Raw genomic sequence first — 72,089 nt, forward strand, 5'->3', positions numbered from 1 at the left:
TACACTGCCTCCGAGCCTACCAGCTCCCTAAACACCGGGGAGTGCCCCCCATGGCAACTCCCCTGAAACGCACACGTGGCAGGCTGGCTTCCCAGGCCCCTTTCCGAGGGTCACCCATGCCCACAACACTGACCACGCGGCTAATGGCGCCCCGGGCCCCCGCACCAAGCGGATGCACCCGTGCCCCCTACGCTATCCCGGCCCCCCATGGGCCCTTGGCCTACTACGGCCGACTAGCCTGGTGCCCGGGGTACCCACTCAGCGATACTCACCTTTCGCAGCCACGCTCCCAGCCCGTCAACAGGGCTCCTGCACCCCTCCAAACGGGTTTTGAGTCTACACTCCCACCAACAGCAAAACGACTTCCATTTTGTCAATTTAACTAACCCACTAACTCACTCGACACTGACCCCGGGGTCCCTTGGGCGGGAGTCACTCCTCCCCCCAATCACTCATCGCACCATGCATTCCCCATTCGCTCCACACACAGACCCGCTGGCCTCACTCATTCAACAAGCACACGTTTCCACTTCCCAACCCTTCAACACACACATCACTGAATCCTGCCATTCCTGCTCACTACATCCCCTACCTAACTCGTGCTCCCACGTCATCCCTTAAACTATAGCACGTTCCTTTTAACACTACGTCGCTAAACTACGTCCCCTCTACATATCCAAAGTCTGTCACTGTCTCCAAAATCAAAAAAATCATTTCCCATCCTAAATCTGGCTACAATCCCTCTAACGAATCCATTCCACGGGCCCCATGAGGACTTACCCCTGCCCCCATGGAGCCGGTCTAAGTTAACCCTTCCCCCTAGCTAGTTTCATACTGTGCCCAGGTCAAGGGGATCATCCACCCCTTGCCCAGGAATCCTGTTCACCCGAAAGCGAGGCTTTTTTTTTTCCACATGCACAGCACCAGCGCGGCAACTCGCAACCTGCGCACCAGCGCGGCAATTCACAGCCGCGCACCTTTGGCGTGACGTCATGACAGCTGTTCGCGTTCCTCGTCCCTCTTGGACGGTACCATCCGGCAGGGATTCACCTCCTGCCGGATTCCAACCACACACGCAGCCATGACGTCACCCAGCGCATAAAAAAAAAACACAAGCCCCACGGATCGAGGGGTTCCCCACGCGAACACATGTGCTCTGCCCGTTGGAGCTTAACACACACGATCGCGTGGAGAACCCGTCCGGTCCAAATTCGTAATCCTGCCTAAACTTTGTCCGTCCACGGGATCGGCAAATCCACCGCATGCGTTTCCGGACCGGGACTTCACTCCCGCAAGCGAGCACGTGGCGGCCTCGTGCGTTGCACAGCACGGACCTCGCGTTCGCTGCTGGGTGAACCCGGAGCGGTGCCCACAATAGCTACAGCCGCTACTCGGCTTTTGACCCTCTGTCGCCGTTGTCGTCGCCATTCCAACCACGCACACCTGCGTGTCACGACGCTCATACTCCACTCCATTACATTCACATTCACACTGGGAGACGCGGCTGCATGCTCACGCATGCCGACCGACATCTCCCTCACACACCGCGACCTTGCACACGCTGTCTCTCTCACACTCGGCCGCTCACTCACTCGTGCCATTTCCCTCACACAAACCATACCACTCACACACGCGGGGGCACTCGCCCGCGGTGTCTCCTCCACACACGGCGTGCTGGGAAGCACGCTCCTCGGCACACTTGCCACCACACCACTCACACACGGGGTCGCTTCCACACACGGGGACGCACTCACACCTTGCACCACACATACCGGGACAACCACACTGGGGATTCGTGTCCCCACAAGGGTCTCCAGAGCCTCTATACCCCCAAGCTCTCCATGCACCTGTCCACAGCACTCCTCCCCTCGACCTCGCAAAGCACGACTGAACCCACCTGGTCGTGAGTCGCCTCAAGGGGGCATACTCCCTCCCCTCGTTCCTGGAGGAGGCTATCCAACTGCTCGCACCGGGTCCCTAACCAGTCCGCCAGCTCACCCCCATTGTCTTCCACTACCTCTGTGTGTGTGCGTCTCTAACCCCGTCCAATTCACCCTCTATCTCCCGTGTCTCTGGCAATACTTTCATTTCCTTCTTTGTCTTTGTTACTTCCCTCGTCTGCATTTTTATTTGTGCCTCCTTTATTAGGGTTTGCCCTAATTGTTCTTTCATCCGTTGATAACCCTCATTTATTTGCGTTAACATCCCCATTAGTTGCCTCATCTTCCTGATTCTCGCCCACGTGGTTTGAAGCGGTGGCTGAAAGCACTCGCCTCGTGTCGTGCCGTTTGTTGCGCTATTAATCACGGCCCGCTCACGCCTCGTGCCGCGCTGAAGTGAGGCCACGCCGCCATCTTGCGACTCCATTTGCCGGCAAAGTCTGTGCTCAGAATATGGGGTTGACCTTCGCCGTTGATTAAAATTACAAGCACCGTCCGGGCCATGGATTCTATATTCAAACACATATCTAATACCCCCGGCTCCCGCTCGCCTTGAGACTCCATCTTATTTCTCGTAAGGGGTTAATTTAAATCGCTCGTAATTTGGAGGGAATCGGGGGTCGCTCCTCTCACCCCTGAACCGATTCCCGTGAATTTAGCTGGAGACAGGAGAGCCCGTTTTCCCACTCTCCGACACCAGTGCCGCGAGGAGGGGGATGGGTTTGTGTCCCACGACCTGACACCAGTGTAGCGAATTTGCGCCCGCCGGCGTGCGAACGGCCACGTAACTCGAATCGCGGCACGTCGCCCACCGGACGGACAATTCTGTCGTGACCCTGTCGGACTAACGCCGAGAGCTAGTGACGGGTGGGCCTTTCGGCCTCACCACGATCGTGCCAATCGGCCCCCCGCCGGAGATAGGGTTGTTCGCCAAATTCGACCTATCTAAGTACCCACGCGGAGGGTAGACCGGGCGATCGCACCTCGCCGCAGGTCGACTCCGGACACGGGCCACGTAAGCGACCCGTTCCGTACTATCGGGATAACCGAGCGGTGTTATCGTCGGCCTCGACGATTCCGATTAATTATCGGGCATATTAAGCCCACTACCAACCCTTTACGTGAAGCAAGATGGAGATTCAATTAAAGAAAAGACGAAGCGAAACGGGAAAACAGTTCAACATGATGCACATTTATTCCGCGGCACGCGGAGAGCACACATATACAATTACAACAATTATGCACCTAAAGCAATTGCAACAAAAGAAACACAACAATGCAGAGATACTACCGACTACGCGAGCACACGGCAACACTTAAACAGTTTTACTTTACAGACGGCGCCAACAACACATTTACTCAAAAGTAAAAGAAAAGGTCACCCTCAAAGACAAGGGGGCAGACGGGGCCTGTGGGCCAATATTTGCGCGGGACCTGAAAGAGCGGTCAGGTCCGCGAGACCGGGTGGATCCTACCCGTGTCTCTGTGATGAGCCGCAAATGTGGCAGCGTGGCAGTGCCCCGACTTCGTGCTCCTTCGCGGATTTTGTTGGCACTGCTTGGAGTGGGGTGGGAACGGGGCCCCCTTTTTGCACTATCTCAGCGTGGAGGGAGGGGTAAAAGGGGGGGGGAATTGTTGATGCTCTGGGGAAAGAGGATAGCTGGCTTGCTTGGGTCCCGCGCCGAGCGATTCCACCGCGAGTTCGTCGCCAACCGCCGTCTTCCTTGCCTCGGACCCGAGCTACTCAGTCTCTTCCCCCATTCTCCTCAGCCGACTGCAGCAAACTACCTGTACGCCCTCGCCTCCCGACTCCACTCCCCGCTTCTCCAAGGCCGACTCTGCGCTCAAACCGACTCGACCGCGCTCCAAGCTCCAGGCTTCCCCTCTCTGCAGCTCCCCGACAGACTCCGAACCCCGACAGACTGCGAACCCCGACAGACTCCCAAATTCGCTCCATGCTCGGTGCTTTATAGGCCGGCAGAACCCATATGCAAATTTCTGGATCAGAACGAGCTCGAGGGTGGAGCCACGCTCGCCCATTGGACGGAGGAAAAGGGGCGCGAGTCTCCCCTGATCCTAGAATTTGCATATATCGATTCTACACCGACGCGCCTGGAGGCGGGGCCAAACCGCCCCGCGCTTGCTGATTGGACGGATCAGAAGTGGGCGTGTAGCATTTCTGATCCGAATTCTCCTCAGAAAGGCCGCATTTTGCACTCGCAGTTCGGCGCGCGTCCCGTACGAGCCCAGGACAGCCTGACGCTCGGTGCTCCCAGGTGGTGCGGGAATGTCCGCAGAAGGAGAGAGGTGAAGGTGGTGGAGGGTTTATGGTGGTGTTTTATGGCCATGGTGCCGTTCGGAATGGCGGTGATGCGATGTTTGCGGGAGCGAGTTGTGAAGGTAAAGATCGTGGCTGTTGGCGGCGTTGTTGTTGTGAAGCGGCGTTGTGGTTGGTGGTTGTTGTGTGATGGCGGTTGAGACGTGGTTGGTTCAAAATAAAGATAGAACAGAAAAACGACTATCTCAAAGGGTCGCAGCCCGAATGAATCACATTTATTCCCTCTAAACAACGGGTTTGGGGCTAACTACACATGTACTTACAGAGATGTCTCACCTACGGGACCTGAATGGTGGTTTGCGAATTTCCACAACCGCAACAGTATTAAGGAGTAATTCTCTGTAGATTACTGTAATTAGAAATGTAACCAACTACAGTTTCAACTGTAGTATTAAGGAGTAATTAGAACTGTAACCAACTGTAGTTTCAACTCGACTATTCAGGAGTAATTATTTGTGGACGACTGTATTTACAATTAAAACCAACTATAGTTTTAACTCCAGTATTAAGGAGTAATTATCTACAAACTCCTTCAATTAGAACTGTACTCTCATATTAAGTTTTAACCCTAGTATGAAGGAGTTATTCTGTCCACACTGCTGTCATTAGAACTGTAACCACTTCAGTTTCCAGAAATCCTGACTGCAATACATAAATCACAATGGCGTAAAATATAGTGATTCTAAAGTTAAGTTAAACTGCGAGCAAGTATATGAGAGTACACCTGCAGTTCAAACTATACCATTTTTGCCTAATATTTTCTTCAAAGTCTTAAAGGCACTCTTAAATGTGCCCTCGTGGATGTGTAAAAGTATCTGCTATTTAAACGTTTTTGGTTAGATTTTGATCGCTCTTTGATGATTAGTGACTAACTTTGAATGGAGGATCTCTGGACGGTTAGCGATTCCACACATGTCTAACTTTTAAACGCCTTTCGGAATTTCGCCTAAGTGTTTTGTCCTAATTTTCAGTACAAACTCTGTTGGTGCTCAGCTCAGAAGCACCCACAAAGAAAAATTCAGGGTTGCTTCACAACAATGTTTTGGCTGAAAACTTTTCTTGGTAATCAAATGGAATGTGCATCAAATATTTTTTTAGCATCAAATGGAATATATATATTACTAAAACTCTCATCTTGTATATATGTATGTATGTATGTATGTTCCTGAAATACAGCTAAAAACATGATAGCACAAAAAAAAATTTGGCCCACATTACCCACCATTCTCCTGTGGTGTGCAGTATCAAGTTTCGTTCAAATTGGGCAACGAAAAAAATTATTAAACAATCAATTTCCGATTCAGTCAAATACTCTTCGGAAGAATTTGATCAATGCAAACAACCTCAGCGGTATAGTTCGCTGGAGCTATCTTTTTTTTTCTTGAAATTGATTTTTTATCAACTGCTGTCACTACGGGAACACAACAGGTTCACGGGTCATCTCGTATGTGTATGTATGTATATATGTAAAATTAGTGCAAAAGAAAGAAAAGCAAGCATAAATTACCCTCAGTGGATTGTGATGCATTGCTGAGTTCTTCCTGGGATGAAAAGCAATGTAAAAAGTTTTCAGGTTTCTAAGCAGTGAAGCTCCTTCAATATTTGGCTATTTCCATCCTTCCATCCGTTGTCCGTCCATCCGTCCATCAAAATGAAGAACCTTTATACCTCAAGTGCTTCATTCCAAAGGTTAATAAAGCGCAATTCAAGAGGGTTCTAAAAGGTAATTCTAGAGGGATCTAAAGGGTAATTCTAAAGGGTATTGTTGAGTTCTCAAGGGTAATTGTTAAGGGTTCTAAATTCGAGAGGATTCTAAACGTAATTGTGAGGGGTTTAAAGGGTAATAGTAAATGGTTCTAAAGGGTAATTGAAAGAGGTTCTCAAGGGTAATTGTAGGAGTTTCTAACAGGTAGTTGTAAGAGGTTATAAAGAGTGCTAAAGGGTAATAGTGAAGGGTTCTAAAAGGTAATTGTAAACGGTTTTAAAGGGCAATTCCAAAGGGTAATTATAATGGGTTCTAAAAGGTAATTATGAAGGGTTATCAAGGGTCATCGCAAATGGTTATAAAGGGGAATTATAATGGGTTCTAAAAGGTAATTATAAAGGGTTCTAAAGGGTATTTGTAAATGGTTGGTTTTAAAGGGTAATTTTAAACGGTCATTGTATTGGGTTCTAAAGGGTCATTCTAAAGGGACATACAAGGTAATTGTAAAGGTTAATTGTAAGGGGTTCGAAAGGGTAATTTGAATGGGTTCTAAACAGCAATTCTGGAGGGTTCTAAATGGTAATTGTATACGTTTCTAAAGGATCATTCAAAGTGGTTCTAAAGGATGATTGTAAATGGTTTGACAGGGTAATTGTAATGAGTTTCAGAGAGTAATTATAAGAGGTTCTAAAGAGTAATAGTTAAGGGTTCGAAAAGGTAATTGTAGAGGTTTTAAAGGGCAATTCAAAAGAGTAATTATAATGGGTTCTAAAAGGTAATTCGAGAGTTTTAAAGGGTCATTGTAAATGGTTTTAAAAGGCAATTCTCAACGGTAATTATAATGGGTTCTAAAAGGTAATTCTAGAGCGTTCTAAAGGGCATTTGTAAATGGTTGGTTTTAAAGAGTAATTCTAAAAGGTAATTATATTGGGTTCTAAAGGGTTATTCTGATTGGATCTGCAAGGTAATTGTAGAGGGTTTGAAAGGGTAATTCTAATGGGTTCTAAATGGTGATTCTAAAGGGTAATCGTTAAGGGTTCCAAAGGGTAATTGTTAAGGGTTCTAAAGGGTAATTCTAATGACTTCTAAATGGTAATTCTAAAGGGTAATTGTTAAGGGTTCTACAGGGTGATTGTTAAGAGTTCTCAGGGGTAATGTTAAGGGTTCTCAAGGGTGATTGTAATGGGTTCGAAATGGTAAATCTAAAGGGTAATTGTTAAGGGTTCTACAGGGTGATTGTTTAGAGCTCTCAGCAGTAATTGTTGAGGGTTCAAAAGGGTAATTATAATGGGTTCTAAAGGGTAATTGTTAAGGGTTCTACAGGGTAATTGCTAAGAGTTCTCAGGGGTAATGTTAAGGGTTCTCAAGGGTGATTCTAATGGGTTCGAAATGGTAATTCTAAAGGGTAATTGTTAAGGGTTCTACAGGGTGATTGTGAAGAGTTCTCAGCGGTAATGGTTGAGGGTTCTAAAGGGTAATTCTAATGGGTTCTAAAAGGTAATTGTTAAGGGTTCTACAGGATGATTGCTAAAAGTTCTCAGGGGTAATGTTAAGGGTTTTCAAGGGTGATTCCAATGGGTTCTAAACGGTAATTCTAAACGATAATTGTTGAGGATTCTAAAAGGTAATTATTAAGGGTTCTGCAGGGTGATTGTTGAGAGCTCTCAGGGGTAATTGTTGAGGGTTATATAGGGTGATTCTAATGGGTTCGAAATGGTAATTCTAAAGATTAATTGTTGAGGGTTCTACAGGGTGATTGCTAAGAGTTCTCAGGGATAATTGTTAAGGGTTCTCAAGGGTAATTCTAAAGGGTTCTAAACAGTAATTCTTAACGATAATTGTTGAGGATTCTAAAGGATAATTGTGAATGGTTCTGCAGGGTAATTCTAAAGGGTTCTGAAGGGTGATTCTGAAGGATAATTTGAAATGGTTCTACAGGGTAATTGTGAAGGGTTCTAAAGGGTAATTGTAAAGGTTTCTAAAGGGTGATTCTAAAGGATAATAATTGTAAATGGTTCTTCAGGATAGTTGTAAAGGTTTCTAAAGGGTATTTCGAAAGGGTTCTAAGGGTTATTGTAAATGGTTCTGAAGGATATTTGTAAATGGTTCTACAGGGTAATTCTAGAGGTAATGGTTCTAGAGGGTTCTAAAAGATAATTGTAAATTATTCTACAGGGTAATTTTAACGGGTTCTAAAGGGTGATTCTGAAGGGCTCGAAAGGGAAATTTTAACTGTTACTTAAAGGAAATTCTAATGGGTTTCACTTGTTTCTAGGCTTGGCCGATTTCATATTAAAAATGCCAAACTGAACCGCTTCCTTCGGACATGGGTGAGATTTTTTGTTAAGCCTGGTATGAAGAAAGTAAGAGGTCGTAAGGAGGGATGGATAGATGTGTGGATTTGGGTGGGTGGGTTGGTTGTTTGAGTGAGTGGGTTGATGGATGGATGGGCTTCTTTGGGGTGGTTGGGTTGATGGATTGGTGGGTGGATGGAGATAATTGTTACAGCAGCATACAGTGTGCATGGTTTGTGCAGGTAGTTTCAAGCTGGGCAGGGGGCCATTTTGACCAACCCCTCCCCCCCCCCAAATCACAGATGGAAATCTCAATCGACACAAAATTTGGTGTCGACAGAAAATCCTCAATAATATGCCAATATCATTGAATTAAAATAAAATAGGGTTTTTTCCCCCATTATAGAATTCTTGATTAAATAAGTACACTAATTTTATGCATATTTTCAAGTTTTTTTTTTTGCATAAATTTGGTATCAAAAGTTGTGCAGGACTTCAAAGAGAAAAAACAAACTCAAGAAACAGGATGTGGCAATTTGTGGGGGTTATGGAGAAATCGCAAAATTTAAACAGGTGTATCATTATCACCACCCCCCTCCCCTCACCAACCTGAATTTGGTTAAAGATCCACTACTTTTAAACAACCACTCAACAGTTTGTAACAATAGCAGCAGGCTTCTGAGCACACTCATCTGAACAATTTAATCATTGGGCCGATGTACCCCCAATGGAGCAAATTTGAAAGTGAGCCAAACATCCCAGGCCATGCATACAATTTCTCCCACTCTCACCACTTCTGAAGATCATTGCTTCAATAGATGTCACTTTCAAACAGCTTGTCGCAGCAAGTCAATTCAATATTTCGACTGTTGTGACCTCATTCAAAGAACATTGCATAATTATATTCAAGCATCCCAAACATTGGTTTAATTGTAAATCCTTTGTTTCCTATTTCTTCTTCTTTCTTCCTTGATCATTAAGTTTTGATGTGATCTTCCTAACATCTGTTTTACCAAACATAACATATATTGTTCACCTCAAAAAGGGGAACCCCTTTTCTTAAAACTTTTGGTTCTTAAAACAACCAAAAAAGGTTGATGAATGTGCATTGTCTATAAACAGGGGAGGGAACACGTGTGGACAAGTGACCAACAAACAAACACGAGACTGCAAATGAAAGGCTATCAAGACAAAGGTGTTCAAAGTAAGATATTTAAACCTGATAGGTGGGTGTGGTAAACAATGTAAGATGGCAATATGTCGTCATTGTGGAGGACGAGAGAAGGTGTGACCCAAGGAGACACAAGTCTAACAAGCCTTGAACAAACCTGAAGGTACTATCATGAACTATGCAACGTCAGTCATCAATGAAACGACCAGGAAGAGTCTAACCACTGTAACGGATGGTAAAGCATTCTGTTCCACCAAGAACAGTCAAACAAGTACAACACGAAAAGCACCGTCACAAAGGGACAGCCATGGTCTCGAGACAGGCGTGCTTGTGATACAACACGAACAAAGACAACGATTGCCTGGTTATGCACTCATCACACACGTGTCATATTGACATCCCGTTTAAGTAATTTAAAAGTAAATTCACATGGCTATTGCAGCAGCTTAAAGACATACTCACAGTTAAAAAGGTGTTGAGATGGGACAGATAATTCTACAAGTTGACGTCCTGTTGGCAATGTGTTTCTTATGTGCACGAGGCCATCTTGGCCAAATGTCCATGAGTGATTGGGCCCTCTGGTACTTTCAGGAACCTACTGGATATTTATTTGGAGGGTGTTTGACTAAGCGGAAAACGTTTGCTTTAAATGTCAAGCCTCTGACAAGACTTGTATATCTGAGATAATTCAACCCTTCACTTTAAATCAAAGCAAACTCAACAGGATTTTCATTTCCAAAACAGATCAGATATTTTAACCATGCCATTGTGAAATACTTTCAGTTGTAAGGTATTACAAATAAATTAATAATGCATTCAGAATAACAAACACCTTGGCCTGTACCCTTAGGGTTCTTCGACCTACCTTATAAGGAAAGTGGATAAATATTGTCCCATTCCTCCCCAATACATCCTCATCACTCCTCCCTCAACCCCCTGTCATTCCCTCTTATACCATGCTAAAACATTGGTGTTATTTCTATTTCCATGGAAGTTTAGAAATCTGGCTTGGAAAAAAGGGTGCCAGCTGATCAATTTGTCCATAGGAATGGCACTGAGGTCATCAAACTACATTCAGTATGCTTAAGGAACTTCTACCACCTCCTAAATATACCCATTCTCCCTTCTTCTTTCCCTTATTTTTTAACCACCCTTTAAATCTCCTTTCCCACTTAAATAATACATCGATGGCCCCAAGACTATGAGCCTCATCAACCAAATATTGACATAAAAGGGATATGTGGGGAACATGACAGACCTCTAAACCTTTTTCCACTGAAATCCAACAAAACACAAACACAAACACAATGAATGTAGTTGTCTATTACAAGTCCATCATATCCTGTCCCCGATGAACATGAATCACAACTTAGCAGATATTACCTACAGCATTCAATACGATAATTAACCCAACTAGCCTCTTCCTGTTTGAATTGCCTTCAACCCGATTAAGCTAATTAGACTTCACTTTGTTCCTTTCATTCAATTTATTTTTAACCTGCCCATACAATGAAAAATTCTCATTTTAGTTTATCGATATATTTTTTAAAAAACAACAAAGAAAATTATTTCAAAAAATTAAATGGAGGACTAGTTGTTGTTGAAAACAGGTTTTTGGGGGTTTTTTTCCTTCAAATTTTCAAATTCGCCTTTTGACATCAAACAATTGTTTTCTCAAAAGTATACTTTAAATCCAACAAGTATACCAGAGATGTAAAAAGAAGACACAATATAAGGGTTGTAGCAATTTATCCTTCATCCCAGATCCCACAATTGCACGTGGAAGGCCTGCTTAAACGTGGTGGCACGTGTACAGAAGGAACGGCTTCGCTTGGAGCACCACACACTTGCAAGTATCAACAGGACAAAGGTTCATCTCACATTCGTGCCTATTTTTCAAGTACAGACAGGTATGACCAAAAAATAAAAATAAAAGGAAGGGGGAGCAGATTCTCTCAGCAGAGGTCCCTTTCCATTGGGATTTGGAGTCATCTTCTACAACCACGGCGAGGGTCCCTGCCGTTACTCAAGTTGGAACTTCCACCTCCTGCCGGGTTTGGCGTTGTGGCTGGCAGGGGCAGTAATCCTCTGCCGTTCCCCCGACCAGTACCAGCATGTTGAGCTACTGGTTGCTGGAAAGCAGTAGAGGCAAAGCCTGAGCCCTGAGCCACTGAACCAATCTGGGGCTGCAGACCATTTCCTGTATTTGGGAAAAAAAAAAAACAGAAAAAGAAAAGAAAAAACCCCCATCAATAATTAGCATGAGCATACAAGTTTCTTCATGTCATTTTGAACAATCAAAGCACAATAACAAGGTAAATGAAAGCATGCATGTTCAAATGCTAAAAAATAGCACTTTTAAAGAGAGGTATTTAAACTGTAGAAGTTGAGGTGGGGGGTGGGAAGTTTCAACAAAATAAACATTCAATTAGAAAGAGCACAACATTGTACATACTTTTAGTTTTTAGCTGAAGAGGGTGTTACCTTTAAACAATTTTGGACTTGAGCCTGTGAAATAAGTAAATAAAACTATGGTGACCTTTGCAGTGACATCAACAGCAAAGCTTGCCATTACAGCTCACGTCACCGACAAGCCTGCACAAAAGTGGGAACAGGAACTTGCGTTCTGTGGGTTGTGTGACTGGATGACACCAGTGTATGTGCGTGCACACATGCTGCACACATACCTGCAGCAGCGGGAGGGGCACCCTGAAGCATGTTGATTGGTGAATTGCTTCGACTATCAACCTGTCAGAAACACAGATGAAAAAAAAAGCCAAATCAGTGGCAAACTCGGTTTCTATTGGTATTATGGAGTTTGTGCCTTGCAAAGTTCAATAGTTGGTAGTTTTAAAAAGCAAATGTGAACAAAAACTGTCAGACATAGAATTTCAAACAATTTCTCCAACTGTTGTTTCTGAGATAGATACACAGAGCTTCTAAGATCAGGCTCAAACATCCTGAGGTCAAGCTGCATGAATAAAATTAGCTCCAGCATTACCAGAGAGGAATAACCTAAAAATTTGAAAACACCCTGCTTCATCGTGCGCTCCTCGTTCACGATTACTCAAAAGTGATGGCGTTCAGCTTTGTGTCACATAGCAGAACAAGACCAGGTCAAACATCTCCATTATCTATTATACAGGGAAGTGTGGTGCCAACATGAAACTGAACCTCACCGCTTTATTCGAAGGCAAGAGATCCATATTGGGTTCACTGAAATTTGGCACTTCTGAAAACGCCATGCAGAACCTGCCGGGAGCAGACACAGCAAGCCAAGCTATTCAACACCTCTCAAGGCCACGAATGGGCATTCTATATTTTTGGTGGAATGACTAGAACCGTTTGTGGAAATGCAGAACTTACAATGAACACAAGTTTTAACATGGAAAATAATAATAATAATATATCTGCCATCGCAGAAAAATAAATAAATGCTTCCTAAAGATTTGTGGTCGTCTGAGGGGTGGTGAATACTTGCTATATAATGGCAGAAAGCATTCCAAATACAAAACTATAAACTTCCAAAAGAAGGTTTAATAATTTGATGATTTAAACTATGTTTCACACAATCTGATTAATCATACAATAGATAGCATTCTCCCCTTGATATGATGTACCATATTCTTTCTAGTGTTGGTGCTGGGGCATTCCATGTCAAGTGTACACACCCTCTCGACACTAATAACTCATTTTCTCCCCCATATGTTGGTAATTTATTCACTTGGGTGAAAAAACTCAAAATACCAACTTTTAGACATGTGGGCCATCGGGGCCCATTTTAGGGGCCCCCCAAATTTGGGCGCCCCCAGCTGCCCCACAATCTTCCAGAGGCCATATCACAGGTTGTAGTGGTCCGATTTGGCTGATCTTGGTATCAAAATGCTCGTAAAAGCGAGATCTTTCGAATTGCATAAAGTAAAATCACTCTGAAACAGTAATTGAAAAAGTTATAGTTTGGGGCGCCCTTTGACCTTGGGCCCCCGCTCCCCAGCCAAACCGATGGTCCCAATTTTTTTGTGTGAGAGTACCCCTTCATATACTCCAACACCTCAGCATAAATGAAAATGGGATCCCAATGGGTTCATGCATGGCAAAGATTTATGTTGGGGGACTCAGGTGCTGCGCTGGACACACAATACAGACTGTGAAATAAAACATTTGTTGGCAAAAAATCTTGACTATAATATGCTAGGAAAAACTCTTACTCATACTAGTATCGCTTCCAGTTCCTGTATGTGTATGTGGAAAATTTGTGTACAATATAGTGTATTGGAAATCTTGTGTTCAAATATTGTGCTATGTATTGTGGGTATTGTGTGTCCAGCACCCGAGTCCCCCAACATAAATCTTTGCCATGCGTGAACCCATTGTGATCCCATTTTCATTTATGCTGAGGTGTTGGAGTAAATGAAGGGGTATTCTCACACGAAAAAAAAATCGGGACCATCGGTTTGGCTGGGGAGCGGGGGCCCAAAGTCAAGGGGCGCCCCAAAGTATAAATTTATAAATAACTGTTTCGGAGTGATTTTACTTTACGCAATTCAAAAGATCTCACTTTTACAAGCATTTTGACACCAATATCAGCCAAATTGGACCACTACTACCTGTGATATGGCCTCTGGAAGATTGTGGGGCAGCCGGTGGCACCAAAATTTGGGGGGGCCTTAAAATGGGCCCACAAGTCTAAAAGTTGGTATTTTGAGTTTTTTCACCCAAGTGAATAAATGACCAACATATGGGGAGAAAATGAGGTATTAGTGTCGGGAGGGTGTGTACACTTACCATGGAATGCCCCTGCTGCAGAAGCAGTTTCTTGGCAAGGATAAAACTGGGTGGTTTGCCATTGCCTTCTCAGCGTTGTTCGTCCGTGCTATCTATCTATCTTCTATATATTACTAAAACTCTCATTTTGTGTGTGTGTGTGTATATATATATATATATATATATATATATATATATATATATATATATATATATATATATGCATGTAAGTTCGTTCCCAAAATACAGCCAAAACGGTACACAATAGCGCAAAAATTTTAGGGCTACCTTACTCACCATTCTCCTGTGGTGTGCAGTATCAAGTTTCGTTCAAATCGGGCAACGAAAAAATTATTATAAAATCAATTCCCGATTCAGTCAAGTACTCTTCGGGAGAATTTGATCAATGCAAACAACCTCAGCGGTATAGTTTGCTGGAGCTATCTCCCCCCCCCCCTTGAAATGATTTATTTAAAAATCTCAAACAAGTCGTATTGACAAAGAACGATTTATTTTTAAGCACAAAATAAACATCGCCATTTTGATCTAATACTTCCCTGTTCATTAATAAATAAAATTATGTTTAGAAGATTACACACAATAATTTCTTCGACTTTCTTTTCTCTGTTTTTTTTTTTTCACATTGACACACAATATCAAGTTTCGTTCAAATTGGGCAATGAAAAGAATTATTAAAAAAATCAATTCCCAATTCAGTCAAGTACTCTTCAGGATTATTTGATCAATGTAAACAACCCCAGCGGTATAATTCGCTGGAGCTATGTTCTTTTTTTTTTATTTTATTTTTTTTAATCAAACGCTGTCACAACGGGAACCCAACGGGTTCACAGGTCGTCCCGTATATTACTAAAACTTTCATCTTGTGTGTGTGTGTGTGTGTGTGTGTGTGTGTGTGTGTGTGTATATATATATATATATATATACACACACATACAAATATATATATACACACATACAAATATATATATACACACATACAAATATATATATATATATATATATATATATATATATATATATATATATATATATATATACACACAAATATATATACAAATATATATATATATATATACAAATATATATATATACAAATATATATATGTTCCGAAATACAGCCAAAAGGGGACACGATAGCGCAAAAACTTTTCGGGCCACATTACTCACCATTCGCCTGCAATGTGCAATATCAAGTTTCATTCAAATTGGGCAATGAAAAAAATTATTAAAAAAAAATAAATTCCCAATTTTGTCAAGTTTTGGTATGACGATCCATAAAGCTCAAGGACACACCATGGAGAATGTGTTGATATACCTCGAGAAACCAGTTGGCCCAACGATGACTCCTGAGGTAAATGCTCAAATTTTCTTCAAATTAAAGTTTGACCACTAAATAATATAAAAATTTAGTGTTTTTTTTCTATCAACCGCTGTCGTAACAGGAACCCAACGAGTTCACAGGTTGAGTATACTCTAAAATGCTGAGCGTTAACCAAAGCAGCAGCAAGTCTCCGCTTCGTACGACTCGGCCGGGGTTTTAACCACCGACCTCGCACTCAGAGTGGCCACCCCATACTACCCTTTCTCAAACTCGACATTACGTGACTTAACAGAGCTTGTACTTTAAACTTAAACTTAGGTCAAAAATCCACTTTTTACCAACATTGAATGCTCTCCCTGAACAGTTGCATTTTTAGAAAATAAACAAAAAAATCCTTACTCTCCAATCTTTTGCAGGTCTCCACCTTTGCCAGTGTAAAGGGTGAGGCAATCCTTAAACAAGGTTGCATACCTTGAGGGAGGTGAAAAATTTCAGGTCAGTAAAAAAAAATAAATATAAAAATAAAGTTTTACAAAAACAATAAAATGCATGCACACATTTACAGTATTTAAAGAACAATCACAAAACATGCTCATTGACCCCAATTTATCCAAAAGGTCACCTAGCTCCACCTATCTACCAACATGCATTTCCTTTTCACGACAGGAAGCGCACACCTTCTATCCAACAAATCAGGGTCAAAACTTTTAAACATCCCACTAAAAACTACTGCTCTGCCATGATTTGAGCAGATGCTGCTTCACGAAGACATTTTGTTACTGTGGGGGAGAGGGGGGAGGGGAGACAATGAACCAGCTGTCGGATCCACGAATACGTGTGCACATCAGCAAGATAATAGGCGATCAATGCAATATTGAAATGAAATCTTCTGTAGGCCTACAAAGTTTGATGCACAAATCACTGGATATTTGCAAGGCCTTGAACTGAAAGCTAATTTGGCCATCTGGCATTCAAAATCCGAGCCAATTTTGGCTTATTGTTCTGTCAAATGTGATGGACATTAAAAGCAAATACACTACGGTTGACTGTACTTACAAGTAGGCTATACAAAGCGGGTGCACAATCGAATCAAATTATGCTAAGTACCAAGTTTAATGCAAGGACCACTTAGCATCATATGAATTGAACCATTTCATACTGTTGAATGGTGAATTTACACGATGCCTCGTGTCCAAATTTCAAAAAGAAATAAAGTCGAACCATTCATTACATGATCATTTTCAAACACCAATTCCAAAATTCTCCACTAAAAAAAACATCTGAGAAAGAAAGAAATGGGTTGTCATTAGTAACCAGTAATTGAACATTAAGGTTTCATCTCTAGGTAATGTTTTTGGATTGCAGGATATCCACTGGGAATTATGCCTGGTGTTGGCTTAGTGGTTAGTGCGGTGGATTTGGGAGCCTAAGATCCTGAGTTCAAATCCCGCTTGGCTGTCAAATTAATACGAGGTGGGGTTGACTCAGCCTGTCATCCTTCTGAGGTCGGCAAAATGAGTACCAGCTTGCTGGTATCCTGTGTCGGAGTGGCGACCCGTCCAAGATTGTGCCCCATCGTCCAGTTGACTGCTTTGGCAGCACCGACGCTCTGTACAGAGTATGGTTCCGACGGATGGAACTGGAAGTTCCAACTCACAACACCAGAGTGCAAGGTTGGCCTGAAAGACAAGTTTGGGATTACTGTCATGGTGCAGACTCTGACTGTCTCTGTCTCTGTCTCTGTCTCTGTCTCTGTCTCTGTCTCTGTCTCTGTCTCGTTCTCTCTCGTTCTCTCTCGTTCTCTCTCGTTCTCTCTCGTTCTCTCTCGTTCTCTCTCGTTCTCTCTCGTTCTCTCTCGTTCTCTCTCGTTCTCTCTCTTTCTCTCTCTTTCTCTCTCGTTCTCTCTCGTTCTCTCTCGTTCTCTCTCGTTCTCTCTTTCTTTCTCTCTCTTTCTCTCTTTCTTTCTCTCTTTCTCTCTCTCTCTCTCTCTCTCTCTCTCTCTCTCTCTCTCTCTCTCTCTCTCTCTCTCTCTCTCTCTCTCTCTCTCTCTCTCTCTCTCTCTCTCTCTCTCTCTCTCTCTCTCTCTCTCTCTCTCTCTCTCTCTCTCTCTCTCTCTCTCTCTCTCTCTCTCTCTCTCTCTCTCTCTCTCTCTCTCGTGCAGCCTGTGGCTACTGGTTGAATCATTGGTTGGGACGCGGCTATGTCGCTGATGCAGTGTCCCCCTAACCAGTACACTGGTGCTCATTTTGCCGACCTCGGAAGGATGACAGGCTGAGTCAACCTCCTGGTGTATATTAATTCAGCGGCCAACGGGGCTTGAACTCAGGACCCTAGTATCCCAAGCCGCCACCCTAACCACTAAGCCAACACCAGGGTTACGGTGCAGACCAAGTTTCCTTCTTCTTTGGCCACAATTATTGTGGGGGTGGTCGGGGGAAGCTTGGCCAAAGTCTTTCACGAAAAGGCTGCCCAGGAATTTGGAATTTGTTCAGGGTGCCGGCGATTGCTCACCTACTCTACACAAAGGACAACACATGATCTTTGATGTCCCCCAACCAATTCAGGCAGAAGGGATGCCCAGTTCAACACCCATCCAGAAGGATGGCACGAAAGCGCACGCGCACGCACGCACGCACGCACGCACGCACACACGCACACACACCACCCTGCCCGTGAAACACCAGGATGACAGTTTATAGCTGAGCCTAGATTTAAACAAACCATATCAAATCGATTAAAATAATGAACCTCAAAAGGTTGCATCGATCAGATTATCGATCCATCATGGTAAATTGCTGGGAATCAATCCAAATCGCCAATGCAGGATTTGTACAACCATGCAATCACTTGAACCTTGGTTTTTGTTTGTTTGTTTCAAGGAAAAATAAAAATAATAAAAAAAGATCATCACGTGGTCCACACGCCAATCCCCAACGGGTACCCTCTGTTGAGACGCAGAATGTCCCCGGGTTGAATAAGACCACCCACGTAGTCCCACACCGATACCGTGATGCTGCCAGTCTTATCAGCCACTTTACAAGACCGCACCTCGTGACCATCCTTTGTCTTGGTCACGCGTCCTGCCAGACACACACGCACATACACACACACACACAAACACACACCAAAGGGAATGCTCGGCCAACAGACCTGGGAAGGAAACTACAAAATTGATCCTTGCAAAATGAAACTTCAACAGATATCTCTCAAGGAAAAGGACATATTCCACAAAAAATAAATAAATAATTAAAATAAACTTGACAACTTATTTTATTTATTTTTGTTGTTGTTTTTCTTGGTCTCCTTACCTATTTCCAGGACTATGAACACAACGTTCAGGTTTTTATGCCCAGTCTTAATATCTTTAATGCAAACCGTGTCGCCGTTCGACATTTCTGGAGCGCACAGGTAATTTGGACTTTTTTGAAAGACGTAAGGGGGCAGGGCAGCACGCCAAGCCCTCCCCCTTACTCGGGGCTGCGACCAGAGGGGTCACGATCGAAGGAAAGCCGACACGTGCAACGCCAGGCGACGACCCGCTAGAGGGCGACCGAACTGCATTATTCGCTCAACGCGGGTTCCGCGTTCGGCCTAGCGCTCTTATTCCTTCTCGACTGTCGTCCCTTCCCGCCGATCAATTTGGGTGCCCGGACAACACAACTTTAGTTAGTACAAGTGGAGCCTTCGCAGCTAATGCGGTTGGCGTGACGGCACCGCGACCTCGACGCCTGATGCGTAAACTTCGAGCCCTCGGGAAGCCGCGAGAAACCTATTCCCAGCCCTCCTAATAGTCCGCTGGTAGCTCTACGAAGTCTACGGTTTCAGTTCGTTATTCTTTTATAGCACGAGCTGGGCGAAACCGACAGCGTGCTCGCATGTTAGCCACGCCCTGCCGTTCGTCACCACCGCGTGGCCAATCCCGTTCGTTCGGTTCGTAATAGGGCGTGGCTCGAAGCTTTACGTTCATGTTCCTCATCGGGTATAAATAATACTAATATAATGAATTATTTTTCGATTGAATTTCGATTGTTTGTTTATTTTTCGACGTTTAAAGGCTGTTCGTTCGTTGATCGCTAAATTTTTCCTCCAAGCGGTCATTTACTATTGGATGAACGTGCTGACGTCATTCGTGGAGCTAACGTCGCCGTGATTACATCATGGCGTCGAAAAGCGTGGCTTGGCTTGATGACGCGTCGCGCATCACGTGATCGCTCGGTATTTTCCTCCTCTCTGATCGCCATTTTGCTTTAACAGTGCTATCAATCGGGCGCGTGCGTGAGAATGTTATGTTCTCGCAAGACATTTGTCTCCAAGCTACGTGAGGTTTGTGAAATTTTCGAGAGCACTGTGAAGTTTCACTCTGAAACATTAAATAATTATTTTACAACACTGAAGGAACCTCAATCGCCTCAGAGATGCGCAGTGACTCACTGGACTGTATACCGAATGATTTCATCAATTCAATGTCGGTCGCAATGGAAATACAAAACAAAAATGTTCACTTGTTTTTTCTTCTCCTCAAATCAAGACTGGTTCTTATATAATAAAGATCGTCAATGGTCCTTGTGAGGAGATATTAACGGTTTCCCTTTGTTACATATGGATCCCCTTCATAAATCACGCCCTTTCTGGTTTCATGTTATATTTACCCGATAAACCTTCCCTTTGTCTTTTATCCTTTGTCTTTGTTCCTTTGTCTTTGAAAAGCTTCATGGGCAGATGGTTTATCCTCCAAGCTGAAAATATCTTGTTGAGGCGGTCCTTTGAGACCCCGGCCTTGTCGGACGAGCACCGTGATGTTCATTCGTTTAAAATATATTTTTATTTTCATTACATTCAAATCTTGAGCTTCAAATAGGTTGTTCATGTACGAGGTGAATATTTCCTACATTGGTATGTTATAGTAACAGTTGCTTTCTCGAAAAAAAAAATGTTCTTCAGCGAAGGGGTTAATGATAATATGGTCTGGGCAACTTCCCCTGCCCCCATCCCCCGAGATCAGTGTTACCCCCGCCCCCATCCCCCGAGATCAGTGTTACCCCCGCCCCGCCTCCATCGCCCGAGATCAGTGTTACCCCCGCCACGGCCCCATCCTCCAACATCAGTGTTACCCCCACCCCCATCCTCCAACATCAGTGTTACCCCTTCCCCGCCCCCATCCTCCAACATCGGTGTTACCCCTGCCCCGCCCCAATCCTCCAACATCGGTGTTACCCCCGCCCCGCCCCAATCCAAGATCGGTGTTATCCCCGCCACGCCCCCATCCAACATCGGTGTTACCCCCGCCCCGCCTCCATCCTCCAACATCGGTGTTACCCCTGCCCTGCCCCGCCCCCATCCTCCAACATCGGTGTTACCCCTGCCCTGCCCCGCCCCCATCCTCCGACATTGGTGTTACCCCTGCCCCCCTCCGCATCCTCCGACCTCACGTTTACCCTCCCCCTCCCCATCCTCCGACCTCACTTTTACCCCCCACCCATCCTCCGACCTCACTTTTACCCTCCCCCCACCCATCCTCCGACCTCACTTTTACCCTCCCCCACCCATCCTCCGACCTCACTTTTACCCTCCCCCCACCCATCCTCCGACCTCACTTTTACCCTCCCCCCACCCATCCTCCGACCTCACTTTTACCCTCCCCCCACCCATCCTCCGACCTCACTTTTACCCTCCCCCCACCCATCCTCCGACCTCACTTTTACCCTCCCCCCACCCATCCTCCGACCTCACTTTTACCCTCCCCCCACCCATCCTCCGACCTCACTTTTACCCTCCCCCCACCCATCCTCCGACCTCACTTTTACCCTCCCCCCACCCATCCTCCGACCTCACTTTTACCCTCCCCCACCCATCCTCCGACCTCACTTTTACCCTCCCCCCACCCATCCTCCGACCTCACTTTTACCCTCCCCCCACCCATCCTCCGACCTCACTTTTACCCTCCCCCCACCCATCCTCCGACCTCACTTTTACCCTCCCCCCACCCATCCTCCGACCTCACTTTTACCCTCCCCCACCCATCCTCCGACCTCACTTTTACCCTCCCCCCACCCATCCTCCGACCTCACTTTTACCCTCCCCCACCCATCCTCCGACCTCACTTTTACCCTCCCCCCACCCATCCTCCGACCTCACTTTTACCCTCCCCCCACCCATCCTCCGACCTCACTTTTACCCTCCCCCCACCCATCCTCCGACCTCACTTTTACCCTCCCCCCACCCATCCTCCGACCTCACTTTTACCCTCCCCCACCCATCCTCCGACCTCACTTTTACCCTCCCCCCACCCATCCTCCGACCTCACTTTTACCCTCCCCCCACCCATCCTCCGACCTCACTTTTACCCTCCCCCCACCCATCCTCCGACCTCACTTTTACCCTCCCCCCACCCATCCTCCGACCTCACTTTTACCCTCCCCCCACCCATCCTCCGACCTCACTTTTACCCTCCCCCCACCCATCCTCCGACCTCACTTTTACCCTCCCCCCACCCATCCTCCGACCTCACTTTTACCCTCCCCCCACCCATCCTCCGACCTCACTTTTACCCTCCCCCCACCCATCCTCCGACCTCACTTTTACCCTCCCCCACCCATCCTCCGACCTCACTTTTACCCTCCCCCCACCCATCCTCCGACCTCACTTTTACCCTCCCCCACCCATCCTCCGACCTCACTTTTACCCTCCCCCACCCATCCTCCGACCTCACTTTTATCCCCCCCATCCTCCTACCTCACTTTTACCCTCCCCCCATCCTCTGACCTCACTTTTACTCTCCCCCGCCCCCATCCTCCAACCTCACTTTTACCCTCCCTTCCCCCCCCCCCCATCCTCCGACCTCACTTTTACACTTCCTCCCCATTCTCCGACCTCACTTTTTCCCTTTTCTCCTCCTCTGACCTCACATTTATCCCCCCCCCCCTGCTTCAATCTCATTTTTGCTTCCCCCATGACCTTTTACCCCCACATCTTTTCACCTCAAATTTTCCTCCTCCAACATCACTTTTACCACTCTCCACCCCATCCTGTAACCTTATTGTTACTCACCTCACCCTACGACCTCACTTTTAACCCCATCTTCATACTCCTGCCTAGTTTTACGGTTCCTCGTCGTTCGACCTCAACTTCAACCCCCCATCCCCCCCACCTAATCCACTTTCCTCACTTTCACCTCTCTCTAATCTTCCTTCCTCACTTGTATCCTCCACCATAATTCTCACTCACTCTTACTGCCATCCTCCTACCTCCTTTTTAATCCCACTTCCCCCCTCATCTTCCAACCTCACTTATAACCCTCACCCCACTGCTGCCTCACTTTTAATTCACCTCTATCTTTACACCTGACAGACCTCCGCCCATGCTTTTAGCCTGCCTGCTTTATTCCCCCCTATCCTCAAACCTCATTTTTAATCATCTCCATTTCTCATCACCTCTCCCCCCCCCACCCCCATTTCCCAACGCACCCCACCCCCCCCCCCCCCAATTTTTCATCTCACCTGGAGTCCCTATATATTGTTACGGTTGTGGGGGTAGATGGAGGAATTTAATGGGGAATTTAGCATTGAATAGATGAGTTTGGTCCATGGACGTGAAGGAGGCATATCGATGTAATTGAGTAGGGAAACTGTGAGCTTAAGTGTTACATGTCACCACATGGAGGCTGGTGCAGTGTTAATTAGTTGGGGTTTAAGAATAAGCTTCCCCAGTATGTAATCCCCCCCCACCCCCTCATGACTTTTCCCTATGTTTTTTATAAACAAAACCATGATGAGAAACAAGCAAACGTGCGGAGCAGGCAGAAGCCCCGCCTCCAAGGGTGACTGCGAAGGAAGTCATGCCTCCGAGGCTGATGATTGATGGGTGTGACGTCAGAAACTAGCCAAACATGCTGAGGAGGCAGAGCAGACCCCACCTTCCCGGGTTTCGTGCGAGCAGACCATGCCCCCGAAGACAGAGGATTATTAGCCTTGACTTTGAAGAGGAAGGGTTGGTTGCGCATTTTGAGAGGAGAGTGGAGTTCAGGGTGAGCGCACGCACTAGGCAGAGTTGAGTTGAGGGAAGGAACGTACGCGGACAAGAAAGAACGGAGTTAGAACATGGCCTATAAGACTAGGGCTATATGGCTGGCTTTCCTTCGACGCACACAAAGACGGCATGAACCTTGCATTCGTGTTGAGGCGATTTGGCTCGCGTGGTGAAGCAAGACGCTGGCCTTTGGCTCTTGGTTCGGTCGGTGAGGACGATCGACGCACGAAGCAGCTGCACTGAGGCTCTGAGCCTTGGTGAGTGCCGCTCGCGGATTGCCTGGCATACGTTTGTCCTGCTTCAAGAGAAGAAGCTTGGCACCGTTTTGCGTGCGTCTGCCCATGCTGGTGGAAGCGCCTCGATTCCAAGTTCCGCAAAGACCAGCTCTGGGCCAAACTAAATACAAGAACAAAGGAAGGTTTTTATTTTTATTTTGTCTCCCTTTGTCTGTATTTAAGTTTGCGTATGGAGACGCTTCGACTCAGATTTTGAGTACAGCCCTCCCCCCGTGCTCCCCTGTGTACCCCCCCCCCGATGCTGTTCTCCTCCGCCATTGCGCCCTTTTCCCTTGCGCCCAGTGATCTCCGAGTTTTGGCTGTAGGCCTCCAAGGAAAAAGTTTGGTTGTGCGGGGGCTGGCGGTATTAACCGCCCGTGTTAACTGGCCTTTTTTTGTATACCGTGTCAAGGCTCGTATGAGAGCTAACACACAACGCACAGCAAGGGGGGATGAGACAAGAGGGCCGGGAGTGGGAAGGACAAAACAGTGGGGAACAGAGACATTAGGAGAACTGTGGAAGGGAGAGAGATGAGGTGGGGAACATGGGGAATACAAGATGGAAATTACAGGGACTTTCAGGAAGGAAAGGAGGGAATTTGAAGGAGGTGGGCTTGGGTGGATTATCGGGGGTACAAGAGATCGAGGATTTGGATGGGGGACGATAAGAGGTGGTGGTGAACAGCTGTTTTGAAGGCCTGGAGGGAAGAATGGGATTGAATAGAGTGAGGGAGTTTATTCAAAAGGCGGGAAAAAGAGGAATGAAAGAGTGAAGGTGAGCAGTGATTCGTGATTTTGCTAGTTTTACCAGAAGGGGGTTGTTGGCAGACATTGTGCACCCTGTGGAAATGTGGTGGGGACAAATCGCAGAGAGAGCAGGGGGGGCGAGGCTGGAGAGGAGACGGTGGATGACAGAAAGACCACCGACCTGCCTGGGTGAGAGAGTGAGAGGCCCAAAGACAGCCTCATTGCGGGAGATGCCAATGATCTGAAATGCCTTGGTTTCCACAGCGTGAAGCCGAGAAAGGTGGGAGGCAGGAGCACCAGCCCAGAGGGGAGAGCAGTACTCCATCAAGCTGCGGACGAAAGCTTTGTAAGTGGTCAGGAGCTCAAGTGGGCCGAGGAAGGACTTTGCACGACGGAGGATTCCCAATCGGCGACTGGCTTTGGAGGCGAGGTTTGAAATGTGGCTTTCCCAGGAAAGGTCATGGCAGATAGTAAGACCCAGAATCTTGAAAGAAAGGACTTCTTCCAGAGGATTGTTGAGAAAGTGGATGGGGGGTTTTTCTCAACGGTCCTTTCGGAGAGACATAGTGAGAGTGTGAGATTTGTCCGGATTGAAAGACATGTTCCACGTGTTGGACCAGTTTGTGATTTTATCCTGATCTGCAGTGAGCGAAGAAGCTGCTGCTTGCCGGTCTGAGGGATGACTGATGGTATGGCAGAGGGTGGAGTCATCAGCAAAGAGATATAGAGGATTTTCCAGAGAGTCGGAGAGATCATTGATGAAAACCAGAAAAAGAACAGGGCCCAGAACGCTACCTTGAGGAAATCCAGCCTGGACAGGAAGAGGGGATGAAAGAACTCCATTTGGAGCCACACGTTGACTGCGACAGGAGAGGAAGTCTGCGAGCCATGAGTGGAGATGGCCTTGGATACCATAGGAAGAGAGTTTGGTGAGCAGGACAGGGTGCCATACCGTGTGAACAGCACGTGATATGTCCAGGGATACGGCTCAGATTTCCTGCCTGGCATTGAGGACCTCCATCCATTGTTGGGGGAGCAGAAGCAACATATCCAGGGTAGAGTGAGTGACCTGGTCTGAAACCAAATTGATGATCGGAAATCAAGCCATTGGAGAAAAGGATGGATTTAATGTCTGAAGCGATGATGGATTCCATAACCTTACTGATGATTGGGAGAAGGCTGATTGGTCTGTAGTTGCGGGGATCTGTTTTTGCACCTTTTTTTATGCAGGGCAGTCATGTTTGCTGATTTCCAAGCAAATGGCAGATGACCTTGAGCAAATGAGAGGGTGAATAAAACAGAGAGAGGGTGAGCAAGAGCAGAAGAGCAGGTTTTAGGACATGTGGGCTGATGCCGTCTGGACCGGTTGCAGAATCTGAGTCGAGGTTTGAGAGCAAACTCTCCACCTTGTCAGGAGAAAAGGACACAGAGTCCAGGGACAGTTGGGTGCGACTGGGTAAGGTGAGTAGAGAAAGCAATGGGTGTTGGACACAAGATTTCGCTGCCAACACCGAGTTTAGGCATTCAGCCTTTTCACGTGCGGTATCAGCAGTGCAGCCATTTGCAGCCTGGTGTTGGCGCAGTGGTTAGGGCAGCGGCTTGGGATCAAAAAGGTCCTGAGTTCAAGCCCCGTTGGGCCACTGAATTAATACACCAGGGGGTTGACTCAGCCTGTCATCCTTCCGAGGTCGGCGAAATGAGTACCAGTATACTGGGCCGGTGTATACCCCGGTTAGAATAGGTGTACCATATCCCTGCGTCGTAAGAGGCGACCAGGGTTGCGTCAGGAAGGGAATCCGGCGTAAAACATGTGCCAAATCACTATGCGGATCATACGGATGATCCGCTGTGGCGACCCCGAACGGGAGCAGCCGAAAGAAGAAGAAGAAGATCAGCAGTGCAGCCATTTGAGGTAAGGGAGGGGATGGAGGGGGAACATACACCAGAAACAGATTTGATTAGATGCCACCAGGATTTTGAGGACGGAGAGAGGTTTGAAAGTTCAGACGAGCTTCGAAAGATGTTTTCTGGCTCTCCTGAGAGTAGATACACACTTGTTCTGAGCTTTCTGGAAGGAACTGAGATTACCCTTAGTTGGGTTTGCTTTCCATGAGGCAAAGGCAAGTTGTTTCAGGACAACTGCCTCGCCACAAGCTTCAGTGAACCAAGGGTGGGAGGAAGGGTAGGACAACTGAAGATGAGAGGGGATAAATCTGTGCATGAGGCAGAGCAAGTTTCTTTGAAAGAATTCCCTCTTTGAGTTTTTTTTGGAGAAAGTAGCAATAGGAGACCAGTCTATAAGTTTGATGGCTGCTTGGAGACCCTGCCAGTGGGCTTGAGTGAAATGCCAGACTCGACGGCGGTGAGGTGGTTCTCTGATAACAGCCAGAGAGATGTCCACTTTGACAAGGACGTGGTCAGAAGAACCGATTGGAGCGGAGGAAGGACAGCAGATATTGTCAGGGAAATTTGTCAAAATCAGATCCTGAAGAAATGGAGTACCATTGGTTGAGATCCGAGTCAGGAAGTTGACCGATTGAGTCAGTCCCAATGAGTCGCACAAAGCTTTTGCTGAAGTGCCATGACAGGTGAGAGAGGTACCCACACCTCGCCAACTGGCATGATGACAATTGAAGTCGCCACATATGAGGAAGAGAGAGTTTGGATGAGAAGATAGAAGTTGGTCAATGTTTTCGCATAGTGAGGTCTAGATGGAGTCATCACTGTTCGGTGGACGGTACAGTACACATATAAACATGAGGTGGGAGTGGAGGGGAAGCCGGAGCTGGAGGTATTCCTGGGGGTGTGGGGGAGTGAGGGCAGTGCATGGAGAGTGAGGAATAGAGTCTTTGATGAAGAGAGCAACTCCTCCACCAGGACGAGGCTCAGGTCTGTCATACCGGAGAAGGGAGTAGCCAGGGATAGATACTTGTGAGTCAGACACGTCTTGGGGGAGGAAAGTTTCTGTTCAGCAGATTATGTCTGGTTTGGCAGTGGCAACCTGTATGGAAAGAACTGAAAGGTTTGAGCGAAGGACGCAGATATTGGAGGTCCACACTGTTAATGAAGAGGGAGCGGAGGAGGCTTTGGGTGCAGGGGGTGGGAGGGGAGGGGGAGGGGGAGGGTAGGACAAGGGATGAGGGGGGCGTAAGGAGGGTTGTTGAAAGAGTGTAGGGGATTGCAGAATAGCTTGGGGAGGGGGCCGGATGAGGAGGAGAAAAGGCTCTGTGGTGCTGGGGGTGAGGGGACAAGAGAGGGGGAAGAAGGCAGTTGAGGATTTTAGGAGATGGAGGTGAGAGGGCAGTGCAAGGAGGTAGCTTTGTGGATGAGAGGGGGAGGAAACTTTGAGAAGGATGAGTGAGGGGGTGAATGGTGGGAGAAAGGTGAGAGGGGAGTTTTTGAGAGAGGTGAGAGGGAGGCTTGGAGGGAGAAGAATGTGATGGTTGTTTTGAGATTGAGGGGTGAGAGGGGTGAGTTGGCACTGAAATTGGAAAAAAAGAATGGTTGATGGAAAGTGAATGTTCATAGAAAACTGGGGTTTTTTTAAGTTCTCGGTCAGAGATGCGTTTAAACACGTTTCTTGATGGATGCAATAAAGGCGAATTCAGAGAATGGAGAGAAGAAAAGCTGTAAGAGTTGGATTTTTTCGGCAAGGTATGAAGGAGAGGTCGAATTGAGAGCAGTCTGTTTAAATAGTAGAAGAGTAGTGCATTATGATACAGTAAAGAGTACCACACGTGTGAAAGTGGAAGATGAAGCATTATAAGAGATCGTTTTTATTATTATTATTATTATTATTATTATTATTATTATTATTATTGTTGTTTGAGAGAGTTTTCATCAGATTAGGTCATGGAAGTGTTGTAGAAAAAAATCGTGAGGTTAATGGTGATATTGGATCGATAAACGCAGGGGGTCTAAACAGATCACGTGGTTACGGGAGAAGTACTTTGCTCTGGGAGGTGTATCGTAAAAAGTGAAATTATTTATTTTCAATTAGGATTGCGTAACATTTGGAAAAGGGAAGGTTGAAGTAAAATCGTGGAAGTGTGTGGTGAATTTGGACGGTAAACGCAGTGTGAAGCTGCTGGGTCGATGAAAAGTACCATGAAGAGAGAGAGAGAGAGAGAGAGAGAGAGAGAGAGAGAGAGAGAGAGAGAGAGAGAGAGAGAGAGAGAGAGAGAGAGAGAGAGAGAGAGAGAGAGAGAGAGAGAGAGAGAGAGAGAGAGAGAGAGAGAGAGAGAGAGAGAGAGAGAGAGAGAGAGAGAGAGAGAGAGAGAGAGAGAGAGAGAGAGAGAGAGAGAGAGAGAGAGAGAGAGAGAGAGAGAGAGAGAGAGAGAGAGAGAGAGAGAGAGAGAGAGAGAGAGAGAGAGAGAGAGAGAGAGAGAGAGAGACACACACGTGGTGACAGGACGTGTCGAGATCGAACGGATACAAGGAAGATTATTATTTTTTGACGTATTTTTGAAGAACAAGTAAGATTCGGGAATGGAAGGTTGTAGATCTTAAGAAATCGTGAAGGTAATGGCGAGAGAGGGTCAGCTCAGTGGAATAAAGATGGTGTGTCAGCAGGAGGAAGAAGAGGAGGAGGAGGATGATGAAGAAGAACAAGAAGAATCGAGACTTGTGAGTGTGCAAGGAGAAAGGTAGGTTTTTTTTGTTTTTTTGATTCAAGACAAGAAATAGAGTGTTTAGTTGGGAGGGGTGGGGGACGTTGGGAAAGTGGGCAAGATAGAAATTGAAGGTAATGGGGAGAAAATACAAATAGACACGATCGTACACCCAGGGGAACGATGGGTAGGCCTCAAGCACTCAGTAAGACAAGGTCGACGAAAACTCACAAAATAGCACGATTTTTGAAACAAAACCAAACTAGGAACACACAGTAACATGCAGGTGAGAAAATAAACAGTTAAAACGGGACAGATAACGACCGGAAACTTAACTTTGAGATCGACAGCAGAGAGCCCCGAAGGAAACCTGCTGACGCTCCAAACCCAGAACCAGAAGCCGGAAGGCCCTTCACCACAAATTGGGTCGGGGGATTAACCTGGACCACTATCCTCACGACAATATATACAGGATGAACCATAAGTCCTAGGACATTGTTTTAGCTGCTTACACGAGGGTGAACCGAAAAGTAATCGTAATGATTTATTAAAGACTGTTGTGTTGACTGCATTGCTTTTTGTAGTTGCAGGTTCAAGCGTGAACTGTCTGCGTCATTGTAAAGCAGTTTCAACGTCGAGCAGTCAGTAGTCATGTTGTTGTGTCGGAGTTAACATGACTGCTCCGCTGTTCGTTTGCACCAAAGAAGAGCAGCATGCAGTGATATCATTTTTTGTGGGCTGAAGGTGTACCAGGGGCAGAAATCCATCGCAGACTTTCAGCACAATATGGGAACAGTGCTTTACCGCAACAGAGTGTGTATGATTGGATTACCATGTTCAAAAACGGTCGCACAAGCATCACTGATGATGAACGATCTGGATGTCCATCCACATCCACAACAGAAGAAAACATTGAACGAGTATGCACCATGATTCTGGATAACTGATGGTCGACTATTGATGAAGTGGCACAACATCTGAACATCAGTCATAGTTCTGCACATGAAATCATCAACAACCGACTTGGCTCTCATAAAGTTTCTGCAAGATGGGTTCCAAAACAACTCATAGAAGAGCAAAAGTGCAACCGTGTGACAATGAGCCTTCCAACCCCCCCTCAAAGATGAAGATTTGATATTGATGATGATGGCTTTCCAAAATGCTCCTCGAAGTCTTCTTGCACCTGTTTCATCATCTTGTTTGTTTTTCTCCTCTTGTGGTACCATACCACTGCTACCAGCCTCTCTTCTACTGTAAATGGACTGGTGTCTGCCATCCTGGTTTAATGTCTTCCTTCTATTATCTGAAGGAAAAAAAACCAGAATAAATAGATGGTACAAACAAATCTTGTATAAGCAGCTAAAACCGTGTCATGGAACTTATGACTCACCCTGCAGAGTTGAGACAACTTGCAATTAGAAGCCATTTTGTTTCCATCGAGTGCAGCATACTGAACCTGTTCCCACTGTGTCTGAAGCGTAATGTGTCCGTTTTCTCATGAAGCTGTCATTCTTTGCACCCAAAAGAGAAATTATATTACGTAATGGTTCATTTTCGTTTTTCCAAGCATCAGAATAATAATACAATCAGACAGAATTAATTTAACCAAAAAACATATCACAGAAACGGTGGAAAAATGAAGTGTAATGCATTAACACTGATGAGTGTCTGATTCGAGGTGGACAGAACATGTGAGTTGAACAAACACAGGTAGTAACAGAATGGAGAAATTTGAAAGAAGTGAAAAAGAAAAATGGATGCACACCTTCCAATCTGAATGCAGAATCCACTTTCAAGAGAGTAGAGAATTAAAAAAGATAATTGAGTGAAAAAAAAGAGAAAGTTGAAGAAGATTGAATGACTGATTGATTTGTGCTCTGTCTGAAGGCAGGTCCTTGGCTGCTTGACAAGTGTGATACTGAGTGGTTTGCCATTGCCTTCCCAGCAGTTAGTCATGACAGGAATTTGGACAGGATGCTGGTGATAACTCACTTACGCTTGGTGAAGGACACCGTGGGATATTTAACATAAACCAACTAATGATAGCAGACAGGACATCCGGCATAACGTCCATCTGAGGGACAGCACGCACACTGATGAATCACCCTGCCTGTGGGGCACCAGCATGATAGTATGTCTGTCTATCCTTGCGTAGTGTTCTTTCTTACTGGGTTAAACTCTCAAGGCAGTCAAAAACCTTTACGATCGAGATCAAAATGACAAACACAAACAAAACGCCACACATAAATACATACAAGAGACTACAAATTTCCTGGTGCAGAAATGATGACAATTTGCTTGATGACGAAGAGAGGGATAGGGATGAGAGTAGGAGGGGGGGGGGAGTATTTTAAACCCACGCTATCTACCCAAGTCGTCTCACTCTGTTCTCCCACAATTTCCTTCTTTTGGCATTTGTGGGGAATCTGTGCATTATGAATCCCTTTTCTGACTGATTAGTGCAACTAAAGGCACAGAATCCCGTCATTTTGTAATGTTGGAACCGACCAATTTGTGGTGAATGGAAACAAAATGGTGCCCACGGCCCAGGTGACCAGAATTTTCTGGACACGTCATGTCACAACTCTATATACAGGGACTCTAATCCCCCCCACCTATTTCTCATTCCACTCCTCCAACCTCCTGTCTTATTTTTTATCCCCCCCCTCCCCTCACCCCTCTCATCTGGCTTCACTTTTCTTTCCATATCCGCTTACCATCTTATTCCCCCTCACCCTTAAACTTTCCCCCATTCATGAATATGTATGTCATTTGTAGAATAGAAAAGTGGTCTTGTTCATGAAGGTGAGCATTGTTCTGTGACAGCAGAGCAATATAGTCCAGTCAATTTATGGAATAACTCACCGTAAATTGCAAAATTATTTATTTTATCATGATTCATTTCAGAAAAGACAACAGAAAAACATATCAAAACTTCTCCAAAATTCAAGTGTGGAACAGTGCCCAATGTGCATAAATCCAAGATGGCCAATACAATATTTGTCACGAGCAAATACAATCCTGTCACTTTGCTGAAATATAACCCATTGGGGGAGGAGGAAGATGCAGAGAGAGGGGGGGGGAGGAGAGAGGAGGTAGGGGAAGGAGAGAGAATGGAGGAAAAGGGGAGAGAGAGAAGAGGGAGAAGGGAGAGAGAGGAGGGTTGGGGGATGTGGGAGGGGTGGGGGAGCAAGGAGTGGTGAGGAAGGGATAAGCTAGGAAGAGGGGTGCTGGGGAGAGCGACGCCTCACCAAACGTCACCATACACTCTGGGGGCGGGGGCTGGGCGCGAGGAGAAAGGGGGAGGGCGGAGGTGGGAAGTGGGGAGGAGGTTTGGGAGAAGGTAAGCACGAGGTGAGGGGTTCTCAACTTGCTTTTGGTTGTGGGACTTTTGGAGAAGGGGAGGGAGGGGTAGGACAGGGTTGAACTAAATGGGGGGGCGTTAAAACAGCATGTTCATACAGCACATGGAGACTGCTGGAAGATATTCATTGGGGGAGGGGGAAAGGGAAAAGAGTTTTGGAGGAGATAGGCTTGAGGGGAAGCAGAGGGAAGGCAGCGTGATGGGAAGAGAAGGCAGCGTGAGGTGAAGGGAAGGCATGGTGAGGGGAGGGGAATGCGGCATATGGGGAGGAGAAGGCAGCATGAGGGGAAGGGAAGGCAGCGTGTGGGGAAGGGAAGGTAGCATGAGGGGAAGGGAAGGCAGTGTAAGGGGAAGCGAAAGCAGCGTGAGGGGAAGGGAAGGGCGGTAAAACGCACCCAAACAGCAACATTTTCTTTATAACCGCTGGGTTGTATATAAAATTTGGTGGGAGTATTTTAAACCCATGCTATCTACCTGAAAAAGGCCTGCCTGTATGCATGCATGCATGCTTGCACATGCAGCGACCATTGCATCCCTCGGGTGGGCTCACTACAAATCTGATTCGTACATGCTGCACGATGGGGAAGCAGTTTTAAATTCAAAACTAATCCATCAGTCCTTAACAGTCCCCTTAACAGAGGGGGAGGGGTGTGGGATCAGGGAGAGGGGTGTGGGATCAGGAAGAGGGGTGCGGGAGCAGGAAGAGGGGTGGAGAAGCAGGGGCAGTGGTGTGTGTGTGAGAGAGAGAGAGAGAGAGAGAGAGAGAGAGAGAGAGAGAGAGAGAGAGAGAGAGAGAGAGAGAGAGAGAGAGAGAGAGAGAGAGAGAGAGAGAGGTGGGAGAGTGAGGAATGGGAAAGGAGGGGTGGGTGGGAGAGAGAGAGGGATAGGGTGGGAGAGAGAGAGGGATAGGGTGGGAGAGAGAGGGATAGGGTGGGAGAGAGAGGGATAGGGTGGGAGAGAGAGGGATAGGAGTGGGATCGAGAGGGATAGGGATGGGAGAGAGAGAGAGGGGGTGAGAGAGGGAGAAGGGTGAGGGAGGGAGAGGGGTGGGAGCAAGAGGGGGGAGAGTGCAGAGGGGGAGATTCCAGCAGATGTGATGTCCAGTTTAATGTCCATCTGAGAGATGGCACACACATTCATGAATGACCCTGTCTGTTAAACCCCGGGATGACAGTTTATAGCTGGGTCGGGATTTGAACCCATAGCTGGGTTGGGTCAGTCGGGATTGATTTGTAACAACTGAAAACATTTTTTACTCATTGTAATCATCCAATTTGTTTTGCCTTCTTATCTCCGGAAATGTCCCCGTGGAGAACTGCACCATGCTATTGCCATTGAAGCTTGAAGAGCGCTCGCCAAGTGCCTTAACCACTCAAGTAAACATTCCAACAAAACGGTTGATGAAACTTTTAAAAATGAAACGTAAATTTTTTTTTATATGCATCCATCTAAGCCAAACTGATGGGTCGTATGATGAAAGAAGATCGTGCAAAAGGGGAAACGTGGTATAAAATAAAATTGCAGATTTTGAGCAAGCCAGCCACCACCCGATGTACCTCATGACAATGCGGGGCTAAACACAGACAACTGGGCCCTGAGCTTTGTTCAAGTCGATCAATATATTCAGTGACAGTAACAACATTGTAGAGCGCTCGCCAAGTGGCTTAAGCACTAAATTAAGCACTTCAACTAAACAGTAGAGATAGTAAACAGGAGAGGCTTGGCAAGTAATTAGCGATCACCGATCGGTTATATTGTTACGAATTCGCGCCCGCCGGTGTGCGATCGGCCGCGTACCTCTAATCGCAACCGCGTCGCCCACCGGTCGGACAATTCAGTCATGACTTTCTGGAACCACGCCAGAAACCAGTCACGGGTGAGCTTTTAACCTCACCACAGCCCAGTCCATATTCTACCCGCGCGAAATAGGGTCACTCGCTGAATATCGATATACCTAAGTACTCGCGCGGGTAACCTACCGAGGGGCCATACCTCGGCGCAGGTCGGCTTGGGACACGAACCGCTTAAGCAGTCCGTTCTACAGCGATAACCGAGCGGGTATTCTCGCTGGATCCGATTCTATTTAATGGGTATTTCAAAACCCAACTAATACAAGTCAAGTACAAAACAGGAGGTAACAAAGACATTAGGAGATCTGTGGAAGGGAGATGGATGGGGTGGGGTATGGGGGTAAACAAAATGGTACAATAGGGACTTTCAGGAAGGAAAGCAGGGAATTTGAAGGAAGTGGGTTTGGGGTGGGTTAATGGGAGTATAAAAGATAATGGTTTTGGATGGGAGAAGATATGAGATGGTGGTGAACAGCTGCTTTGATTGAAGACCTGAAGGGAAGAGTGTGATTGAAGAAAGTGTGGGAGTTTGTTCTTAAGGTGGGAAAAAAAGAGCAATGAAAGAGTGAAGGTGAGCAGTGATTCTTGATTTTGGCAGTTTCACAAGAATGGGGGTTACTGGCGGACCTTGAGCGCCCTGCAGAAATATTGGAGGGGGGTGGAGAGTATGGACAGAGCAGGGTAGGGAGGGGGGTGCAAGGCCGGAGAGGAGATGGAAGAAGACAAAGATCACCGACCTGCCTGCTGTGAGAGAGACTGAGAAACCCAAAGCCTCAGTTTCATCACAGGAGATACCAATGATCCTAAAAGCCTTGGTCGCCACAGCGTGAAGCCGAGCTTGGTGTGAGGCAAGAGCACCAGCCCAGATGCGAGAACAGTACTCCTCCAAGCTGCAGATGAAAGCTTTGTATGTGGTTAGGAGCTCAAGTGTGCCAAGGAAGGACTTTGCATGATGGAGGATGCCCAGTCGGCGACTGGATCTGAAGGCGAGCTTGGAAATGTGGCTTTCCCAAGAAAGATCATTGCAGATAGTGAGGCCCAAAAGCTTTGACATGAACTTCTTCAAGAGGAGTGTTGAGAAAGTAGATGCGGGGGTTTCCAGACGGTCCTTTCGGAGAGACATAGTGAGTGTGAGATTTGTTAGGATTGAAAGACATGTTCCAAATGCATGACCAGCTTGTGATGTTATCCAGGTCTGCAGAGAATGAAGAGGCTGCTGCCTGCCAATCTGAGGGATGACAGATGGTAGGGCAGAGGGTAGAGTTATCGGCAAAGACATAAAGAGGATTTTCCAGAGAGTCGGAGAGATTATAGATGAAAACCAGAAAAAGCACAGGGCCCACAATACTGCCTTGAGGAACTCCAGCCTGGACAGGAAGAGGAGATTAGAGAACTCCATTAAGAGCCACACATTGACTGTGACAGGAATGGAAGTCCACAAGCCATGAGTAGAGATTGCCTTGGATACCATTAGAAGAGAGTTTCGTGAGCAGTGTGGGGCACCAGACCGTATTGAAAGCTCACAATATGTCTATGGAGATGGCTCATGTCCAGCATTGAGGACCTCCATCCATTGGGAAAGCAGCATGTTCAGGGTAGAGAGACCTGGTCTTTTCAAGAAAATTAAAAAAAAACCTCTGATTCATAATAAATGGTTTCAAAACTTTGGAGAATTGGATTATGTTAAATTGACATGAATTTATATTTTCATTGGCAAAAAGTTTGACACACAGTCCGTGGCCAAAAATATTGGCACCCTTGCACTTTTTTCAAATAATGCCCCATTTCTTTCAGAAAATTGTAAAAATTTAAAAAAATCTTTTGGTATCCATATATGTATTTCTTTGGTTTGCATTGGAACAAAACAAAAAAAAAAGATTTAAAAATCACTAAATCTTAGCTTATTCCCCACAGAAATCCTAAAATGGCCCGGACGTTATTATTGGCAACTTTTAGAAGTTGTTATAATTAATTCGATTTCAAGAAGGTGATTCTCCTTTACTTTGGAATTGAACTCACCTGTGGTGAGTTGAAGGTGCCTGCAAATTAAAAATCACTCATTCAACCAGTTTGAATTGAGAAAAGGAGTCATTCTGCTGTTTTGTGACACTGTCTGTATCACAATGAGCATGGATAAAAGAGAGAAAACTAGAGAATTGCCTGCAGAGGTGAGACACAAGATTGTAGCCAGGCATGGACAATCTCAAGGCTACAAGTCCATCTGCAGAGACCTTGATGTTCCTGTGTCCACTGTACGCAATGTTATCAGGAAGTTTAAGGCCCATGGCATTGTTGCCAACCTCCCTGAAGAGAAAACTTGATCGAAGATTGCAGCGAAGGATTGTTCGAATGGTGGAGAAAGCACCTCAATCAACTGCCAAACAGGTTCAAGCTGACCTTCAGACACAAGGTACAACAGTTTCAACTCGCACCATCCTTCGCCAACTTGGTGAAAGGGGGTACTACAGTACGAGACCCGGGAGGACCCCACTGCTGAGAGAGACACAATACAACAAAGTCCGACTGGAATTTGCCAAAACACACCTGAACAGGCCAAAATCCTTATGGGAGAATGTCCTGTGGACAGATGAGACCAAATTAGAGCTTTTTGGTAATGCACATCATCTCTATGTTTACAGAAAACAAAATGAAGCCTTCAAAGAAAATAACACCTTCCCGAGAGTCAAACATGGAGGAGGTTCAGTGATGTTTTGAGGTTGCTGTGGTACCTCTGGCACTGGGTGCCTTGAATGTGTGCATGGCATCATGAAATCAGGAGATTACCAAGGCATTTTGGAGTGCAATATTCAACCCAGTGTCAGAAAGCTGGGTCTCCATCAAAGGTCATGGGTCTTACAGAAGGACAATGACTCCAAACACACTTCAAAAAGTACCCAGGAATGGTTCAAGACAAATGGCTGGGCTGTTCTGAAGTGGCCAGCAATGAGTCCAGATCTAAATCCCATTGAACACCTGTGGGGAGATCTGAAAACAGGAGTTGGGAGAAGGCACCCTTCAAATCTGGGAGAACTGGAGCAGTTTTTTAGGGTGGTGGGCTTGGGATCCCAGGATCCTGAGTTCAAATCCCCCTCGGATGTTGAATTAATGGTGGGGATAACTCGGCCTGTCATCCTTCTGAAGTTGTCAAAATGAGTGCCATCTTGCTGGTGTCCTGTGTCGGAGTGGTGACCTGTCCAGGATTGTGCCCAATGCTCTGCACAGAGTATGGTCCCAATGGATGGATTGAGCAGTTTGCGCAACAAGAGTGGGCCAAACTTTCAGTAAAGAGGTGTAGGAAGCTCATTCTTGGCTATAAGAAGTGCTTGACTGCAGTTATTTAGTCCAAAGGCTGTGCTACTATACCAAATATTAAGTTGAAGGTGTCAATAATTTTGTCAATGCCATTTCTTTTTATTTTCTGATTTTAAAGGATAGATTCAGTTCTGAATCAAAAACAAAGGTTCTGTAATATTAGCAGTGAAATAAAGAATTGTGGAGACCAAATACTCTTGTCAATTTCAACTTATTTTTCGAGAAAATTGTGAGTTCTTTGAAAAACATGCACACCACCACAACAACAACAAAAACATGCAAGGGTGCCAATATTTTTGGCCATGACTGTAGCTGCATCACAAATTTGGCTCTGGTGTGAATATTATTTAGTTCATGTTTCACAGGAAAAAAAATTATTTTCATTTCAGAGTGAAAATTTATGGATGAACCCCAATATGTGGTGTGTCATGAACCAATATCATCAGGGCAAGAAAGTTCCACACTTACCCGAAAAGGATGGAATGGAATCAAGAGAGCAAGTGAGGCCAGAGGTGTAGAAATCAGTGCAATGCCTGGGAAGCAGGTTCATCGGGACTGTTAGAGACGTCAGCCTCAAACGAACCAAGGTATAGTTTGAAATCTGTAGAGGCACCGTTTGATTCTGCCAAACACTGTTCTGTGGTAAAACAGACGTACATGATGGGAAAAGGAAATACTTTAAGTTGTTCCCTGTCAGAACATATGACTTCCAGAACAAAATAATAGACGCATGCACAGAGAGGAATGATGACTGAGCCCACAGAGTAAAAGCCAGGATACATTGTGTCCATGACCTTCCTGCTGCTGACGCCATCACCAAGCTTGCAACGTCATTTTCCGGACTCGAAAGCAGATTCCTCAAAAATACCTTCCTCATGATGATATTACTCCAAAGCATGTCAAACTGGGGAGACTACAACACACAGCACAAATAGAAGCATTCAGGAAAGTCATTGAGTACTTGGAGCAGAATAACGTGGAGCAGACCACCATAACTAACCTCATGCAAAAAATGGCTGACCCACTTGCTGACATGGATAGTGAACCATGTGGCTTCGCTTATATAAAGGAGCAGATCCTGAAACAATTTGGCAATAAAGTAATCAAAACTGAAATAAACAGTAAGCCAAATGTACTTACCTTGTGGAGCACTGCAGGAATTATCCTCCAATAATTCCATTCCCTTCCCAAACAGGAGAACTCTGAGCTCGAAGAAGTCAGGATTATAGACTGCTGCAAAGCTGATTTTTTAAAAAATAACATAAAATCACGAGGCCAGGAGAAGGATGTATATCCCAAATATCAGGAAATGGCTTCATTTGAAGAAGTTTGCTTGTTCCTGCCAGAATCATTGCGCATTTTCCGCTAAGGTCTAGTCACAAGTGCTGATGCAAAGATGAAGGTCGTTTTGATAGGCCAAGCCATGGTTCAGGCAGGAGTACATCATGTATGCGGTCAGAGGTGTTCCACCCAACCTCAGCAGCTGCCAAGTTCCACAGCATGTGCGTCTACCTGCAAGTGCAGCAGTGGATGCGGCATGGAGATCATATGTGACCGGAGGACTGGGGATCGTACAAACAAGGTGGGAAGTACTGGCCAGTCCTAACACAAAGGAAGCAGCCTCAAAAGAACTGCTGGAGGTGGTTAGGTGTAATTGTAAGATGGGGTGCAGCACCAGACAGTGTATCTGTAGGAAGCATGGGCTAGATTGTTCCACTGGATGTCAACCGTTCCAAGGTGTAAGCATCAATGTGACAAGCCATGAAGATTATAAAACACGTGATGATTAAAAATATGATGATCTTCCATCATGTCACAATGATTCAATAATCTTTTAAATCCATGTGGCTGAGTTGTGTTCCTCCATAGATCCTAGTGAAAAGAGCGATTGCTGTGCAGTGTCCTGACAATCAGTCATTTGACCAAATGTGTGGAGTGTTTTTGTAAATGGAAATACGATTTAATAAGGTAAAAAAAATGAAAATGTTCTCACCATCTTCTACACTTTATCTTCACCACTACATCGATGTTTGTCTGTCTTTGATGTTTATAAACACAATATTTGTTTGTAAGAATAAATATATTGTCAAACATTCAAAATTTAAAGTAAAATGTAAAGAAAAATTGATTAAAAATCGAGATATTTTGACAGACATTTTGAATTTTTTTTTGCGAATAAAATAACTATTTGCACTGAAAGTTCTTTCTGTATTATTTATATTTGATACGACATAGTTTAGCACCTTGAAAGAATGGGAAATGATTTACTGGAAGACAATATGTGGTCAAAACGTTTGAATCCAAATATTTTGGTGGCCAAATTGGATTTATGAAAATTAGGCACTGTTCCATCACTTGGATTCATGAGGACTTTTTATGCCATTCGAGGGACATATCTGAGACATATGGTGGTACAAGGAATTAGTTTGCAATTTGTGACCCATTTTTGTCATAAAATGACTGGACTCGGCGATGGAACCAACGGAATGTTGATCGGAGTATGCTTGCCGCACTGGTAAGTGAGAATTTACTTTTTGGATATTAATAGTTTGGGTTGGAGCACAATAAACTCTGACAAAGGGTTAACGGCTGGGTTCTATTGATTTCATCCATTGTATGTAATATTGTTACGAATCTGGAACCCATCGCACACAACAGTCAGAGTCCTTATAGATCAGTTATATCGGTAAGTATGTGTTTCTAGTTCGGGTCCCATCCCTTGTTTAATGGGTAATTAAGTGTACGTGCGCTGCGATATATTGTTTTATAGTCAGGTCTTTAAATCCTTAGATCTGCCAAACCAACCAATCTGCCATTCCCATTCACAACTCCTCCACTGAACTAGCGCTTTATCAAGCTCCCCTTGCTGTTCAGTTGGAGTTTTCACAGCGCATCAACACACCTGATCCCTGTCCAACCAAGCGAACAGCACGTCAACACAGCTGATCCCTGTCCAATCAGGAGCGAACAGTGCATCAACACACCTGATCCCTGTCCAACCAAGCACGCACATAGCATCCGACACCGAGATTCCGCCCTGCTCAGGGAGTACATAAAAAGACCAGGCTCCCTTTGGAGCATGTTCGTGTTCATGTTCATGTTGGCGTCGGAGCCTGGTTGTGTGTCGGAGCCCAAGGAGAATCACTGGCTTCGCCTGCCTCGCCGCCTCCTCACTTGTTTTTGCCGTCCGGATCATGCTGGCGTATGCCGCTCCACTCCTGGTGCCTTCGTCCTTGATGCCATGTGAAAGCTGCGGGTTTGAGTCCTGCCACTGAGCCAGATCGTCGAAGAACGCATGAGGCGGACAGGTCCAAGCACAGGCTCTGGCCTCCAGCTCACCTTTCCTCGAGCTGGAAGCCTTCAATAAAGACCCGACAGGGTCTGTTTCTTTCGGGTGTGTGTCTGTGTGTGGGCTCCGTCTCTTAAGTAGAACTGTTAAGTGCTTTTGCTCACTGTATATTGCCTGCCTGATATTCGGATAACTCTGCCCTTACGTGCTTCCTGCCCCGATAATTTATTGTAATAAATGTCGAGTGTTGAATGTCCCAGCTCGTTCCCTGTCATTTCTTTTATTGGCTTAGCACGGTGCATGTTGAGAAATAGCGAGGCAGTAAATTGTTCATTTGGACCGACGGGCCTTGGGCACGTTAATGGCTCGTCCCGCTCGAGGTCTGTCGAGGGTGTGAATTCCCCGGTAGCTTTGCCGTGTGGGTAATTAGGTATATTGAAGTTTGGCAATTAACTCTACCCCGCACGGTTGAATTATTGGCGATTCATGGTCCTGTAAGCGTAAGGGACCCGTGCCTTTCAGACTTATCCGAGAGTCACGACCTAAATTCCGGGTGTTCGGTGGAGACGACTCTACTAATTCCATCTAGCGGTCGTGGTCACCACCGATATCCGACCCCACAACAACAAGTGCATGCTCACAATTTTTGCCAATCCTTGGGACATCTATGTATTATGCTAACATGAAGATGTGTTTGACAACCCCTACACCCAAATTTCCCTTTGCATACCTGTATACACTTATCAAACTCAACCCCATTCCCATTTTTATGTATGAAGTTAGCATTCGAGCTTGTCCGACAGGATAGTGCTGAGGTCGCGAGCACACTTACGTTTGAGCGGTCAAGTCTGGGTTCGATTCCCGACCCGACTAGAAAATTCTCAGCTTGGTGCTCTATAAGGCAGGGCATTGTCAGGTTCATTGTCCCTCGGATGGTGGTTTTGCCAGATATCCCGTCTGCTAACATAAGTTGGTGGACGTTAAAGATCCCTCACTATCTTTAGCGAATAGAATGAAAGTTATCTCCGGCATCTTTAACAAATTGTAAAATCCTCTTCAAATCAATGTGTTTAATGTGCCATTTTGTGAAAGACTTTGATCAAAACTTACTATACCTTTTTCCCGACCCCACAGGAAAGTGGAAATAATTGTGGCCGGTGTTGTTGTTAGTTAGTAGTCGTAGTCTACTCTGCAATTTACAAACAGTCACGCAAATTCCCCTGGATATTTAAGGCTTCGGCCAAATATGAGACCTGTTCCTATTATTCGAGCAGAAACATTATGGTACAGCTGATCAGGAATTCTAAAATGTTTGAAAACATAACAAAATACCAAATGCAAGACTGTGAACAATGTACATTAAACGATCTTACATGTTTCTTGAGTAAATGTTATTATAAGATAGCAATGACACATAAAACATGCTGACTTACCAAAAATAAATGTGCACACAAAGGTATCACTCGCACTGTAACACGTGATGCACAAGGAGGAAATTGAACACAGGAGGAGGTCATTTGGTCCATCAGGCTTGTGTGACATCAACACATCCTTTTTCCATCCATCCATCCATTGGGACAAAACTTGGTGCAGAGCGTTGGTGCTGCCTAAGCAGTCTCCTTGGCTATTGGGTACAATCCTGGACGGGTCCCCACTCCGCCACAGGATACCAGCAAGCTGACAATCATTTTGCTGACCTCGGAAGAATGACAGGCAGAGTCAACCCCACCTGGTATTAATTAAACAGCAAAGGGGGATTCTGAACTCAAAACCCGAGGATCCCAAGCCCACTACCCGAACCATTAAGCCAACACCAGGCATACATCTTTTTTCAATGCACTAGTGTTAGTTTATCGACTCCTTTAGGAAGGAGGAGTATTGGTGGAGGAGGGAGAACAGAGGGGCCTAAATCCAGTTTAAATATACAATGGATCAAATTCCACAAACTCAACCGGACAGGAAACGTGATGAAAACCACCTTATGATCTGAATGACTTCACTATAGCTTGCATGCATTTTAAACGGTTCAGATGGTACGAGTCGGATTTTAAAATCCAATGCAGAGTATTTCTTCCACCGATGACACCTGCAACCTCTGCCAATCCGCCCCACGGACACTAAAACACATTATGGAAGACGAGGTGACCCTGGTTCCGTGAAGCCAAGAGCACATCTTAGATGCGAGGGAACTCTGGGTCGCTCCCGGGAGATCGATCAGCCGTCTCCGTGCCACGGGGTCTGGTCAATCAGAAGTGACTGGGGCTTATCAACAATAAAAACAACTTCCACAGCCATGACAACAACTATGTGTCATAAAAGATCCTTTTTCCGTGTGTTTCGTTTCATTTTACATTCACGTTAACACACTGATATACGCACATGCAACATGCTGTCTTTTGATTAAATCCGTCATTGAAGTGACAGGTGGGCACGGCTCAACGAGTTTTTTAAAGACGAGAAGTTTTTTAAAGTTTTTTTTAACGAGACACCTGTTTTAAAGTGCATCTTCGGGACAGCGTGGTTTGGGATGGAATGCCCTGCTTGTGGAGCACCAATCAGGTAGTTTATAGTGGGATGGGGGAGTCATTGGCTTATGATTTCGGTTTTGGAGCGACGGCTGGTTCTCTCCAGGGGTCTCTGCCGACTTTCTCAAATATAGGTTTCCAGTCGTTGTTTGTCACATTTTGACTGTTTATTCTGTTGCCTCCATGTTTACTATGTGTTCCTAGTTTGGTTTGGTTTCAAAACTTGTGCTTTTTGGTGAGTTTTCGTCGATCTTGTCATGTGAAGTTTCCCTGAGGCTTACCAGTCTTCTCTTATATGTGTGTGATCGTGTTTATTGTATTTTGTCCTAATTACCATCAGTTTTTTTTCGATCCTCCTGGAGGATCTCTAAGTCTTACTCACGTTGTTGTTCTTCATCTTCTTCTTGTGGACTTTTTTTGTTTCACAGCCTACAGTTTACATCGAAACTTCCTGAAACTTGGCATATATATGTAAAAAAAATACCCTGCGCAGACAGTAACCATCTCCGATTTTGAAAATTACTCCGAGAAAAAAAGTTATGACGTCAAAATATCTCCGCTAATGGCAATCGCCTAAAAAATTATCTCCGAAACTAGGCAAGCTTTTTGAATTCTGTTTGTGGGAATCGAACAGAGCATTAGCAGAGATGAATTACCGCACATATGATACATCACTATGACGTCATATCAATTTTTATGACGTCATTCCTATTTTTTGATATTTTTTGTTTCACAACCCAGAGTTTTCATTGGATCTTCGTGAAACTTGCCATGTATATGCAGAAAGCCCATACACAGACAGTAACCATCTCCGATTTTGGAAATTCTTCCCATAAAAAAAGTTGACGTCATAATATCGCCGCTAATAGAAATCGCCTGTACCATTATCTCCGAAACTAGGGAAGCTGTTTGAATTTTGTTTGCAGGAATCAAGCCGGGCATTAGCACAGATAATTTATCACAAACCTGATACATCACAATGACGTCATATTCATTTTATGACGTCATCATTAAGAGGACGAGGATCTTGGCTCATTTGAGCTTGTTTCTTCAACCTTTCCTTTACCGAATCTTACCTAATCTTTATCAAAAAAAAAACGGTCTGAAAATGTTTCAACTTCCACTTTCACATGTGTTGTTCTCTGTATTGTATCACAATGCACTACTCTTCTTCTTCCCTCAAAAGACATCAATTCAAACTTTCCTTCATCCCATGTCAAAAACCTCTAACTGTTACAACGTTTCTTTTCTCCATTCTCTGAATTCACCTTTATTACATCCCTCACATAATGTCTTTAATCACATCTCTGACTTAAAAAATTAAAAATTTTAGTTTGTAATGCATGTTCCTGTTCCATCATTCGTCCGTTTTTTCCAACTTCAATGCCAATTCACCCCAGAAACTTAAATCTACCGACTCCAAACCCCTCACCTGTTATCCCCTCTCCTGTTACCCCCTCTCCTTACACCTCTGATCTTGCCCCTCATCCTACCTCCGCTCTTAGCACCTCTTGTAAAACTTCCCTCTGCCACCTCTCTTATTACTCCCCACTGTGCCCCATCCCATCACCACTGAGCCTTTTCTCATCATCATCTGTCTTCTGCTTTCGTATCAGCTCCTCCTCTGGTGTCCCAAACGGTGTGGTGTTCTAACATCTGTGGGCTCCATTCCAACCTAACAAATATCTCACTCTCTCAATCAGTACACTCCTCAACATCTCAAACATGCTCTTTCTTTCCTCTCATCACACCTCCCACTATTCCCAACCCCTCAAATCTTGTACTTCCCCCTGCCCACTCCCTTCTTCATCATATCACTACCAAGTCTCATCCCTCCCTTCTCCCCACCTCTCTCATCGCCCTCCTGCCCATTGGCCGAGCCCACTATCATTGTTTCTCATTCCTCTCAAAGCTTCCCTCTCACCCCTCCCTGTCTAAGCAACCTTTACACTCTTCCCCCTCCAAGCTTCCCTCACCTTTCTCAAAAACTCCCTCCTCACCTCTCCCCTCTTGCCCTTCCTCCAATCTCTCCCCTCACTCCCCCTTTTCAAAGTTGTCCCCCCTCACATCCACAAAGCTGTCTCTTTCCTCTCTTTTTTTTTTTCTTCTTCTTCTTCTTCTTCTTCTTCTTTTTTTTCTCTCTCTCTCTCTCTCTCTCTCTCTCTCTCTCTCTCTCTCTCTCTCTCTCTCTCTCTCTCTCTCTCTCTCTCTCTCTCTCTCTCTCTCTCTCTCTCTCTCTCTCTCCCTCTCTCTCCCTCCCTCTCTCTCCCTCCCTCTCTCTCATCCATCTCCTCCCTTCACCTCCTCCAATTTTCAACTTTCCTCTGCCCCCTCTCATATTACTCCCCACTCTGCCTCATCCCATCACCACTGATCCTTTTCTCATCATCTGGCCCTCTCCCCTAGCTCTTCTGCAATCCCTACTCTGTCAACAGCTCTTCCTACCCCCCCTCCTCCCTTGTCTTACCCTCCCCTCCACTGCACTCAAAGCCTCCTCCCTTCCCCTCCCACTTCCTTAACAGTGTGGACCTCAAACATCCCAGGCTGGGCCTTCGCTCAAAGCTGACAGATCTTTCCATACAGGTTGCCACTGACAAACCAGACAGTATCTGCTTTACAGAAACTTTCCTCCTTAAAGACGTCTCTGACTCCCCATTATCTCTCCCTGGTTACTCCCTCCTCCTGAGCCTCGTCCTGGCAGCGGAGTTGTTCTCTTCATCAAAGCCTCTATTCCTCACTCACCGTGCACTGACCTCACTCTCCTACACCCCCAGGAATACCTCTGGCTATGGCTTCCCATCCACTCCCACCTCATGTTTACATGTGTTGTACTATCCACCAAACAGTGATGACTCCATTTACACATCACTATTCAAAAACATGGACCAACTTCTATTCTCATCCGAACTCACTCTTCCTCATATGTGGCGACTTCAATTGTCATCATGCCAGTTGGCTGGGTGTGGGTACCTCTCTCATCTGTCATAGCACTTCAGCAAAAGCTTTCTGCGACTCATTGGGACTGACTCAATCGGTCAACTTCCTTAACCGGATCTCAACCAATGGTACTCCAACTCTTCTGGACCTGATTTTGACCAATTTCCCTGAAAATATCTGCTGTTCTTCCTCTGCTCGAATCAATTAATCTGACCACATGCTTGTCAAAGTAGACTTCTCTCTGGCTGGAAGTAGACAACCACATCAGTCAGCACTGTCAAGTCTGGCATTTCACTCAGGCCAACGAGAAGGGACTTCAAGCAGCCATCAAACTTATAGACTGATCTCACGTCACTACTTTCTCTGACATCAACTCATCTTGGGAATTCTTTCAAATAGATTTGCTCTCTCTCTCATGCACAGATTTATCACATCTCATCTTCAGTCGTCATACCCTTCCTTCCGCCCATGGTTTACTGAAGCTTGTGGCGAGGCAGTTGTCCTGAAACAACTTGCCTTCGCTTCATGGAAAGCAAATCCAACTGAAGGCAATGTCAGTTCCTTCCACAAATCTCAGAACAAGTGTGTCTATCCTCAGGAAAGCTCGGAAACAACATCTTTCTTATCTCAAGTCTGAACTCTCAAACCCATCTCCCTCCTCCAAATCCTGGTGGCATCTAGTTAAGTCTGTTTCTGATTATGTTCCCCCTCCATCCCCTCCCTTACCTCAAATGACCACATAGCTGATACTGCACATGAAAAGGCTAGACTCTGCCTAAACTCTGTGTTTGCTTCGAAATCTTGTGTCCAAAACCCATTTCTTTCTGTACCCACCTTACCCAGTCGAACCCAGCTGTTCCTGGACTCTGTATCCTTTTCCCTGACAAGGTGGAGATTTTTGCTGTGAAATCTCGACTCTGATTCTCCAACCCGTCCAGACTGCACCAACCCACGTGTCTTAAAAACCTGCTCTGCTGCTCTTTCTCGCCTTCTCGCCTTTCTATTCGCCCTCTTAGGTGCTCAAGGTTATCTGCCATCTGTTCGGAAATCAGCAAACATTTCCACTCTGCATAAAAAAGGTGCAAAACCAGATCCTTGCAACGACAGACCAATCAGCCTTCTCCCATTCATCAGCAAGGCTATGGAATCCATCATCGCTTCAGACATTAAATCCTCCCTCTTCTCCAATGGCTTCATTTCCGATCAACAATTTAGATTTAGACCAGGTCACTTTACCTTGGACTTGCTTCTCCTGCTTTCCCAACAATGGATGGAGGTCCTCAACTCCAGACATGAAATCAGAGCCATCTCCCTATACATATCGCATGCTTTCAAAATGGTTTGGCACCCTGCCCTGCTCAAACTCTCTTCCAATGGCATCCAAGGCAATCTCCACTCATGGCTCGCAGACATCTCTCTTCTGTTGCAGTCAATGTGCGGCCCTTAATGGAGTTCTCTCATCCCCTCTTCCTGTCCAGGCTGGAGTTCCTCAAGGCAGTGTTCTGGGCCCTGTCCTTTTTCTGGTTTTCATCAATGATCTCTACGATTCTCTGGAAAATCCTCTTTATCTCTTTGCTGATGACTCCACCCTCTGCCATACCATATGTTATTTCTCAGATTGGCAAGCAGCAGCCTCTTCACTCTCTGCAGATCTGGATAAAATCAAAAGCTGGTGCAACACTTGGAATATCTCTTTCAACCCTGACAAATCTCACACTCTCACTATGTCTCTCCAAGAGGACTGTCTGGACCCCTCACCCCCAATGTACTTTCTCAACAATCCCCTTGAATAATTCTTTTCAATCAAGCTTCTGGGTCTCACTATCTGCCATGATATTTCCTGGGAAACCACATTTCCAAGCTGGCCTCCAAAGCCAGTCACCGACTGGGCATCCTCCATCGTGCAAAGTCCTTCCTTGGCACACCTGAGCTCCTGACCATGTACAAAGCTTTCATCTGCAGCTTGATGGAGTACTGCTCTCTCCTCTGGACTAGTGCTCCTGCCTCACACATTTCTCAGCTTCATGCTGTGGAAACCAAGGCATTTAGGATCATTGGTATATCCCGCGATGAGGCTGCTGAGTATTTGGGTCTCTCACTCTCTCACCACAGGCAGGTTGGTGCTCTTTCTGTCTTCTACCATCTCCTCTCTGTCTCCCCCCTCCCCATCCTGTTCTAACTGCGATCTGTCCCCCCCCCCCATATTTCCGCAGGGCACTCAAGGTCCCCCAGCAACCCCCTTCTGGTAAAAAAAAACCGAAATCAAGAATCACTGCTCACCTTCACTCTTTCATTGCTCTTTTTTCCCACCTTTAGAACAAACTCCCACACTTTCTTCAATCCCACTCTTCTCTCCAAATCTTCAAAACAGCAATTCACCACCATTTCGTGTCTCCCCCCATCCAAAATCTTGAGCTTTTCTACCCCCATCAATCTATTCCAAACCCACCTCCTTCAGATTCCCTACTTTCCTTCCAGAAAGGCCCTGTAGTGTAAAGACACCTGAAAGTCTTTGTAGTGTCCATCTTGTTTACCCCGTGTACCCCACCCCATCCCTCTCCCTTCCACAGATCTAATATCTCTGTTCCCCACTGTTTTGTGCCGCCCTCTCCTGCCCGTCTCGTCTCCTGCTCCCCTTATTATACGTTCTATGTGTTAGCTCTTATACGAGCCTCGACATCGTATATAAAAATAAATAAATAAAAACCCAGACGACACAGCTCAAAGACAAGTACGTACCTCTACACCAACCTGTCGGGCTATTTATATAATTACTGTCTGGAGGATGATGTGATGAGCAGCTTGATACTGCATTACCAAAGTGGATTGCTTCATAATATATCGTCTCATTTTCAGTCGTTTTCGTAAATTGCAGTTGATACCATCCACATGCAGCTATTGCCACTATAACTACACTCAGATGCTACATAACCACCAAACTCAATGAAGAGCATTAGTCCATGAGCTGCAGCACTTTTAATGATGTATCTGAGGCCAAAAGGTTTGAGGATGATTTCTGAATCAGAATTTTGCGCTGATTACAAAAACAATTTCTTAATTGCCGCATCTGCTTTCTTTTTGGTTTAAAAAAAATGGCATTTTGTGCTTTTTTCACCCAAAAATGTCAAAATCATTTTTAGCTCGCCTGTTCGAAGAACAGAGCTATAGCAATACCTCCGGCGTGAGCGTGAGCGTGAAAATGTTAAAGTTTTTGGTGCAAGTTATTTTTTCCTTTCTAATGTTTTTATCTACCACACTTTTTAATATGCCTGATATATATATATATATATATATATATATATATATATATATATATATATATATATATATATATATATATATATATATATATATATATATATATTGGGGCGTATTATGTGATACCGGTCATCTGTCCGTCCGTCCGTTCCTGTCCGCACTCTAACTCCCAAAGTTTTCAACTTTCACGTTTCATATTTGGTACATAGGTACAGACTATGGAGATGGTGTGTCGCGACATATGTTCGTCATCTAAAGTGGTTGCCATGGCAACCAGGATGCTGTTTTCCATCCGTTCCTGTCCGCACTCAAACTCCCAACACTACATATTACTTTTTCTTTTCAATGCATTTCTCATGGCAAGGCAAGTACCATAAAATTCGGACCATTGAGTGCATCGTTATATAAGCCGCATCCCCTAAATTTAAAAAAAAAATCTGGAATTTAAACACACACAAGCCGCACTGGTTTATAAGCCGCAAATGTTTCACAAAAAAAAAACCAAGCGCAAAAACGTCCGAAAATTAGCCACAAAAAGTGATCGATCTTGCTTTGAGTCTAATCTGAACAGTAGAAACACCCCGACCATCCACTCTCTGTGTGTTAACCCAGTCTTCAAGTTCATTTTCCAGTTCGGGCCATCGGCATTTCCTCCCTCTGAAAGTCTTTGTTGACTTTTTGCAGCGAGAAAGTTCGCCCCTCTGTGAGTTTTGAATTCCTCGTGTGGACCTATTGTTTACTGATTACAATATACAAATACATATATTGCTTTAAAATTATTTGGATCAGACTTCACTGCAATGCTTCATAAAAAATATTATTAGACTAGTCTTTTAAAAACGATAAATGTATAAACAGGCGAGCATTGGGTGGCTTTGACACCAACTCTGATTAATTCAGTTGTCTAAACATCACCACTGCGTGTGTGTGTGTGTGTGTGTGTGTGTGTGTGTGTGTGTGTGTGTGTGTGTGTGTGTGTGTGTGTGTGTGTGTGTGTGTGTGTGTGTGTGTGTGTGTGTGTGTGTGTGTGTGTGTGTGTGTGTGAGGGGGGGCATTAAAATAAAGGTCTCTGTGGACACGGGTAAACATTAAAAATACATCAGGAATAGGACATTAAGGTTATCGGACACAATTTTGTCTATAATTTGAGAAAAAAGACTGCTACGATTTACATAATGCGTGACATGAATCACCCAACAGGTGTCTTATTATCACCATTATGTATGTTTTATACATGTAGAAAGGTAGCAGATGTGCACATATGCTCATTTAAGCCAAGAATTGTGGAAATAAGGTTATTACAGATAGAACGGACACAATGTTTCCCCGAACCCCATTTTAACAAAAACTGTCCATATTCGAGTGATTGTTGATGAGATACAAATGTACATTTGGTGTTTTTCTGAAAATAAGAAATTTCTCACATATATGGAGGTACCTCCTATTGTATTTGTAGATGATGGCATACCGTCCGAGACAAATCGTACTTACATCCTGCACACAGGAAGATCAATTAAGGAGGAGACCATGCCATTTGATAGCAAATCATGGGAGAAGGTGTTCGCTGCGAGGGAAACCTGTGCATCTATGCTCAGTGGAAGCTGAAAATTTGCATCAGTGTGCAGAGGCCTACCCAAATACTATGACAGAAATATAGTACATCAGCTCGTGGCATAAAAAAATTCATTACGGTTTCAAAACTTAGACAGAACCCAGCTGACATCAACCCAGAAACAACTGAGCAATCCCCTGGAAGGGAACTCCCATCTCAACTTTCTCATCCGGAAACTACATCATCTGGGGTATTTCAGACTATCTGTGTTGTTTGCAATTGTAAACGCAAAACGATTAATTAAACAGTTGAGTTGATAGGTACAGTAGCTACAAAACAAGACGTTGAGAGCAGTGAAGGAGGGTGCTGTCATAGTTAAAGACTCCCGTATGCTCACAAACATCAGAAATGTCGATTTTATTGCCAAGGAAGTGATGTACCACCATTCTTGCCACAAGACATACTTGAACAGATCTCAGAGGGAGCATGGTTCAGCATCTGAAATGACGGAATATAGTGAGTTCAGGAACCCTCACAGAAAGGCATTTGAAATCTTCAAAGATTATGTCAGAGTTTGTCATCACAGACAGCCGTGTTGAATTCATGACGTTGATCCATGCATGCTACAAATCGATAATGAATGATTTGGATGTTGACAGGTCAGCTTATAGTGTCCAGCCCCGAGATGAAAAGATATCAAACTATTTTGAACCTGATGTAGTAATTGCAAAATCCAGTAAAAAGCACGGAAATGTTCTATACAATAGTCATATGGACAAGGACCAAGCCATTGATTCTGTTCAGAAATATGCCAGTTCCTTTGACTCGAGCACATATTAATGCATCAATCAACAAAACTGAAAAGTCAAAACTGATGTATAAATTGGAGGAAAGGGTGAAAAGTGGCAAACCACAAAGTCGAGATGCATGTGAAGTTGATGCAATGTTTCTCTTACTTGCCCTTGTGAACTTACCTGCAACATTTGGAAGAATCGCAAAAGTTATACTCGAAAGGTTGTTGGACTTCGCAAAGAGAGTATACTTTGTAGTTAACACGTATGAACGCCCATCAATCAAAGATACTGAGCAGGACATGAGTGGATCAGCATCTACAGATATTGACTTCATCATCTCTGTTCCTGACCAAAAGTGTCCAAGGAATTTCAACGCTGCGATGAACTCGGGAAAATTCAAGACAGCCCGCTCACACTTCCTTGTTAAGGAATGGCAGAAAGCACCATACCTCGAGCTGATCCAAGGGCATACATTAAATGTGGGACTGGATGACAAGGAATGCCGTTATTAGGTAAAAGAAGGTGGTATTGCAATGGAAGAGGTTCTCAGCTGAGCCTACAACCACGAAGAGGTTGACACTCAGCTCATATGGAATGCAAAACACATGTGTGAAATTTCCCAAGATGGAAATATCATTATCCGATCTTCAGACAAAATATGTTATCCAAATGTTTCTCACACCTGCACACAACCTTCCTATTCACCTTTGGCTTGATGCTGGCATTGGCACAAACAATTCCAGATGGTACATAGAATGTATCTAAACTTGCTAAAATATGGGATCAGAGTTTTGTGGTGCAGTTCCAGGATTGCACACCTTCACAGGATGTGATCACAGCCAGTTTTGCACGCAAGGGTAAAGCTCATCCATTGGTGTTGTTGGAGAAAGACCACAAATTCAGGAAAGCCTTTGCCAAACTGAGACGGTCTTCAACCATATCCCCAAGTTTGTTCGCAGACCAAGACACCTTTGTCTGTACCCTGTATGGTAAACGGAAGCAGACGTCAGTGAATACTACCAGACACATCCTCTTCCAACAGCATTTCACACCAAAGCACAAATCTAAGCCTCTGGAGAAAATCAAGGGATCAGATACGAGCACTCTGCCTCCATGCATGTCTGTTCTATCCGAGAAAGTGAAGCGAACAAACCTCGTTGCTTCTACGTGCTAGAGAGCAACAGCATCCGTTCCCATGTCTGGGAGCCAGAGAAGAACGGATGGATACTGGAGAATGGCCAATACACCATAAAATGGTTTGAAGGTGGATAGGTTTCAGAAGATGTTTTGACAAGGATACAGATGAAGAGATGAGTGATGAGGAAGATAATAAGATGGCTGACTACTCTTCTTCCTCTGATGAAGCAGACAGTGATATTGACTGAGAAGTGACATTCTCCAGTGTAATTGACAAGGATGTTGACGATAATGTGTGACGCCGAGGATGATGAGACGGCTGAATACTCCTGTTATGAGACAGCCACTGATCTGGACTGAGAAGTGTCATTTTAAAATGAAATTTAGTCATTAAAACAGAATTGTGCCAGAAGCTAGGACTTGTTTTGGCAGAATTACGAGGCCCTGTCAATAAGTAACCTTAAAATGGCGATATAAATTTGAGAATGTAATGTGTGTAGTTGTAGACAACATATGTTATATCTATGGGTAAGAGAGTCATGTCTTGCCCGAGTTTTAGATCTGGCAACATTGAGCGTATGACGTCAGTAGGGCATTTCCAAGATGGCGGCTTCCTTAGAAGCTTGCACCATGGGGGAGCGATGTTCTATCATCCGTTTCTTGGGAAGTGAGGATGTAAATCCCAGTGAAATCCATCGCAGAATGAAGATGCAATCTGGTGGCACGTGTTTCTCACTGCAGCAGACATACGACAGGAACAGGAAGTTTAAAAGTGGAGTGTCCAGTGTGGCAGGCACTGCTTGATCGGGCCGGCCTCACACAGCCGACACACCAGAAATGGTTGCAGGAGTTGAGTGTGTGCTATGGGAAAACCGTCGCATTATGCTGGATGAAGTGGTCTCCGAATTGACCATTAACCATGGTTCAGCACACCATATCATTCACAACGTGCTGGGGTTCCGCAAAGTGTCTGCAAGGTTGGTGCCGAGACAATTCACACCTGAACTGAAAGAACGGAGAGTGGATGGATGCATGTGAAGAACTTCTGCAACGTTACCAAACAGAAGGCGACGCTTTCTACAGCGCATAGTGACTGGGGATAAAAGCTGGGTCCACTACTTTCAGCAAGAAACGATGAGGGCAAGCAAAGAGTGACGCCATTCAACTTCACCGAAGCCCAAAAAATTCCGCACACAGCCGTCCGCTGGAAAAGTGATGCTGACGCTCTTCTGAGATAACCGAGGCCCACTTGTAGAGCATTACATGTCCAGAGGGACCACAGTCACCAGTGCATCATACTGCGACCTCCTTAAATATTATCTGAAACCAGCAATCAGATAAAAACGTCGTGGAATACTCACTACCGGTGTTTTGCTGCAGCATGACAATGCTCAACCACATACTGCCCGCAACTACAGCTGCAACAATCGAGGACATGCATTTTGAGTGTTCCTCATCCACTCTACTCGCCAGACCTCACCCCTTCGGATTACCACATCTTCGGGCCACTTAAAGAGGCGCTTGGTGGAACCACTTTCTGATCCGACGAAGATGTCCAAGTGTATGAATGCTTACACAAGCAGCCAAAATATTTTTTCTCGAGGAATCCAGGCCTTAGTAAAGTGCTGGAAAAAATGCATTGAATGCAATGGAGATTATGTTGAAAAATAACAGTTGTTACACACGTACATGCAATAAACAATTTGTGAAAAATATTTTAAGGTTACTTATTGACTTGCCCTCATACTTAAAACATAAGCTTGTTTCATTGTACAATTAATTTATATGTGCCTGGTTTTCAGAAGCAGTTACTTTTGAAAGACAATGATAATGGTACAGTTTCTGATAAAATGTGGGTATGAGAAACATTGTGTGAATTTTATCCACAAAAACTATGTTCCCGTGACAACGCTCGATTTACATGAACATTTGAGTACTCTGCCAATTTTCTACATGTATAAAACACAATTTATGATGATAATAAGACACCTGTTATGTGATTCATGTTAAGCGCTGTACAAATCGTAGCAGCCACTTTCTCAATTTTTAGACCATATCATCTTTAATAACCATATTATCCTATTATGCCTGGTGTTGGCTTAATGGTTAGGGTGGTGGGCTTCGGATCTTATTATCTTATTAGGATCCTCGGATCCTGAGTTCAAATCCCACTTGGCTGTTGAATTAATACTATATGCAGTTGACTCTGCCTGTCATCCTTCCGAGGTTGGCAAAATGAGTACCAGCATGCTGGTATCCTGTGTCGGAGTGGTGACCTGTCCAGGATTGTGCCCACTAGCCAAGGAGACTGCTTCGGCAGCACCAATGCTCTGCAAAGAGTATGGTCACAATGGATGGATGTATTATCCTATTCCATGTCTTTTTAATATTTGCCCATGTCCACCAAGAGGTGGGTTTTATTTTAATATGTCATATGCACATGCAGTGGTACTTTTAGACAACTCTGAATGAAAAACTTTTTTTTGATATTATTGGGTGAAAGTACAAAATGGCATTTTCACCAAAAAGTCAGTAGCTGCAGCAATTAAGAAATCGATTTTTGTAATCAGCACAAAATTCTGATTCAGAAATCATTCTCAAACCTTTTGGTCTCAGACCCCTAACTCAAGGACTACATTGTTTGAAATAGTGGGGCAACTTAGCTAAATATAGCATAACAATTGTGCATTTTGTGAGGAAAGCACCAAATTTGGCACACTCGTAGCTTAATATATTATAAACAGATTTGGATATTGGGCCATCTCAAATTCAGCCGCTGATGGCTGTGGCAGCCATTTTCCACTGCCATCAAAAATTTTGAGATGGCCCAATATCCAAATCTGTTCATAATTTGATAGGCTACTAGTGTGCCAAATTTGGTGCTTTCCTCACAAAATGCACAATTGTTATGCTAAGTTGCTCCACTAAAACACAAAACCGCTGCATGCTCTGGTACATAATTCACAATGTTCCTCTGAGGTTCACATGCAAACATTAATTCATGTCGTAAGAAAGAGGAAGTTGAGCTCTCAAGATTTATTTATTTTTTCCTCCAAAAAAAATTTCAATACATTCGTAAAAATTTCTAAAAACATGTTTTCAGTTATGGGGTATTTTGTATAGATCAGTGACCAATTTTTTTTAAATTCAATCCATTTAAAATTCAGGCTGCAACACAACAAAATTTGAAAAAGTCAAGAGGTGTGAATACTTCCTGAAGTCACTGTAATTATGATGGGAAATCAAAGGAATAATTGGAGATGGGTTTGCCCTTTGTAATCGAAAAGGCTGTCACATGGAAAATGTGTGAACTACTTGGTCAATGTATTTATAATGCAATTGCTGCTGCGCAGACAGCAACCGTACATCCAGGTGGCAAACAATGTAACCTGGTGTAAAGAAACCTCCAATAAAACTACACCATGTGCTTACCCGTAGTCCAGGCATGAATTTGGAATTGGGCAAAAGTGTTGGTGGTAACTCACCTACTCATCATGAGGGACACTGTGGAATCTTTGGCATCCACTAACTAATGCCGGTAGACTGGCCACCCAGTTTAGCATCCATCCAAGAGATGGCACACACATTGATGAATCTCCCTGTCTGCAAAATAACAGGATGACAGCTTACAGCTTGATCGAAATTCCAACCCAGGCTAAGCAGCTCAGGAACGAATGCACAAACCTCTCGGCCATCCTGCAAGTCCACAAATAATAGGAGTGCAAAGAAGAAAGCATTGTTTTAGTGGAGCAAAAACTGCATGCACTGTATTTAATCAAGCAGATTGGGGCAAACTCCACGGTGCTATGCTGGCTTCACACCTCGATCACCACCATCTCAGGAAGTCAGTCTATCAGATCGAAGGTGTTAATGAGAGGAACCCACACAGTGACTTTGTTGTAAACTGTAGCTGTGATCCCACCGTTCTTATAAAACTGCAATTTTATAATGTAATGCACTCACCTTCACTATTACTTACATAACAACGAACATTTAAAGCTGGAGCTTTAAAAATTCATCACCCCAAATTCCTACACTGACTGGTTGCTGCAGCTATAAAGCTCTAAGTATTGAAACATGAGTCAGCATACAATATAACATAATATAGGATGTACAAAAGCCAATTCCCATTTTTAAAGGTGGAACATTTATAGTTGCTTGTTAGATCACCTATCTTGTCCAAGCATTATACATCGAAAAATAATTTAAATTGGATATTGAATGTACAGCGAAGCTCTACAGGGAAGAGGCGACAGTCTTGGCTTGCTGGTAACACTGTAAATGTACTGCCATACAATGTCCACCTTAAACTATGTGGTAATTGTCAGTGGAAAACAAAAATATGACTGAAACAGGCAAGGACCTCATATAACAGACAATTATTTTGCACTTCCGGTCAGTTTTCTCGTGTCACTTTGTTTAGATACTGTAGAACCAGACAGTAAGGTACAAGCAAAGCGGGGAAAGCTGGAGGTTGTGGAAAAGAAACCGAATCTTTTTGGTTGCTACATTTTAACTATGTGGAGCGGCTTAATGAGACAGGACTTTATACACAAGAAAGGTGGCGAATGCAAGGGGATCTGATAGACATGTTTAAGATAATGAAGGGTGTTGACAAAATAAATGCAGAAATTTTTCAGCAGAATGGACAGTAATGGAGCCAGAAGCCACAGTCTTGGAGTAAATGAGAGGATAGTGAGGAATGGTAGTAAGGCAGGTGTATTTTGCTCTCAGTAGTTACCCCACGCATGCGAAGCGAAAAGTGGGGTTAAGCAATTGGTTCACTTCTGTCTGTCCTTCTGTCTACAAACATCAGTTTATGACTGAGAAACAACTTCGTTTAAATTGAATGTTATATTTTGAGCACGGAACATGAATAGGAAAAAAAAGTCTGTAGTTTAAGAGTACTTTGGCTCTGAATTTGTCCCTATTGCACATGCGCAGAGAGGAGTGAGGATTTTTTCCTTACTATGTATGCCTGCCTGGAAGTCAAACAAAATTGAAAATTATACCAAACAGGAAACTTGCTGTTCTTAAGGATGTCATAAAGGACATAAAAAACAGGCACAAATAACTAATGTAATGTGTTAAATAAGGTGGTGTAAAAGGCGCTGCATCAACGGTGAGAAACTCCCAAAATTCTTTTTTTTAACAACCATTCAAATCTTTATTTTATTCTCCTCGCCAGAGGAGAGAGTATTGAATTTGGGTCTGCTATTTGTCTGTTTGTTACTTGTAAAAATGAAAGATTTTTCCAAGTATAGTATATTGGTTGGTCTTGTGCGTTATTCTGTCTGTCTATCTGTTTGTTTGTTTGTACTATATGCCATTCACTGACAGGCCACAACTTTAAACCAATCTTCATGAAACTTCATCACCTGGTAGAGTTCATCATAAGGAAGAAGCCTATTGTTTTTGAGGTCAAAAGGTCAAAATAGGCCAAAGGTCAACAACTTTGTCAGATTTCTAAAATCCTCAATTTTCATTCGAATGACTTGAAATTTGAAGAGGATTTGCAGATCAGGCCACTGAATTCAACCACCAATTATTTTTGAGGTCAACATAGGCCAAACGGTTGCAATAGCGGGGTTAAGCAATTGGTGATGTTATAGGTTGAATTATAGTTCTATTATAGATGTTATAGACAATTTTCATCCAATTATAGGCTGAATTTCTAAAATTGTCAATTTTCATCCGATTGACTTGAAATTTGAAGAGTTTATATTTCAGATCATGGAATTCAACCATCAATTATTTTTGATGTCAACATAGGCCGAATTTCTAAAATTGTCAATTTTTATCCGATTGACTTGAAATTTGAACAGGATTTTCATAAAAATGACCATCGTGTGTCATGTGATCTGAAGCCATATTGGATCTAAGGGAAAAAAATCTTTGAAAATCTTCGTAGAAGAAACCGCTTAACCGTTCAATGCAAAATTTAACAAAGTAATCAACTACCCAAGGGAAATATGGTTTAATAAAGATCATGTCATCAGTCATGTGGTCTGGCAGCCATATTGGATCAAAGAAGAAAGAAAAAACCTGAAAAAGAAAAGAGTTGGCTTCACCAATTCCTTCTCCAGACTGTGTGATTTATGCAATCTCTGAATACCATCAGATTTAAAAGTGTATTTTGAGCCATGGAATCACCTTGCAGCATAACCAAATTCCCCTTAAAACTATACACACCTGCTGAAACCTATCCAACCAAATTAATCAAAACGACACAACTGCTCAGGGTTGCCACATGTGCAGGATGCATCCACTCAGCATATTGGGAGGTGGGTGGGTGGGTGTGTGTGTGAAAATTTTGTGCCCAGACCTGGAATTGAACCCAGGTCCTCTGGCGAACCGTACCAGACCCAAAAGACCCTGAAGACTCAAAAGTCACCATGGACCCAAAAGACCCAAAAGTCACTGAGGACACATAAGACCCAAAGGTCCCTGAGGACCCATAAGACCCTTCAGACCCCATTAGACCTTAACACCATTTAGACCCCTTGCACCCTTCAGACAGATCAGACAGCTTAGAGCCTTGAACATTTTGACCACTTGGACCTTTTTCTATTTCAAAAAATTATTTAAATATCACCAATATTACAAATACATTTTGACAAGATAAATGTTTGTATTATGATTGGTGCAAATCATGTCAACACAGAAAATCTGTGATGTCAATCTCTGCAACGACATGCAGCGAGCAGATCCATGCCAGTATATGTAAATAAATATATATATATATATATATATATATATATATATATATATTGTTGCGGTTGAGGAAATTTGCAAATCACCATTCAGGTCCCGTAGGTGAGATATCTCTTTAAGTGCATGTGTAGTTAGCCCAAACCCGTTGTTTAGAGGGAATAAATGTGATTCATTCGGGCTGCAACCCTTTGAGATAGCCGTTTTTCTGTTCTATCTTTATTTTGAACCAACCACGAATCAACCGCCATCACACAACAACCACCAACCACAATGCCGCTTCACAACAACAACAACTCCAACGGCCACGATCTTTACCTTCACAACTCGCTCCCGCAAACATCGCATCACCACCATTCCAAACGGCACCATGGCCATAAACCACCACCATAAACCCTCCACCACCTTCACCTCTCTCCTTCTGCGGCCATTCCCGCACCACTTGTGAGCACCGAGCATCAGGCTGTCCTGGGCTCGTACGGGACGCGTGCCGAGCCGCGAGTGCAAAATGCGGCCTTTCCGAGGAGAATTCGGATCAGGAATGCTACACGCCCACTTCTTGTCCGTCCAATCAGCAAGCGCGGGGCGGTTTGGCCCCGCCTCCAGGCGCGTCGGTGTGGAATCGAGACATGCAAATTCTAGGATCAGGGGAGGTTCACGCCCCTTTTTCTCTGTAACGACATCCCCTAACTAACTCGTGCTCCCACGTCGTCCCTTATACTAGTAGCACGTTCCATTTAACACTACGTCGCTAATCTACGTCCCCACGACACACTCACAAGTCAGTCACTGTCTTCAAAATAAAAAAAAAATCCATTCCCCAACCGAAATCTGGCTACAATCCCTCCAACTTATCCATTCCACGGGCCCCATGAGGACTTACCCTGCCCCATGGAGCCGGTCCAGCTAAGATAACCCTTCCCCCAAACTAGTTTCATCCTGTGCCCAAGCCAGGGGATCATCCACCCCTTGCCCAGGAATCCTGTTCACCCGAAAGCGAGGCTTGCTGTTTTTTGTTTTTTTTTCCATCCCGCAGCACCAGCGCGGCAACTCACAACCTGCGCACCAGCGCGGCAATTCACAGCCGCGCACCTGTGGCGTGACGTCATGGCAGCTGTTCGCGTCCCTCGTCCCTCTTGGACGGTACCATCCGGCAGGGATTCACCCTCCTGCCGGATTCCAACCACACACGTAGCCATGACGTCACCCGGCGCATAAAAAAAGCACAAGCCTCACGTCTCGAGGGGTTCCCCACGCGAACACGTACTCTGCCCGTTGGAGCTGAACACACACGCCCGCGTGGAGAACCCGTCCGGTCCAAATCCGAAATCCTGCCTAAACTTTTGTCCGTCGCGGGATCGGCAACATTCATCGCGCACGTTTCCGGACCGGGCTTCACTCCCGCAAGCCAGCACGTGGTGGCCTCGTGCGTTGCACAGCACGGACCTCGCGCTCGCTGCTGGGTGAACCCGGCACGGTCCCCGAAACAGCTGCAGCCGCTACTCGGCTTTTGTTCCTCTGTTGCCATTGTCGTCGCCATTCCACCCACGCACACCTGCGTGTTACGATGCTCACACACCATTCCATAACATTCACACCGGGAGACGCGGCTGCGTGCTTCCCGCATGCCGACCGACATCTCCCTCACATACAGCGACCTCACAACACACTGTCTCCCTCACACTCGGCCGCTCACTCACTCACTCGTGCCGTTTCCCTCACATAAACCATACCACTCACACACGCGGGGGCACTCGCCCGCGGTGTCTCATCCACACACGGCGTGCTGGGAGCACGCCCTTCGGCACACTTGCCACCACACCACTCACACACGGGGTCGCTTCCACACACGCCCTTGCAACCGTGCTATGCGTGCGTTGCAGCACGCATTTCGCCACACTCGTGAACACACACCTCGACACCAGACACACCGGGACAACCACACTGGGGATTCGTGTCCCCACAAGGGGCTCCGGGGCCTCTATACCCCCCAAGCTCTCCGTGCACCTGTCCACAGCACTCCTCCCCTCGACCTCGCAAAGCACGACCGAACCCACCTGTTCGTGACTCGCTTCAAGGGAGCATAGCAGCTCCCTCCGTTCCTGGAGGAGGCTATCCAACTGCTCGCACCGGGTCTCTACCCAGTCCACCAGCTCACCCCCATTACCCTCCACTACCTCCGTGTGTGTGTGTGCGTCTCTAACCCCGTCTTCATCTTGTAGTCTTCCCTCTATCGTTCCCATCTCCAGTGTCTCTGCCAACTCAGTCACCTCTTCCCTTGTTATCTCCCTTGTCTCAACTATTATTTCTTTCCTCCTTTCCGTCGTCACCTCGTGTCACGTCTCACACGTTTCGGTCTCCCCATTTATTTTTCCCTCTCGGTCACCGTCACGACCCTCGCCCAACACGTCTCCCGAATTACTTTGTCCTCACCCGCCTCCACCGCGGGCCTGACAGCCGTTGCACCCCCTCCCAGCTCGTTTGTTCCCACACGTGGCATCGCCATTACGCACTCCCCTATTATTGCCTTCATGCCCGCCTGCAGGCTTCGGCCCATGTTCTGCATCTCACTCCGCAGTTCTCTCATTTCTTCCTTCAAATTCTCCTTCATTCTGTTTGTATTTGTATCCATCTTTTCGTTCATGCCTTTTGTTTCGTTTTTCATTTGTTGCGTATTCGCATCCATTTGTTGTGTATTCGCATCCATTTTTCTCATCAATGCCTCAAACATTTCCATCGTTCGATCTGTGGGCGAATTCGCACGTGGGGGCCGTTCGTCCGCCACCCCAGCCACTGCGCCCATTTCGAACTCTGGGTTCAATTGGGGGGAAAGTTCGTCCTGCACAACCAGCATTTCCTGCTCGGGGTTCTCCTCCTGGACCATGGATTCTAACAATTCTACATCCATTTATAATACCCCCGGCTCCCGCTCGCCTTGAGACGCCATCTTATTTCTCGTAAGGGATTAATTTGAATCGCTCGTAATTTGGAGGGAATCGGGGTCGCTCCTCTCACCCCTGGACCGATTCCCGTGAATTTAGCTGGAGACAGGAGAGCCCGTTTTCCCGCTCTCCGACACCAGTGCCGCGAGGAAGGGGATGGGTTTGTGTCCCACGACCTGACACCAGTGTTGCGAATTCGCGCCCGCCGGCGTGCGAATGACCACGTAACTCGAATCGCGGAACGTCGCCCACCAGACGGACAATTCTGTTGTGACCCTCTCGGACTAACGCCGGGAGCTAGTCATGGGTGGGCCTTTCGGCCTCACTACGATCGTGCCAATCGGCCCCCTGCGTGGGATAGGGTTGTTCGCCAAACTCGACCTACCTAAGTACCCACGCGGAGGGTAGACCGGGCGATCGCACCTCGCCGCAGGTCGACTCCGGAAACGGGCCACCTAAGCGACCCGTTCCGTACTATCGGGATAACCGAGCGGTGTTATTGTCGGCCGCGGCGGTTCCGATTAATTATCGGGCGTATTAAGCCCACTACCAACCCTTTACGTGAAGCAAGATGGAGATTCAATTAAAGAAAAGACGAAGCGAAACGGGAAAACAGTTCAACATTTCAGCGGTGTGTGTGTTGAAGAGTTGGTGAGTGAAGTGGAAGCATGTGCTTGGTGAGTAAGTGAGGCCAGCGGGTCTGTGTGAATGGAGCGAATGTGGAACGCATGGTGCGATGAGTGATTGGGGGGAGGAGTGACTCCCGCCCAAGGGACCCCAGGGTCAGTGTAGACTGAGTGAGTGGGTTCGTCAAATTAACAAAAATGGAAGTCGTTTTGCTGTTGGTGTGAATGTAGGCTCGATACCTATTTGGAGGGGTGCAGGAGCCCTGTTGACGGGCTGGGAGCGTGGCTGCGAAAGGTGAGTATCGCTGAGTGGGTACCCCGGGCACCGGGCTGGTCGGCCGTAGTAGGCCAAGGGCCCATGGGGGGCCGGGATAGCGCAGTGGGCACGGGTGCGCCCGCTTGGTGCGGGGGCATGGGGCGCCATTAGCCGCGTGGGCAGTGTTGTGGGCACGGGTGACCCTCGGAAACGGGCACGGGAAGCCAGCCTGCCACGTGTGCGTTTCAGGGGAGTCGCCATGGAGGGCACTCCCCGGTGTTTAGGGAGCTAGTAGGCTCGGAGGCAGTGTAGTGCCCGGGGGTGCCATAGCTGGAGAATCGGCAGAGGGTCGTGCCTGCCAAGGGGAGCCACATGTCCCAGCCATGAGACCGTGTGAGGGCACGGAAAGAAAATTGGGTGGAGAGGCCCGAAATTGTGAGGACACCAACACAGGTGACGGGAATCTGGGTTGTTAGAACCAATAGTTTAAGCGAGAGGCGCTTGTTGAAAGCCCCGGAGTAGTTTAACAGTTAAATGGTAAGGGTAGATTAGGAGATGTACCCCTCCGCACCATCCATCCCCTCGCTCTCGTTGTGGGCCGCTGGACCACTTTGTGTTATAGATCGCTGAAGTCTGGGGAGGCCATCTTGAGGCTTCGTTGGGCCTCGGCACAGGACGCTAGCTCTCCCTTGTTCCCCTCAGGGAAGGGAACGAAGGGGTTGGGAGTAGGCTAGGACGATAGGTTAGCCGAACAGAGACAGTAAAGGGGGTTAGGGGACGAATTATAGTGGGAGGTATAGGAATAAAAATAAATAAAACCAAAAAAAATAGTTGGGGCTAAATTGGGTTTGACAAATTAAGGGGGTGGGTATGGACAATGACAGGCAAAGACGATAGGTTGGGAGGGAGACCGTAGGGAAGGTCCGAGCCCGCCTTCTGAGTGGCCAGCACCACCGCACTCCCTCCACCAACCTCCATCTCAAGGCGAAAGGCAGGCCAGCTTCATCTGCAAGCTGTGTTACTTCAAGGCCTGTGCTGGCCAGATCGTCTGCCGGTTGTGTTTGCCTGCAGCGGCCCTGTTCTGCCGGCTTTGTTTGCCTGCTGCCTTTGCCATGCTATGCCCACTGCCCCTGTTCACCAGGCCCGTTCAATGTTGCTTTGCCGCCCCCCTGTTCATTTCCATGTGCGCCAGGATCAAGGCAACAGTTTGCAAGCTGCAAGAACTGCCCTGTTGGCAGCTACAACACGGGCCTGCAGTGGCGGCCCGTGCACCGTGTTTGCGTCCATCCATTCATCCATCCATCCATCCATCCGTTGTGTTCATTGCGTGTGCCACTTGAGCTGGCACGGAGACTGCGTTTGTGCAGCCCGTGCACCGTTTTGTTGCTTGCGTCAGTGCCCGTTCAGTGTTCTGCAGGGACTGCCTTGCGGGCAGCCGCACCAGGAGACTGCGTTTGTGCAGCCCATGCACCGTTGTGGTTCACTGGGTTCATTTTAAAAAAGGAAAGGCCTTGGACTGCGTGTGAGCAGCCGGCCACGTTCCCTGTCACCTGCATTGCTTGAGCCAGAGACTGCATGCGAGCAGCCTGGCTCCCTGCTAACTGCTTTCTTTTTGCAGAGTCCATTGATCCTGGGCCATGGTTTAGTGTAAAATTTGTAAGTTAAGGTTAAGATGTACTGTACATACGAGTGCGCCCCGGGCATGTCTGTCTTAGCGCCGGCAATTTTATTTAAGTCGTCCGTGTGAGTGGGTTTGTTTAGGTAGTTACTCAGCCCTCAGGTTATTTATTTTGGGGACACGAATACCATGAATGTCGCACTCAGGGATCCGTAGGTAAAACGTACTAGGGGAGAACTACACATGATGGGCACACGAGAATTTGATGACTCGGGACGAGTCTGTAAAAGGGGGAGGGGCAGTGTTGCGGTTGAGGAAATTTGCAAACCACCATTCAGGTCCCGTAGGTGAGATATCTCTGTAAGTACATGTGTAGTTAGCCCAAACCCGTTGTTTAGAGGGAATAAATGTGATTCATTCAGGCTGCGACGCTTTGAGATAGCCGTTTTTCTGTTCTATCTTCATTTTGAACCAACCACGAACCAACCGCCATCACACAACAACCACCAACCACAACGCTGCTTCACAACAACAACAACGCCAACGGCCACGATCTTTACCTTCGCAAACATCGCATCACCGCCATTCCAAATGGCACCATGGCCATAAACCACCACCATAAACCCTCCACCACCTTCACCTCTCTCCTTCTGCGGCCATTCCCGCACCACTTGTGAGCACCGAGCATCAGGCTGTCCTGGGCTCGTACGGGACGCGCGCCGAGCCGCGAGTGCAAAATGCGGCCTTTCCGAGGAGAATTCGGATCAGGAATGCTACACGCCCACTTCTGATCCGTCCAATCAGCAAGCGCGGGGCGGTTTGGCCCCGCCTCCAGGTGCGTCGGTGTAGAATCGAGATATGCAAATTCTCGGATCAGGGGAGGTTCACGCCCCTTTTTCTCCGTCCAATGGGCGAGCATGGCTCCACCCCCGAGCTCGTTCTGATCCAGAAATTTGCATATGGGTTCTCCTGCCAGCCTATAAAGCGCCGAGCGCAGGGCGAATTTGAGCAGTCAGTTTGAGAAGAGTCAGTTTTGGAGAGCAGAGTGTGGCAGCGGCAGAGTGTGGGAGCGGCAGAGTCGGTTTGGGTCAAGTCGGTCTCGGTCGAGTCGGTTTGGGCAGAGTCGGCCTCAGAAGAGCGGAGAGTGTTTTGGGCAGAGTCGGGTTGGAGCGCGGAGTGGAGTCGGGAGGCGAGGGCGTACAGGTGGTTTGCTGCAGTAGGCTGAGGGGAATTGGGGAAGAGACCGAAGAGCTTGGGTCCGAGGTAAGGAAGACGGCGGTCGGCGACGAGGTCGCGGTGGAATCGCTCGTCGCGGGACCCAAGCAAGCCAGCTATACTCTTTCCCCAGAGCATCAACAATCCCCCCCCCTTTTTTTCCCCCGCGCTGAGATAGTGCGAAAAGGGGGCCCCGTTCCCACCCCACTCCAAGCAGTGCCAACGAAACCCGCGAAGGAGCACGAAGTCGGGGTACCGCCGCACCACCACATTTGCGCCTCATCACAAAGACACGGGTAGGATCCACCCGGTCTCGCGGACCTGACCGCTCTTTTAGGTCCCGCGCAAATATTGGCCCACAGGCCCCGTCTGCCCCCTTGTCTTTGAGGGTGACCTTTTCTTTTACTTTTGAGTAAATGTGTTGTTGGCGCCGTCTGTAAAGTAAAACTGTTTAAGTGTTCCCGTGTGCTCGCGTAGTCGGTAGTATCTCTGCATTGTTGTGTTTCTTTTGTTGCAATTGCTGTAGGTGCATAATTGTTGTAATTGTATATGTGTGCTCTCCGTGTGCCGCGGAATAAATGTGCATCATGTTGAACTGTTTTCCCGTTTCGCTTCGTCTTTTCTTTAATTGAATCTCCATCTTGCTTCACGTAATGGGTTGGTAGTGGGCTTAATACGCCCGATAATTAATCGGAACATGTGTAGTTAGCATGTGTTATTGTCGAGGCCGACAATAACACCGCTCGGTTATCCCGATAGTACGGAACGGGTCGCTTAAGTGGCCCGTTTCCGGAGTCGACCTGCGGCGAGGTGTGATCGCCCGGTCTACCCTCTGCGTGGGTACTTAGGTAGGTCGAGTTTGGTGAACAACCCTATCCCACGCGGGGGGCCGATTGGCACGATCGTGGTGAGGCCGAAAGGCCCACCCATGTCTAGCTCCCGGCGTTAGTCCGATAGGGTCACGACAGAATTGTCCGTCCGGTGGGCGACGTGCAGCGATTCGAGTTACGTGGCCGTTCGCACGCCGGCGGGTGCGAATTCGCAACACTGGTGTCAGGTCGTCGGACACAAACCCATCCCCCTCCTCGTGGCACTGGTGTCGGAGAGGGGGAAAACGGGCTCTCCTGTCTCCAGCTAAATTCACGGGAATTTAGGGAGGAGGTGAGACAGGTGTTGGATGGTGGTAAAGATGGGTGGGATGATTGGGCAACTACAGCAGAAGTGGTGAGGGAGATAGCTCGGAAGGTACTTGGTGTGACATCTGGACAGAGGAAGGAAGATAAGGAGACTTGGTGGTGGAACGAGGAAGTACAGGAAAGTATAAGGAAGAAGGGGTTGGCGAAAAGGAAGTGGGATAGTCAGAGAGATGAAGAAAGTAGGCAGGAGTACAAGGAGTGGCGGCGAAAGGCAAAAAGAGAGGTGGCAAAGGCCAAGGAAAAGGCATATGACGAGCTGTATGAGAAGTTGGATACAAAAGAAGGGGAAAAGGATTTATACCGATTGGCAAGACAGAGGGACCGAGCTGGGAAGGATGTGCTGCAGGTTAGGGTGATAAAGGACGCAAATGGGAATGTGCTGACGAGCGAGGAGAGTGTGTTGAGAAGGTGGATGGAGTACTTTGAGGAGCTGATGAATGAAGAAAATGAGAGAGAGAAGGTTGGAAGAGGTGAAGATAGTGAATCTGGAAGTGGGATGGATCAGTAAGGATGAAGTGAGGACTGCTATGAAGAAGATGAAAAGTGGAAAGGCGGTTGGCCCAGATGGTATACCAGTGGAGGCATGGAAGTGCTTAGGAGAGATGGCAGTGGGGTTGTTAACCAGATTGTTTAATAAAGTCTTGGAAAGTGAGAGGATGCCGGAGGAGTGGAGATTAAGTGTACTGGTTCCGATTTTCAAGAATAAGGGTGATGTGCAGAGCTGTGGAAATTACAGAGGGATAAAGTTGTTAAGCCACACCATGAAGTTGTGGGAAAGAGTAGTGGAAGCTACGGTGAGAGGAGAGGTGACGATCTGTGAGCAGCAATATGGGTTTATGCCAGGAAAGAGCACCACTGATGCAATGTTTGCTTTGAGAATGTTGATGGAGAAGTATAGGGAAGGCCAGAAGGAGTTATATTGTGTGTTTGTGGATTTAGAGAAAGCTTATGATTGGGTGCCAAGAGAGGAGTTGTGGTATTGTATGAGGAAGACGGGAGTGGTGGAGAAGTATGTGAGGATCGTGCAGGATATGTACGAGGACAGTGTGACAGTGGTGAGGTGTGCGGTAGGAATGATGGACCGGTTTAAGGTAAAAGTGGGATTGCACCAAGGATCGACTCTGAGCCCTTTCCTGTTTGCAATGGTGATGGACAGGTTGACGGACGAGATCAGACTGGAGTCTCCATGGACTATGATGTTCGTGGATGACATCATGATCTGCAGGGAGAGTAGGGAGCAGGCTGAGGTGAGCCTCGAGAGGTGGAGGTACACACTGGAGAGAAGGGGGAATGATAGTCAGTCGGAGTAAGAGGGAGTACATGGGAGTACCTGTGCGTAAATGAGAGGGAGGGTGGTGGTATGGTGCGGTTGCAAGGAGTTGAGGTGGGGAAGGTGGATGGGTTTAAATACTTGGGATCAACTGTCCAAAGTAACGGAGCGTGTGGGAGAGAAGTGAATAAGAGAGTGCAGGCAGGATGGAGTGGGTGGAGAAGAGTTGCAGGAGTGATTTGTTACAGAAGGGTAGCTGCAAGAGTGAAGGGGAAAGTATATAAGATGGTCGTGAGACCAGCTATGTTGTATGGTTTGGAGGCGGTGACACTAACAAAAAGACAGGAAGCGGAGCTGGAGGTGGCAGAGTTAAAGATGCTGCGATTCTCGTTGGGAGTGACGAGGATGGATAGGATAAGAAATGAGTATATTAGAGGGACAGCGCAGGTAGGACGGTTTGGAGACAAAGTGAGAGAGGCGAGATTGAGATGGTTTGGACGCGTGCACAGGAGGGAAGTGGAGTATATCGGGAGAAGGATGTTGAGGATGGAGCCGCCAGGTAGGAGGAGAAGAGGAAGGCCAAAGAAGAGGTTCATGGATACGGTGAGGGCGGACATGCGGGTGGTTGGAGAGTCAATGGAAGATGTGGAGGATAGAGCGAAATGGAGACAGTTGATCCGCTGTGGCGACCCCTAACGGGAGCTTGCCAAAAGAAAAAGAAGAAGACATATATATATATATATATATATATATATATATATATATATATATATATATATATATATATATATATATATATATATATATATATATATATACTGTTACGGTTGTTACGTTCATGTTCCCCGGAAGATCAGTTATGTTGATAAGTTTGTGTCCAGGTTAGATTTCCCCACCAATGTTTTATGGGATTTATTCGTGTGCCGGGCTGTGAATCTTGAGGTTGTGTTATTCTTTTCTATCTTTATTTTAACAACACCAATGTCCACATACAAATGAACTTCTCCTCACCATCATCTCCACAAACAAACACGATGGCATCCTCGACAGCGGCAAAGTGATCTCAAACACGGCCACGTTTGACGGCAGAATTGGAACAGAACGGAGAAAGGGGCGGAGCCAGCTGGGGGTGAAGGTTCAAAGGTGAAAGGAAGAAGGGCGCTGATTTCGGGTGGTAAGCCCAGAGCGACCCTCCCCTCCAGGCTATAAAAAGGCACGTTTCAATGCCGAGAGCATTGTTGGTCGCTGGAGGGAGTCGAGTTGGTGATTCCAATTGCTCGTTCGGTGGGCGCGCGCGGCCGCAATTGAGCTAAAGGTGGTCGCCTGCATGCCGGACGGGCGGAAATCCACAACACTGTTGTCAGGACGTGGGATTCAGATTCATCCGCCTCCAAACAAAATTAACGGAACCGGATCAAGGGTGTGCGAGGCGACCCTCCGGTTCCATTAAATTCCGAGCGTTCATATTTTTATAACCGATACGCAAAATGGCAGCTCAAGGCGAGCAGGGGCAGGGTGGTTTAGATTTATAAATGAACGAATCTATTGCTCAGGACGAAATCACCGTGCATGACACTCCCATTATGCAGGTTGACTATTCCCCGCAAATAAATGCAGACTCCGAAATGGGCGCAGTGGCAGGGGCGGCGGACGAACGCCCCCCACGTGCGAATCCGCCCACGGATCGGATGATGGAAATGTTTGAGGCGTTGATGAGCAAAATGAAAACGAATGCGCACGATATGGACGCCAAGATGGATGCAAACACGCGGGATCTGCGGGGCGATTTACAAGCCACGAATGGCAAAATAGAAGCGATGAAGGAAAACATAAATGAAAATGCGTGCAAGATGAACGGCAATTTGGATGCGATGAGGGGCGACATGGATGCAAATATGCAGACACTAAGGGGTGAGATGCACACACAGCAGGGTGAAATGCAGAGCATGGAGCTGAATCTCCAGGCAGGGCAAGAGGCACGAAAGAAGGAATTGGAGGAAGCAAAATGGCAAAGGATATCGGCACGATATGAGAGGAGGTGAACGAGTTGAAAGGGAGTGTAGAAGGTGTGTGGTCCGCGATGGAGGTGGGCAAGAAGGACGTGACAGGCGAAATAATGACGGTCGGACAGGGAGTGAAAGAAATTAAAATAGAAAGACAAGAACAACTAAAAAAGAAAGCAAGGTTGAAGTACGCGGAGATCGTGAAAGAACGACGAATGAAACGGGAAAAGGAGATCGGCCAATTGAAGGAAACGATGAGATTGGAGAATGGAGAGCATGAGAGATAGTGGAAGAGGAAACAAAAAGAGGGACAAGAACAACTAAAGGAGAAAGCAAGGTTGAAGTACACGGAGATAGTGAAAGAACGATGAATGAAACAGGAAAAGGAAATCAGCCAATTGAAAGAAACGATGAGATTGGAGAATGAAGAACATGAGAGATGGTGGGGTAGAAAACAAAAACGATATGAATTTGAAATTAACCAACTCAAGGAGAGAGCAAAGTTGGAGTCCACAGAGATGGAAAAACTCCAGAAAGATAATGAACAACAAAGGGGGCTCAGAGAGGAAGAACGACTCAAATGGGAAGGAAAATGGAGCCAGGAAGAAACGGAAATAATAAACGGACAGAGAAATTAAAGGAGGTAGAGGTGACGACAACGGAGACGCGGGAATTGAAAGAAACTAAAGACGAACACACACATGGAGTTAGCGAGGGACAATGAGGGGAGCTTGGGGAATGTTTGGTGGCCCGGTGCAAGCAGCAGGATGGCCTCCTTCAGGAACGGAGGGAGACGCTATGCTCCCTTGAAGCGGATCACGACCAGATGGGTCTGGTCGAGCTTTGCGAGTTAGGGGGGCGATGTCTGTGAACGGGTACACGCGGAGCTTGGGGAGTGTGGAGGCCCCGGGAGTGCTTGTGGTGGCGCGAATTCCCAGCCTGATTGTCCCGGTGTGTGTGGTTACGAGTGTGGAGAAATGCGTGTTGAAACACGCGCATAGCGTGGGTGAAAGGCCGTGTGTG

The 72,089-nt window shown here is 46.0% G+C and overlaps 1 protein-coding gene and 1 long non-coding RNA gene across 4 annotated transcripts; one reads left to right on the plus strand and one right to left on the minus strand.

Annotated features, from left to right (window-relative positions):
- Nucleotides 1-10,916: 10,916 nt before the first annotated feature.
- Nucleotides 10,917-19,435, minus strand: LOC147029702 (SOSS complex subunit B2-like). 2 transcript variants are annotated; one of them, XM_085872948.1, is made up of 6 exons: nt 18,863-19,435; nt 18,466-18,634; nt 15,954-16,025; nt 12,628-12,700; nt 12,136-12,196; nt 10,917-11,648 (listed from the first exon to the last, which is right to left on the minus strand). In XM_085872948.1, the coding sequence occupies exons 1-6, from the start codon at nt 18,945-18,947 to the stop codon at nt 11,437-11,439; spliced, it is 672 nt and encodes a 223-aa protein (XP_085729074.1). In that variant the 5' UTR covers nt 18,948-19,435; the 3' UTR covers nt 10,917-11,436. The 2 variants fall into 2 exon arrangements, with proteins under 2 accessions (XP_085729074.1, XP_085729075.1); XM_085872949.1 differs by having other exon boundaries at nt 18,496-18,634; nt 18,863-19,432.
- Nucleotides 19,436-19,651: 216 nt separating this feature from the next.
- On the plus strand, nt 19,652-32,269 carry LOC147029703 (uncharacterized). 2 transcript variants are annotated; one of them, XR_015055739.1, is made up of 3 exons: nt 19,652-20,428; nt 29,174-29,247; nt 29,796-32,269. It is a non-coding gene; the product is annotated as an uncharacterized LOC147029703 (long non-coding RNA). The 2 variants fall into 2 exon arrangements; XR_015055740.1 differs by having other exon boundaries at nt 19,652-19,877.
- The last annotated feature ends 39,820 nt before the right edge of the window (nt 32,270-72,089 follow it).

Source organism: Eptatretus burgeri, chromosome 3, assembly GCF_056783735.1.
Source record: "Eptatretus burgeri isolate ZD-2024b chromosome 3, Ebu_testis_v1, whole genome shotgun sequence".
Classification (NCBI taxonomy): domain Eukaryota; kingdom Metazoa; phylum Chordata; class Myxini; order Myxiniformes; family Myxinidae; genus Eptatretus; species Eptatretus burgeri.

Excerpts from the sequence above, each read along its gene's own strand:
- LOC147029702 (XM_085872948.1), bottom strand. The coding sequence starts at position 18,947 with ATGTCGAACGGCGACACGGTTTGCATTAAAGATATTAAGACTGGGCAT. Across the intron at positions 16,026-18,465 it reads GGGATTGGCGTGTGGACCAC|GTATGCAACCTTGTTTAAGG; the intron begins GTGATGATCTTT and ends ACCTCCCTCAAG. Across the intron at positions 11,649-12,135 it reads TGCCCCTCCCGCTGCTGCAG|GAAATGGTCTGCAGCCCCAG; the intron begins GTATGTGTGCAG and ends TCCCAAATACAG.